At 34.2% G+C, this 72,089-nt stretch overlaps 2 protein-coding genes across 20 annotated transcripts; one reads left to right on the forward strand and one right to left on the reverse strand.

Annotated features, from left to right (window-relative positions):
• Window positions 1-7,861: 7,861 nt before the first annotated feature.
• LOC147404946 (uncharacterized) lies at window positions 7,862-16,739 on the reverse strand. Of its 18 annotated transcripts, none has more exons than XR_015178000.1 (11): window positions 15,456-16,739; window positions 15,205-15,311; window positions 14,759-14,850; window positions 14,281-14,377; window positions 13,789-13,864; window positions 13,331-13,461; window positions 13,004-13,157; window positions 12,363-12,413; window positions 11,983-12,271; window positions 10,910-11,009; window positions 7,862-8,699 (listed from the first exon to the last, which is right to left on the reverse strand). XR_015178000.1 is itself a non-coding variant. In XM_086441075.1 (11 exons), exons 8-11 carry the CDS (start codon window positions 13,034-13,036, stop codon window positions 8,542-8,544), a joined length of 531 nt encoding a protein of 176 aa, XP_086297201.1. In that variant the 5' UTR covers window positions 13,037-13,157; window positions 13,331-13,461; window positions 13,789-13,864; window positions 14,281-14,377; window positions 14,759-14,850; window positions 15,205-15,311; window positions 15,456-15,759; window positions 15,932-16,736; the 3' UTR covers window positions 7,866-8,541. The 18 variants fall into 18 exon arrangements, 16 of the variants coding, with proteins under 16 accessions (XP_086297201.1, XP_086297200.1, XP_086297198.1 ...); XM_086441075.1 differs by lacking the exon at window positions 10,910-11,009 and having other exon boundaries at window positions 7,866-8,699; window positions 15,456-15,759; window positions 15,932-16,736; XR_015178001.1 differs by lacking the exon at window positions 7,862-8,699 and adding an exon at window positions 10,366-10,793.
• Window positions 16,740-34,995: 18,256 nt separating this feature from the next.
• LOC147404947 (putative carboxylesterase 2) lies at window positions 34,996-36,518 on the forward strand. 2 transcript variants are annotated; one of them, XM_086437784.1, is made up of 2 exons: window positions 34,996-36,019; window positions 36,182-36,518. In XM_086437784.1, exons 1-2 carry the CDS (start codon window positions 35,067-35,069, stop codon window positions 36,207-36,209), a joined length of 981 nt encoding a protein of 326 aa, XP_086293910.1. In that variant the 5' UTR covers window positions 34,996-35,066; the 3' UTR covers window positions 36,210-36,518. The 2 variants fall into 2 exon arrangements, with proteins under 2 accessions (XP_086293910.1, XP_086293911.1); XM_086437785.1 differs by having other exon boundaries at window positions 34,997-36,019; window positions 36,187-36,518.
• Window positions 36,519-72,089: the final 35,571 nt, after the last annotated feature.

A 72,089-nucleotide genomic window follows, 5' to 3' on the forward strand; every position in this document is an offset into this window, starting at 1 on the left:
CCCACCCTAAGCTTTACCCTACACTTTAACAAACGTGTTTTGTCCTACATGGATTAGAAGTTTTGGAATACGCTGATTTTTGGTGAGTATGATCTCTATGGTGAGAAGATCATCCTTACCAAAAATCAGCGCATTCCAAAACTTGTGACCCCATCAAAAATGATTTACAAAAAATGGACGGTCCACAAATTTTCAACTTGTAAACATGGGGCTAAAAATTTCGAAATGGGCTGATTTTTGGTGAGGATGATTTTCTAATCATAGAGATCATCCTCACCAAAAATCAGCCCATTCCAAAACTTCTAACCCATGTAAGACAAAACACGTTTGTTAAAGTGTAGGGTAAAGCTTAGGATGCTGAACATTTCTGTATATATATATATATATATATGGGTGGCGTTCATGGGCCAACTTTTTGGTAAAATATTTTTCAAAACATGAGTTAGAAGTTTTGGAATGGGCTGATTTTTGGTGAGGATGATCTCTAGGGTGAGGAGATCATCTTCACCAAAAATCAGCTCATTCCAAAACTTCTAACCCCATCAAAAATAGTTTACAAAAAATGGACGGTCCACAATTTTTCAACTTGTAAACATGGGTTAGAAGTTTTGGAATGGGCTGATTTTTGGTGAGGATGATCTCCTCATCGTAGAGATCATCCTTACCAAAAATCAACCCATTCCAAAACTACTAACTCATGTTTTGAAAAGTGTTTTGTTAAAAAGTTGGCCCTCGAACGTGACCTTATATATATATATGTGTGGTCCCGTTCCCCACCCTATGGTTTACCCTACGCTTTACCAAATGAGTTTTGTCCTACATGGGTTAGAAGTTTTGGAATAAGCTGATTTTTGTTGAGGATGATCTCTATGGTGAGGAGATCATCCTCACCAAAAATCAGCCCATTCCAAAACTTCTAACAAAAAAAAAAAATGGTTTACAAAAAATGGACGGTCCACGACTTTTCAACTTGTAAACATTGGGCTAGAAATTTCGGAATGGGCTGATTTTTGGTGAGGATGATCTTCTAATCGTAGAGATCATCCTCACCAAAAATCAGCCCATTCCAAAACTTCTAACCCATGTAGGACAAAACACGTTTGGTAAAGCGTAGGGTAAAGTATAGGGTGTTGAACATTTCCCATATATATATGGGTTGGGATCTGTAGACAAAAATATTTTAGACAACGTGTTTTGTCTTATATGAGCAAATTTTTTGGAATTAAATGATTTTTTATGATGATGATCTCTATGGTGAGAAGATCATCCTCGCAAGAAATTAACACATTCTAAAATTGCTAGCCCCAGTTTACAAGTTAAAGAATCATGGACTATTTAATTTAGCTATTAGTTTGTAACCACTTTTCATAAGGTTAGAATTTTTAGAATCCATTGATTTATTGTGAGAATGATCTACTCATCATAGAGGTCATCCTCACAAAAAATTAGCCCATTCCGAAACTGTTTTATCATATAGGACAAAACGTTATCGAGAATGTTATCTATGAAACGTTCCCTCTCTCTCTCTCTCTCTCTCTCTATATATATATATATGCTGATTTTTTGTGAGGATGATCTCTATGATGGGAAGATCATATAGAAAAAAAATCAGTCCAATCTGAAACTTCTAACCCCATTAAAAGTGATTTAGAATGTGGACCGTCGATTTTTTGCCAATTTTTGCTAATAATTTGTAAATCACTTTTGATGGATTTAGAATTTTCAGATTGAGCTGATTTTTTCTGAGGACGATCTTCTCATCATAGTGACCATCCTCGCAAAAAATCAGCTCAATCAAAAACTTCTAACCCATATTTTGGAAAACCATTGTTTTTACATATGGCCCATGAACCGCCCCCATATATATATATATAGGGGGGGGGGGGCGTTCAGCAACAAACATTTTGACAAACATTTTTCAAAACATGGGCTAGAGGTTTAGGAATGGGCTGATTTTTGGTGAGGATGATCTCTACGGTGAGGAGATCATCCTCACCAAAAATCAGCCCATTCCAAAACTTCTAGCCCCAGTTTACAAGTTGAAAAATTGTGGACCGTCCATTTTTTGTAAACCATTTTTGATGGGGTTAGAAGTTTTGGAATGGGCTGATTTTTTGTGATGATGATCTCCTCACCGTAAAAATCATCCTATATATATATATATGGGAAATGTTTAGCAACAAACATTTTGGCAAAACATTTTTCAAAACATGGGTTAGAGGTTTTGGAATAGGCTGATTTTTGGTGAGGATGATCTCTATGGTGAGGAGATCATCATTACCAAAAACCAGCCCATTCCAAAACTTCTAACCCCATCAAAAATGATTTACAAAAAATGGACGGTCCACGATTTTTCAACTTGTAAACTGGGGCTAGAAGTTTTGGAATGGGCTGATTTTTGGTGAGGACGATCTCCTCACCGTAGAGATCATCCTCACTAAAAATCTGCTCATTCCAAAACCTCTAACCCATGTTTTGAAAAATGTTTTGCCAAAATGTTTGTTGTTGAACGGGACCCATATATATATATATATAAACAGATCAAAGGCCATATGAAAAAACATATGTAAAAACAATGTAACATTAATAAAATTTCAAAATATGGGTTAGAAGTTTCGGGTTGAGCTGATTTTTTGTGAGAATGATCTCTGTGATGGGAAGATTATCTGCAAAAAAACATTAAAAAAAAAAATCAGTCCAATTTGAAACTTCTAACCCTATTAAAAGTGATTTAGAATGTGGATCATTGATTTTTTTTTATATCAATTTTTGCCAATAATTTGTAAATCACTTTTAATGGATTTAGAAGTTTCAGATTGAGCTGATTTTTTGTGAGGATGATCTTCTCATCATAATGACCATCCTCGCAAAAAATCAGCTCATTCCAAAACCTCTAACCTATATTTTGAAAAACCATTGTTTTTACATATGTCCCACGAACCGCCCCCCATATATATATATATGGGTAGTGTTTAGAGGCACTAAAGAAAGCCAAACATTGTGTCAAACAATTTTAAAAATAGGGGTTAGAAGTTTTGGAATGAGTTGCTTTTTGGTGAGGATGATCACTACACCATAGAGATCATCCTCACAAAAAAATCAGCTCATTCCAAAACTTCAAACCCTTAGTTTACAAGTTGAAGAATCATGGACCGTCCGATTTTTGTAAATCACTTTTGATGAGGTTAGAAGTTCTGGAATGGATTGATTTTTGTGAAGATGATCTCTTCATCATAGATATCATTCTCACAATGGGAAGTGTTTAGAGGCACTAAAGAAAGTCAAACATTGTGTCAAACATTTTTCAAAATAGGGGTTAGAAGTTTCGGAATGAGCTGCTTTTTGGTGAGGATGATCTCTACACCACAGAGATCATATTCACTAAAAAATCAACTCATTCAAAAACTTCAAACCCTTAGTTTACATGTTGAAGAATCGTAGACTGCTCGATTTTTGTAAATCACTTTTAATGAAGTTAGAAGTTTTAGAATGGATTGATTTTTTTTGTGAAGATGATCTCTTCATTATAGATATCATTCTCACAAGAAAAAAAAAAAAAAACAGCCCATTCCGAAACTTCTAACCCATACATTAAAAAAATGTTTGGCTTTTTTTAGGGCCTCCAAATGCAACCCTGCATATATATAGCATCAGGTTCAAGATACAAAGTGTTTTGTCCTATATTGACTAAAAGTTTCGGAATGGCATGATTTTTTGTGAGGATAATCTTTATGGTGAGAAAATCATTTAAAAAAAAAAAATCTATCTATTCTAAAATTTTAATTTTAGTTTATAAGTTGAAGAATTGTGGACCGTCAATTTTTTACCATTAGTTTGTAATCATCTTTGATGGGGTTAGACGTTTCAGAATTGGCTGATTTTTGTGAGGATGATCTACTTACCATAGAGATCATCTTCACAAAAAAATCAGTCAATTCAGAAAACATTTTGCCGTATATGACAAAACATTGTCTAAAATGTTTACAATTTTGTCTACCGAATGCATCGCATATATATTTCTTTATAAAAATAATCTTATCAATAATAACTTAAAGGTAACTTTACCAAAACTGTCAATGGTCTCTCTTGTATCATTTGCTCCCCATTTCAGATTTATATATATGGGTCACGATCCGTAGATGCATAAAGCTACTCATAAGGCTATAACGTGTTTTGTCTTATATGGGCAAAAAGATTCGAAATGTGCTGATTTTTTGTGAAGATGATCTCTATGGTGAGGAGATCATTATCACAAAAAAATCAATCCATTTGGAAACTTTTAGCCCCATGTTTACAAGTTGAAGTATTTAGGATTGTCTTTTTTTGTAAACCACTTTAAATGGGGTTAGAAATTTTAGAATGGGCTGATTTTTTTGCCAGGATGATCTCCTCAGCATAGAGATCACCCTCACAAAAAATCAGTCCATTCTAAATCTTTTAGCTCATATAAGACAAAACACGTTGTAGTTTTATGTGTCTACGGATCGTGACACTATATATATAGAGATAAAATACATCTTCCCACCCCCCAAATAAACATATTTTCCAGTGTAAGATCTATTTGAAAAAATCAACGGTCTAGAACACTTCTCCTAATAACTAATCTAACTGCCTTAAAAGCATTGTGTGGTATAAGATGATGTTGGGCAGACCCTATGGTGGAAAGCTCTCCCAACTATAACCACCTAAAGTGCCTGGAACCGGCATGCGAGTTCTCTATGTTATCTTCTCCAACTTTTTTGAGAATCCAACAAGAGGTAAGCCTCTCCGTTCTTATTCTTTTTATATATGTTTTTTTTTCTTAAATTAAACTTTTGAATGCTTGATATTCATTAATTAATCTGTTGTTTTTGGTGTCTGTATTTGATTCATGACTTTTATTTGAATATCAATGGGAAAGAGGCCAGCTGAAAGGGTTCTTTTGTTTTTTTTTCTTCTTCCCAACTATTTTAAAAAAAGAAAAGAAATAAAGATAGGTTTTTGTTAGTGATCCTCTTCGAGGGGGATCTCCTCCTATTTCCCTGATCAAGGGAAAAGTTGAAATGAAAGTTTGTGATGATTCTTTCATTAACTCAAGAACTTAAATACAACTCAACTGACTTAACCCACTACTGGATAGTTACTCCACAACCCCTTGACTTTTACAGCCATTTAAACCCAAAAACCCATGATCAATAGCAAAGCAAAAATAACATAACTGACCTCGACTAATTGATGAATACAATTCAGCAAAACTGACTTTGACTAACTGCTGAATATGACTCAATGTAACAAACTACTACTAAATACAACTCCCTGCACATCCTGAAACTGCAGCCCCACTTACTATTTCTGATTGATATGGTGCAAAAAAAAAAAAAAAAAAAAAAAGTTACACAATAAGACCCATATCAATTCCTCCCCCCTTGGTTTCACCTTGCCCTCAAGGTGAAAACTTCGGATAATGCTCCGTCAATGTTTGATATCGCTCCCAAGTAGCATCTTCTGGTGGTGTCCCACGCCATTGGACCAATACTTCTGTGTCTGCCTTGTTTCCTCTTTTCACCATTCTATGATCAAGGATGGTCAAAGGCTTTGGTTGTTGCTCTCATTCTTCAGTGAGCGGAGGTAGAAATTCATTTGGCTGAGTGTCTGATCTAAGTTTCTTCTTAAGGCATGAAGCATGAAATACATTATGTATATTGGATCCACTCGGCAGCGCTAACTTGTATGCTACTGATCCAATCTGTTCCAATACCTTGAACGGTCCATAGTACCTTGTCAACAACTTAAGTGACTGTCAAGCTGATATCGTAGATTGTCGATAGGGCTGCAAGCGAAGAAAAACCCAATCCCCAACTTCAAACACTCGTTCAGTGCGGCGTAGATCAGAAAATCTTTTCATTCATTCTTGCGCAATTTCCAAATTAGTTTTCAGCTGGCGCAATATTAGGGAATGATCACAAAGCTTGGTATCAACATCTTGGACTTTGGTGGTGCCAAGTTCATATGATAGTAGTGTTGGTGGTGGAATTCCATATACAACGTCATATGGGGTCATGCATGTGGCAGAATGAAAGGTGGTACTGTACCACCACTCGGTCCAATGCAACCATTGCACACAATTCTTAGGCTTGGTACTAGTAAAACATGTTAAATAGTTCTCAAGGCAGCTATTAACCACCTATGTTTAACTGTCCGATCGGGGATGGTAAGAGCTGCTCATTTGAAGGCGTGTACCTTGTAGGCAAAACAACTCTTGCCAAAATGCACTAGTGAGGTAGGGTCTCGATCACTCACGATAGAAGTTGGCATTCCATGTAATTTAAAGACGTTTCAATGAAAACCTGAGCAACCATGATAGCCGTGTATGGGTGAGCGAGTGGTACGAAATGAGCATATTTTGATAAACGATCAACCATAACAAAAATTACGGTCTTACCTAGAGATGGTGGCAGTCCATCGATAAAGTCCATGGATATTTCGGACCATAGCTGCTTTGAAATCGGCAAGGGTTGCAATAATCTAGGTGAAGCTACTGTATCTGTCTTGTGTCATTGACAAACATCAAATTTACGGACTCGACTTTTGACGTCTTGTCGCAACCCAGGCCAATAAAATGTATCACTAATCCACAGTAACGTTTTATGGTAGCCTGAGTGATCCTCCATTGGGGAGCAATGCAACTTGTGAAATAAAATCTCTCTCAAAGATGAGATCGGACTGACAACAAGTCGTCCCTTTCTATAGAGAACACCATTTTTTAATTGATAATGATCCCTGTTGAGAGTTCCCTTTTCATACCCCTTTATGAGTGAAGCAATCTTACTGTAATTTTTGATGAACATATGGTGTGTAGAAATGAATTAAAGAGGTTCATTGTATTTAATCCAAACTTAAATTCATGAATTTAAATTAATGGACCTAAGTGCATTTATCAAGGTATATGGCATTTATGTTGGTTCATTCATTAATTTTAGATGAATGAATTTAGAGATGAAACTAATGATGAAAAGTATTTTGAGACATGTATTTAATAAATACATGTACAATGCACCTTAGTTGGAAGAATTTGTGAGACATGTATCAAGGAATTGTGATACATTTTTTGAGCAATTAACAATTGCTAAAGTTAAATTTATAGAGAGAGAAAGTCTGCAATTCTAGATAGAGAAACTACCAAAAGAAAAGTTTAGGTGGATTCATTCATCTCCCTTTGAGGGAGAAGATCTTTGAATCTCCATACTTTCCGTGTGTAGGTTTTCCTTTAGAAGATTATGGCGGCTTTTTCATCTGGCTTGTGGAAAGATCTTCTCAAAGGGAGCACTCATTTAATGGTTGATAAAACTCTTAATTTTTTTCCTGAAGCTCTACAGGGGGATATGGTTGTTCTTCCAGAAGAAGAAATTGTCTTTGAAGGACTAAGATGGGAAAACTCTCTAGTGGGGAATTTTATAGGGAAACGTCCTTATTTTCAAGGACTGAAAATTGTGATTCAGAGAATGAAAAATTAAAGGAAACATGGAGATGTTATCAATGAAAGATGGATTTTTCTTATTTAAATTTAGTAATTCTGAGGACTATAACATGGTGCTGACACTATGTGAAAAAAGCCCATATTTGACAGTCTCGGTCCGTCAAATTTTGAGAAATTTGACAGACCAACCCATCAAATATGGCTGTCAAATATTTTCTTATAGAATTTTTTTTTGACGGCACTTAACTGTCAAATTATTGGAAGATGAGCTACAAAAAAAAAAAAAAAATTATATAATCTACAATCGTCAAATATGAAGGTTTAACAAACAATAAGATGGTCATGGAATTCACCAATCACAACAATTGAAATAGTAATAAAAAATCCAGAAAAAAAATTCATAAAACAAAGATCATTCATGGAAACCAAATCTTGACCACCTTAAAAATTCAATTCACATTAAATCCAATTAGAAATCAAACACAAAACGTATCATTGCAATACCAACTAATTCACAACAATACTTCCATCTAATCCCGATAGCTTTAAGAACTCCCACTAGGGGGGTGCAAGAGCTTGAGGTTCTTGCTGATGCAACTGGCGATCCCGCTCTAGAACGTACACACCTTGAACCAAGTTGGCTACGACGGATCTTCGGTGGTGTGGACTTTTCCTTCAACTGTCACAACATGGTCATCACACCATTTACCAGGAAGAGTGTTCTGATGGCTATTAATGATCACTTGAAGCTGGATTGGAAGATGTGATGTTTCCATTATTATCTTGAGGTGGGTCACCCCACTTCGGTTTTGCATCTAACGGTTCGCATAGAATTCCCATCTTTCTCGTAATTGGGGTTCAGTTTGGAGTCCTCCCTAAAGCGACCACTATCTTCCAATAAAGTATTTCTCGTAAAGTGCTTCTCAAATTGAGATGATCCTCATCACCATTTAGCCCAGATTCATTTGTAACAATTTTGCTAGATTCATTGGTTATATTGACATCAGTTACGAGAGAAATAGCCACATCAGAGGTTGAAGATTGTAGTTCCACTTCATCACTAACTCCACCTGATTATAGACACTCTAAAACACACCGAAAGCTGAATGCATGATTGGCAAATTCCTGCAGTTCTCCTCGAATTTTGTTCCCTCTAATGTAGTAAGATCCTTGCAAAGTTCTGCAATGCTAGCATCACCTAGTTTACCTGCTTCGTATAGTGTCACAGCATGAGATTTCAAACCTGAAAAGGGCAATAAATGAGCCAAGTTAGCATCATTATGATGATTTACTTAAATCCAATAGCAGAAAAAATAATTGGGGCAAGGAAATAATGATAATGTTATCATAACCATGAGAAACCTCTATCAATTACAAATATATTTGCCGGGTCTTCCCACCCGATCAAAGTGATGAGAAAATAATGTGGAACTCAACAAATTAATTTTCTAGAGAGTTATACTAGTGAACCACCTTTTTGAGTTCATTCATGATTGAAAAATGTAGATCACTGAACTAAAAATGTATTCAAACCGAACATCTAAACCGAAAAATGTATTGAAAACCTCTCCTCCAAACAATTGTATAAATCAATAAGCTAAAAGCATTCAAACCGAACATCTATCTTTCCTAGGCATGGAAATCAAATGCTTCCTTGGACTATTAGCATTCTCTGATTCTGCAATTGAATATGCGATGCCTATTTCCCATAATTTTCTTTATGAAAATATCCAACACCCAAGACCCATCACTAAATACCATAGAAGATTTCCCCTATTTTGGGTAAGTAGCGAGAGTGCTATAATATAATGATCGATAAGGCAATCGGAGAAGAAAGTTCCACATACATGAACCTCTATTCACGCCGTTCTTAGCAAGGGAATGATCTAAGCCATTGCATCTTTAGCATTTGAGATAATACAATGGTTCAACATCTAGCAGATTAATTATAACAATCTCTAGCACAATTTCCAACCTCCTCTTGTTCAACAAATAGCATTCAGTGAGTCACCTTCAACCTCTAAAAGGTTAAAAAATTGTCCTTGAACCCTCATGGTTTTGATCTCGAATCACTTGAGTCCACCTCTGAACATGAACAGAGAAAATCTTAAGCAGCACATCTATGTTGCATTTTTCCAAACATTGTTACACTCGTTATGATGGACAATGAATCTCCATTACAAATGCAAGTCAGAATTCATCTTATATTTCACTTCCGAATTTAGCTCAATCTTCCTCAATGAAGCACTTCACAACAAATAGTATTCTTGGGTCATTCATTGAACCCCATAATGAAGGCCATACACCAGCATGAGACTAATATGCAAGCTGAAGTTAATAGCAATAAGGTTCCTCTATCTTGCCATCTCATAGGAAAGCAGCAATTTCTGACTTTATGATCACAAAATAAAACTGAGAACCCATTGTCAGGCAACATTATTTTGTAATGGAAGTTTAGGATTTATTGAATATAGAAAATGAATAGAAGTGAGTGTTAGTTTCCATTTTAAGGAGTTCATTTTTTAAGTGGAAGAATAGATAAAAGGAAGATGGGAACAGTACTCTCTGAAATAGTTGTACATTTTTGTTTTTATTTCATGTCCACTTGTTCTTGGGAATAATTTTTCATCTTTGTATATCTCCAACACTCTAAAGATATCATAATTTATCAAGGAAAAAAATGGATTAGATAAAGAAAGCTGCGAAAAATATTCTTCGGACTGATTTAAAAAAGATAATCAGGAAAGAGAGAACAAATAAATTTGAATGGGCTTTTGTGGATTTTTTATCTACTCAAAATATTCATATGCCACTCTCAACTTATTTGAGGCCATATATTTTGATACATACATACATACATACATACATACATATATATATATATATATATATATATATATATGGGGACGGTTCGAGGGACGTGTTGAAAACAGAATACAAAACCGATGCTTCTCATTCGTTGGATTTGGGGGAACGGACAGTTAAGAACACGTCCCTTGTCAATTTCAATCTAATGAGAAAGAATTTATTTATTTGTATAAAACTCCCTCATTTTTGTTTTTTTTTTAACTAAATCCAAATCCAACGAAATAACTCTCTGTTTCCCTCTCACTCAACTGATAACCCCTTCGTCTCCTTTGAACCCAATCGACTGAAAACCCTTTTCTTTCCTCTCTCGACTGAAATCACAAGGAATTGAATATCACTCTCTATCTCTCAATGCGACTCAAATCTAGACAAGAGATCATAAAAAAAATACTAGCCTTTTTACAAGTACCCTAATCTGCTTTTTAGTTCAGTGTCTCATACCACACAATGCCAGAGGGGAGATCCTTTCCTAAAGAAAAGTGAAGAATGAAGAAAAAAAAAAACAGATTAAAATATGAAGTAAATACTAAAATATGAAGTGTGGGGAATTCTAAAAAATGGTAGAAAACCTCAAGCATGAGTTACATCTTATCCTGCATCGTTGAATCGTGGCAATGTTTCTCCTTTGATTTCCTGTTTATTGATGATTCTGTTTTCAAATTCTAATGTCCCAAGCATAATAAACCTGTCAAAAAGAATTTAAGATGGGTATTTGATATCTAGTTAGAGCTTCTAAGAAGTGGAAGAGAGGACCGATGAGTACAAATGTATATAATTTCTACATGAATATAGATGAACTTAATTATATCTTCTCTTTGGAATCTTTTTAGCCAAACCAAAAATACTTAAACCCAAGTTGGGTTGTTGTTGTTAGTTCCTACCAGCTGCAATTTGGATGATTTTATCATATTGTTGTTGGCAGATCGGAAAGTGAATTTAATTGCATTAGTATTGAGAGACATAATTATTGAAGGGGGATCAAAGAAAAAGGTAGTAAGCAGTCTTTCAATTTCAAGTATCTTCTCTCAATTCACATGACCATCCCTTTTACCTTTCCTGTCTATTTGATCTGGAAAGAGACACTATGTTCTCATTTCTGTAAGGAGAGGAGATGATGGGTCATGGCAGCTCAACATGGCCCTACCCACACCTTCATAGCTAGTTGTTCTTGCTTCTTTTTTTTCCCCTTGCATAGAGAGAGAGATCGAGGTCGATCGAGAGAGAGAAAGATTCCCTGTGGTTTCAGTCAGGAGAGAAAAGAGAAGGGTTTTCAATCGATCGGGTTCAAAGGAGATGAAGGGGTTATTTCGTTGGATTTGGATTTAGTTAAAGAAAAAACAAAAATGAAGGAGTTTTATACAAATAAATAAACTCTTTCTCATTAAATTGGAATTGACAAGGGCCGCATTCTCAGATGTCCGTTCCCCTAAATCCAACGAATGAGAAGCATCAGTTTTGTAGTCGGTTTTCAACACGTCCCTCGAACCGTCCCCTATCTATATATATATATATATATATATATATATATATACCAAAAGTCATTCCCATACTGCAATGATCAAGGTTACCAAGCCAGGTGAGTCATTTAGTTCAGATTGTGTCAAGTTACGAAACATATAACTTTGATGATCACAAAATCCTTCAGAAGAGAAGCAAACCTGGTGAAACAGAACCCATCATGAGATAGAATGTTATGTTAGCATCAACGACAAAAGCAACGTGAGTAAGGCCTTGGGCTGCCTTGCAGTTTTCCACCCGTGAACCATCTTGTGGAACAACATTGTCATCCATGAGCATGTTTGCTGAGTTTGTACTATCATGAGAACCATCTTCATCATTACTAAAAACTATATTAGGAGGATCAAGAATGCTCAAATCTTGAAGAACCGAAGCTGGATCAATTAGTTTTATAGCCCAACCCAAGCGACAAGCAAAAGATGCAATGGCCTGTAGTTGAGAAAGGTCAGCATGTAATGTTGCAGCCAGTTCAGCAACAGTTGCATTCTCATTTGAAACAACAAAAGCAGCATATAGTAACCTGGAGAAAGGACTTCAAAATATTAGGATTTCTCTGCAAGCATGACATAATCTGTCACAAGGAAAATAGAGGAAAGTTTAGTTAATTTTATCAGCAACTCTGACATTGATGTTAAGGAACTAATTCTTCAATAAAAGAATAAAAATAAAAAAGCTGAAAAATGAAACTTACTCTTCAATAGGATAACAAAAAATCTAAGGTCAAGTAAGGAGTTGCTTCAATTCCAGAACCATTTTTAGGAGGTAGTTGAGTTTAGCTTAAAGAAATGGAATTATGATTATCATTTATCAATCAATTAACTAAAATTTTCCATTTTTTCGCCATTCGCTTATTAGAGGCCATATTCATATGCATTATGCCACCCTCAACTCATAGCATTCGAAAAATGATGACGGTAAAATTGGGAAGGACAAAAAAATGGAAATTTTTTACAATCCTTTTTTTGTGTAGATACTGCCATACTTCAATGTAACATCCCACACATCAACAAATACAGAGCTTCGTTAAGTTGGTGATCTTGGCGAAGGGCTGAAAGACAAAGATATACCAAGAATCCCCTTTTTGATTGCACATAACATTTTGAGTTAAGAACCTTACAAGGGGAAACTGCTCAACATAAGATGTGAACGTATATAGATTACCTTTAAATCGATCATCCGGATATAGCAGGACATCAAAGTAGATTAATCCTCAACGGTGAAGGCCCCTTATATTGTCAGGATCAAAAAGAGCAAATGAATTTGCTTCCTCCTTACAAACGTTGTCTATTATTGCCGTTTCTTCTTCAGTGAGTTTCTATAGAAGTAAGAAAAAGTTTCCAAGTCAACCACACAAAGACAGATTTATGAGCACATGGTATCGGTATTTAAATGTGAAATGCCCAGCGAGTATCATGTAAGAATTTTATTCAGGTGTATGCTCTAGATCAAATTCAGATTCAAAAATCTGAAGCATGAACTGATCCTCACCTTAAATTCCTCAAGTGTAAAGTTAACTAGGCAAACTCCCCACCATGGTTCAATTACAAAATCTACAGGTTGTGTAGGTAGTAATTCTTTTGCAATTGACTTGTTCAGCTTCCACATAATTTTATGCACATCTCCAACATTGTACATAGTAGTCAGAATAAGAAAAATACAATCAACCTCAATGTAGTAACTATATGTGACTTGGATGAAATATTCATCACAGTAGACAATTTAGTGCAAACGAAATCCTGTTAAAGTAGAATTAGGCTCATTTGGGACACCATTGCTTTCAACCGAAGTGCTTTTGTAGAATCACTTCTCTTTGAATCATTACTAAGAATTATGAAATTGGACCTTTAGGGACTTTTTATGCCATAGGGAATTTTGTGAAAACAACTTAAAGGGACATTTTGGTAATTATATTCCTATACATGCATATATGTGGGGTTAGTCGGTACCTTAGACTTGCATTTGTTCATAATATCAATAAATTCATTCCTTCATATTCCTGTGAGCCTTTAAGCATCCACTGCACTGAAATTTTCAAAGATTAATATCCCGCCTGGTTCGAAGACCTAACAAAGGATAATCTATGATAGTAAATGCAAAGGAAGCACAAAAAGAAAAGAAAAGCATAATGGATAAATATCTAAAAGACAACATCAATAGTCACACAAGACTATATATTAGGACAAATGATAGGTGAACAAACCCCACAACATAATCACATTGTGTTTTAGTAATGGGAAAGTAAAAAAAAACTAAAAAAAAGGATGGATAGACCCACATGTCAATCCATCATATCTTTGTACTCGGTGGACTAATAGAAAATGATGCTAATTGGTGTAACTACCATTACTAACGTTAGAGAACTCAAATCATATGATCAAGAAAATAACAACTTTGGATTCATATAATGTCAGGTTCATTAAAAGGAACAAATCTCTTACCACTTTTCATAACCTTGAAGATCATGTCACAGTAATATCTGAAAGGCGAGACCCTCATTACTCGACAAACATACTCTGCAAGGTAGTAGGGAAACAACTGCAAAGAAATGCAAAAGATAAACTGCATTCAAATCCAAAAGTAATAAAATGAAGTAAAAAAGAAGATTGGAAAAGTGTCATAAATTTTGGAATATCAATGACCATGTTATCAAAGGTACATTGGTCACTAGGACACACAGGTTGCCAAATCACAAGTTCAATCCCAGTTTAACCACCAAAAAAGTAGAAAAGAATAACGAATTGACAAATGAAACATTAGTTTAAAGTTCTATAGCAATTTAGAATATTTCTTCCCAGGCATTTTGGTTTTGGCAAAATGAAACATTGAATATATCAGATTGTCCTGGAATGTTTCAGTCAAGGTTGTCTTACCTGCTCAAGAGCAAAGATTACATTGATAATCCTTCAAATGTTTTACCTGCTCAAGAACAGAGATTAGCTCCATGGCAGTAGCTTTGAATTGGCAAGACAATGCTACAAGATTTGGGTCTTGCTTTGCTTGGTTCATCTCTAAATAAGATTAAAAAAAGAAGAAAGAAAAAAAAAACTCAACATTTTGACAGCTGGAGAGTTGAAGCTGAGTTCCACCACACAATTGAAACTATTATTATAAATTTGAAGGAGATAATAGACAACATTTGTTGTAGAATCACATATAAATTTCTAACACTAGACTGAGCAAACACCAAACATGATCACAAGTATCTGACTTTTATGTTATGAGGAACAACAACTTCAAGTTGCCACCATTAGCATATGCATATGAGGCACACACCTTTGACACAAAGTGGTAAAATGGAGTACAAGAAGCAAGGTTTAAGAATTCATTTAAGAAATAGTACATAACTAAGGGACCAAAATGACCTGCAATTTCCCTTCGATTTTTTCCTATGAATGCAATGGATTTGTAAAAATTGAAGAAAACCTGTCCCAACCAAGTAAACGGAGCGATCGACAACCTCACCACCTTACTACATCCATAAGAATTCAAAAGAAAAAAATTCAAATCGATGTACTTAGTAACAATTAAACAACATATCCAATGATTCAATTAATGAGATCTGAAGTGAAAATGTGTGTGTGTATGTGAGAGAGAGAGAGAGAGAGATTTATACATCTTGGAAAGCTTGTTGGGGGCTCCACCAGTGATCTTTGCAACACGGAGTAGAGCTTGTGAGGGCTTCAAATCCCTCAACTGGTTCAACAGATCTAGCTTCGACTTAGCTTTGAGATCGAAGAGCTTATGGAATCAGAAACCCTATATCCCATTTTCAACAGTCGGAACAACATTATGGATCCACTAACTTGAGAAATTTGGAGAGTGACTTCGATGCTAGGTTGATGGCTTCTACTTTACTCCATCATCTTCAATGTTGAAAGATCGAGATCACTTCGAAACGAAGAGAGATATCGAGTGATCTGATAGAGAGCGAGAGATGAGATCGAGGGAGATAGAGACAGAGAGATCGAGAGGAAGAGAGACAGAGAGAGATCAATCGAGAGGGATAGCTTCTCACAATTGAAAGAGAGAGAGAGAGAGTGAGTGAGAGAGATGAGAGATGAGAGAAAGAGGGGAAAAAATCACACTTACTATGTCTATGGAAATTAGAAACTCGAAATTTGTGGGCTGATGGCCGTGGAATTTTCGCTTCTAAAATTCATCGGGCCATGCCCAACAAATTTTTTTGCCAATTTTTAAGATTTTCACGTAGTGTGAATTCTGGAGTATGGAGCATTGGAGGTAGGCCTTTAATTCTGCGAAAATGGTTTGTCAATGTTAAACTTACGTGTGATATGCTTTTTTCGATTCTAATCTGGATTCATCTGCCGTAGTTACCAATTCAGTATTGGTATCCGATTTGTTTGGGAATAATAGGAAGCAGAATTGGTATCCCCTTACATTTTGATGAGGTAACAACGAACATGTCTAGGCTTGGTTCTGCTCGTTTATGTGTAGAGATTAATTGTTCCAGTAATTTTTCGGAGATAGTCATACTAGAGAAGGAAAATGGAGAGAAATTTAATCAACGAGTGACTTATGAATGGAAGCCTAAGCCTTGTAAGCTGTGTGGAACATTTGATCATAGCCATGATCAATGCCCGAAAGTTAAGAAAACTAAACCTGCTAGAATTATCTTGGCTTGGGCTGCAAAACCAGTAGATGAGGATGCAAGTAGTCTGGGTGGGAAAAGCGTGGAGGAAGAATTGAAATAGGCTGTGAGTGGGAGTTTGGTTGTTGTAGCAGAAGCAGGCATGGCTGAGAGCAATGGGGAAGATGAAGATGATGTGACAAATAATGATAACGAAAATAGAGGAGAGATAGATTCAAATTCAAAAATTGGTTCGATTGAAGAGGGAGATTTGGAGTTTGTGGTCAAAGATACTTGTTTGGTTCCTGATTTCACTCCAACGAAAGAGGGATGGAATATGGTAGTTAACAAATGTGGGTCGACTTCAAGGAAATCTGGATCGATTTTGGGCAGCCCAATTGGAGTGGATCAGGGAGAGGAGAATCCAAATGTTGATGCTAATCTTGAGGTGGTTTTGAACGTTCAACCAATGAGAATTACTAATGCTTTTCAAGCACTAGGAGATGAAGCTACAATTCATTTTGCTAATCAAGATCAGATGGTTGAAGATAGCAGCAATGGTTTGACAGATTCACATAATGTAGTCCATGAGATTTGCAGCAGAAACAATATGACATCTGCAAAAAAATAGGGGATGAAAAATATAAAGAAGAAGCAGGTGATTGAAGCTATTGATAGATCTAACGATCACGGTCCATCATTATAGATGGAAGCTCGATTAAATTGTTATAATGCCTATTATAATGTGGAATGTTAGAGGGATAAATTTTGCACGAAAAAGAATTGCAATTTCATATTTTATCAGGGATGAGAAGGTTGAGCTAATGGGCTTTTGTGAAACTAAAATTCAGAAGGTAGATGCAACGAAGTTTCAGAAACGGTTGGGGAAATCATGAAAATTCATTGATAATTATGCATCTCATTATTATGGTCGTATTTGGGTGGGATGGAATCCTTTATGCTTCTTTGTTCAAAAACTTTTTGAATCAAATCAAGTCATTCATTGTAGAGTTACTCGGTTGAGGGATGGATTTGTGAGTTACATGTCTTTTGTCTATGCTGGAAACCTTGAGATAAATAGAAGAATGTTGTGGGTAGACCTTAGTTTCCTTAGTACCCAGGAACCATGGATTGTGCTTGGAGATTTCAATACAGTCAGATTTCAAGAGGAGAAGGTTGAAGGAAAACCAGCTTCGTGCTGAGCAATGCGAGAATTTAATGATTTTATTAATTCGATTGGTGTTCAAGACTTGAGGACTAATGATGATTGATACTCATGGACAAATAAATCTGTTGGAGAGAGACGAATTTTATGCAGATTGGATAGGGCATTAATCAATCTGTCATGGTTGGTTAAATTTTCGCAAATGAGATTGAGCTATTTGCCTTGTGGTGTTTCGGATCATGTTCCCTTAAAATTGGTGTTTCCAACAAACTCGATGGGGGGTCCCAAAGTTTTTAAATTGTTTCTTTGTGGATTGGAAAACCAAGGTTTAGGGAGAATATAATTGATTCTTGGAACCATGTAATAAGGGGAACTCCTATGTTTAAACTCACCAGGAAGCTTTGTTTGGTTAAATTTTCAATTAGAGAATGGAATAGAAATTATTTCGATAATGTTCATGATCGGAAGGAAAGAGCTAAGGAGAATCTGTTTCAAGTTCAAAAAATGATCAGAAACAACCAATGGATAGTTTTCTTCAAATCATTTGAGTATTCCTTATATTTCAAGCATTCTAGGAGTGTCCCATTTGATATTTACGGATGATGTTCTAATCTTTGCAAATAATGATGGTTCTTCAGCTTCATCTATTCGAGATGTCTTGAATCAGTTCTACAATGTTTCTTGTTTTCAAGTAAATGAAGTAAAGAGCCAAATCTTTTTCAGTGAATCTTGCCAAAATCAAAATCATATTTTCTCGATTCTTGATTTTTCAAAGGAGAATTTTCCTATTAAATATTTGGGTTTCCCGTTATTCTCTTCTAGATTAACTCATTCACTTTATTAACCTTTGATCGATAAGGTTGCCATTAGGGTGGAGGGGTGGAAATCAAAATTGTTATCTTATGCGGGGAGATTAGAGCTAATTAAATAAGTTCTATCTAGTTTCCAAATATATTGGTCGGCTTCTTTCAATATCCCGGTGAGTGTCTTGAAAAAAATTGAGAAGACCTTTAATAATTTCTTGTGGAGTGGTCCTTCCCTTATTCGTGCTATTCATCCTATTAGTTAGGGAAAAATTTGCAAATCTTTTGAAAAGGGAGGTATTGGCATTCGACGACTTAGGGATATAAATAAAATTGGCAGGGCAAAATTATTTGAAGATTGTTGGAAAATAATTCTCTTTGGGCGGAATGGATGAGAATTAGATATGTGGGGGATGCAGATATTTGGGGATACCAACCTCCAAATAATGCTTCTTGGGCTTGGAGAGGCATCTTGAAAGAAAGAGAATTCGTGAGGAAACATGTTCGATTCTTGATTAGAGATGGTGAAAGCACTAAAATATGGAGAGACCCTTGGCTACAGGAAGGGAGAATTATTTTTAGATTTGGGAATCGAATTATTACTCAATTCGATAGCCACAAGAATGCAATTATTTGAGATTTTATTGTAAAGAATAGATGGATTTTTCCAAGAACTTATAATGATCGTATGGAAGAAATTATTGATATAATTTCTTCCACTCAAATCCCTAAGATGCAGTTAAAGGATAAAGTGGTCTAGAGCTTAATACCAAATGGTCAATTTTCTACAAAATCAGCCTATGAAGTGTCAGATGATGATCAGGAATTAGTGGGGTGGAGGAATATTATTGGAGTAAGAAAGGTATTCCACGGTTTTCCTTTATTGCTTGGTTAGCAATTCAAAGGAAATTATTGACGATGGAAAATCTTAACAAGAAAGGGTTTAAATGGGTTTCTCGATGTGCCTTATGTTGTAATCATCAGGAGACTAACGATTATATTTTCTTTCAATGCCCATATACCCGATGGATATGGACACAATGTCTGTTGAAATTTCGAGTTAAAAGAATTGGTATGGGGAAGATTGAAGAGGAAGTGCAGGTAATTAAGAACGTGCTATTTCAAGACAAACAGATAAATCAAATGTTGTACACAACGTTCTACACAGTGATTTATTTGTGTTGGAAAGAAATGAACAATAGACTATTTTCTGATTTGTCTGTTCAAAAGGAAGTGATCTTTAAATAGGTGGAAGAGGTTGTGAAAAAACGATTTGATGGGCTGATTGTTGAAAACAAAAATACATAGGTAACGTTGCAAATTTTGAAGAACTGGACATGCAAAATCTCGTTGGCGCCAGCTGTGAGTCAACGTCTAAGGTGGGTTCCCCTAGCAAACAATGTATTGAAGATCAACACAGATGGTTTTTTATCATCACAAGAGGCAGGTTTGAGTTTCATTGAGAGAGATAAAGATGGGACAGTCCAATTTGTAGGATATAGTAATAACGAGGAAGAAGACATTATTCAGATTGAAATCCAAGCAATCTTAGAAACAATGCGATTTGCAAGATTGAGATAGTTCAAATGAATCCTGATTTCATTAGATTCGATGTATTCAATCAAATGTATAACGAAAGAAATTACAAATTCTTGGAAGTGTGAAAAGACATTAATGGAGATTGCAGACCAAGCTAGATGTTTTGATGAATGTGAGTTTGAATTTTAGTGGAGAGAAGCAAACATGATAGCGGATTTTTTAGCAAAATTGGGGGCTGTTTCGGATGGTTTTTTATTATTATTTAGGATAGATCCAATTTACCGTCAGATCTTCTAAGAATTGTTGAAAAAGATTTATCTTGTATTTACACTCTTTAGTAGTGTTTAGTTTTTAGGGAGGGGTCCCTTAGCCCCTGCTTATCAATAAAAAAAAAAGAATTGTGATACAGTTCCCTAAGTTCATCTCCACCATTATATAAACCCCCAATTCCATTGATTTTGGTATTTCACTCATTTCTCGCATCTCTCAATTTTCACTCTATTCTTTGTGAGAATTTTTCTTTCTTCTCCATCTTTCATTTAGACATTTTAAAGAGATAAAGTAAAAGTTCCTATAGAGTAGTGCAAACATGTAGAGGAATAAGATTGAGTCCAAGCTATATTGAATCCTAGAGATAGTGTTGTCGTGTACCCTTGCTCAAACATGAGGCTTTGACTATCTTCAGGAAACGTTTACGTGCCTCTTATCCAAGTTGATTTGATCAAGGATTGTCGAGTCCTGGTACGGCTGCAAGAACTCAATTATTCTTTTTTTGTTTGAAGAATTAAAAAGATTTTGATTTTTGACAATTTTGGAACCAAGATTAACTAAGCTTCTCTCCTTGATATTCAATTGAACATTTTTTCGTGATGCTTTATGAGATTGAAGCAAAATCATACACATGCTGCTCAAGTTTTGCTCATTTTAGTTCAAAGATCTTTGCAAACTTTTGACTTTATAATTTTTTTGGATTTTTGGATTTTTGTTAATAAAAGTGGACCTTCTAAATTAAGCCCTCTCGAGGAAGAAAGTCTATTAGAATTCTTGGGAGGAAAGCGAATACTTAAAGAATTTTTTTTTTAAAAATGTATATATATATATATATATATATATATATATATATATTATTTATTATGAAGGCCTGAATGGCCTAAAAAGGTGATGAAAGGATTTTGCATAAATCCTCGATACCTTGAAAATAAGAATGATCATATTAGCATTAGTAACATCATATAAGAGATAATAATTCCTTTTACCATGGTAAAATTGTAGTTAAGCTTGTGTAATAGCCTCCTCTCGTGGCAGAATCAGAGATGCCCCTAGAATGTTAGGTGGAAAAAATGAGGACCTTAATTGTGACTTTTTTTTTTTTTGGTATTTAAAGGAATGCAGAAAAAACTAACCTAGAGGAATCTAAGAAGTTCCACAATAGACCCTTAAGTGATTTGGATGGAAGGAATGAGGGGAAAGAAATGGATTCTAAGACTGACCTTTAAGAGATCCGATCTACAAAACGAAAGTATACTAAGTTGACCTTTAAGTGGTTCAAAGGTCTTTGAGAGACTTGATTTACGTAATAAAAACACATTAAGTTGACCTTTAAGAGGTCCAAAGGTTTTTAGCGACCCAATCTACGAAGTAAAATGCGAGGTTGTAAATTTGAGGAAGTTTGAGTATAGAAATGAAGATAGGTCCCTACCCAGACTTTCTAAAATTAAAGAGGTCCAAAGATATGATCTACGATCTAAGGTAACCTTTAAGAGGTTGAGAATCCTTAAGAAATCTGGATGTACCAGAGGTGGAGAAAGGTCGTTGCCTGAACCATTTAGAATTGAATACTCGATCTAAAACGATCTCTAAGGTTGATAATTTGAGAGAATTCTAGAGCTTTTTGAAATGAAGACAGGTCCCTGTCTAGACTTTCTAATATTAAAGTTCAACCTAAGGTGAGCTTTAAGAGGTTGATAATCTTTTAGAGATCTTGATCTATAAGAAGTTGAGGAAGGTCCCTGTCTGAACCTTCTAGAATTGAACACTCAATCTAAAACGATCTTTAAAATTGAGAGTTTGAGAGAATTTTAGAGATTTAGAATGAAAATAGGTCTCTACTTAAAACTTTTAACATTAAAACGCTCGACCTAATGTGATTGTTAAGAGGTCGAAGATCTTTAAGAGACCCAAATCTATGAGATGAAAAGAAGAGATTTCTCAAATGTATAAGACATAAAATAAACTAAGTGTCTTGGATGTAAGAGATACTAAATAAGATCTCTTCTATTGATGTTATGCCTAGATCTTTGGATTGGGTGTCTCGGGTGTATGAGACAAAGTTTTGAAGATCCTAAATGAGGTTTGTTGTATAGGGCCGCCTTGCCCTTGAACCTAGGAAGTAGGTATCTCAAGTGTATCATATTTAAACTCCAAAGGTCTTAAAAGAGGTTTATCGTATAGGGTCACCTTGCCTTTGCCATTGAACCTTGGAAGGGGGTATCTCTAGTGTATGAGATTTGAACCCATGAAATTTTGAATAAGGTTCACATGGTATTCGTTGATGCGGAATGACCGACCCAAGAGCGAGATTGAGCTCTGAGGTTCTAACAAACCTACAATAGATATAGATTTGTTGTTTGCACGATCTTTGTCGACGAGGATGATTGAGGTGACCCACAAGTGGGATCAAGCTTGAATCTTTAACAAATCTAAAATGGATAAGGAATTGATCACAATACACAACCTTTGTTGACGAAGAATAAACGCGACCCATGAGTGGTGTTGATATGAAGAAGTTCTAATAAACCTAAAATTCATGAAGATCAATTGCATACATGGCTTTTGCCGGCGAGGAATGTTGAAGTGACCTACAAGTGAGGTTGATCTTAGAAGGTTCTAATAAACCTAAAATTTATGAGAATTTATCACATGCACGACTTTTGTCGGCTAGGAATGTTGAAGTAGCCCACGAGTGGGGTCTAACTTAAAAGGTTCTAACAAACATAAAATTGATGAGAATTGATTGCATGCACTACCCTTGCTGACAAAGAAAGTTGAAGTGACCCACGAGTAAGGTCGATCTTAACTGTTCTAACAAACCTAAAATAAGTATGAATAGATCACATGTTTAGCCCTTGTCGGCAAAGAATATTGAAATAATCCACGGGTGGTGTCGAGCTTGACAGTTCTAACAAACCTAAAATAGGTATGGATTGATTGCATATCCGACCCTTGCCGGAGAAGAATGTTGAAGTGACCCAGAGGTGAGGTCAAGCTTTAGAGGTTCTAACAAACCTAAAATAGATGTATATTGATCCTGCTAAGCTTCATAAGAATTCCAAGAATTCTAAGGAAAAGAATTAAGTGTGCACCCAAATAATTTGGGTGTAAGACTTTTCAAGCCCTTTGGATTAATATGCATTCTAAGGTAACTTATAATGAAAGACTCCTTAGGAAACAAGAATCCACATTAACTTGAAGGCATAGGTAAATACTTCTAGACCTATGAATAGACCTAAGTCTAAGGAACAAGTAATCTTAGGTCTAGAACGAGAAAACACCACACATTAAAGAGTTGAATCAAATAAAGATTTTAGAGTGGATTCCTAGGTCCTTTAGGATTATCCTATAGATTAGGTTAACACAAGTAAAGGTTGATCATTGTCATTTAGGTGATGATGTTGAGCACTAACTCTATATTTGGAACGATTGGGATGACCTTGAGGGTACATAAACTTGAACCTAAGATCAAGATGATCCCTAAACCTAAAGAACCTTATGACTTGACATTAAATGAGAGTAATGGTCGAAAAAAAAACTCACTTGATTTGAATCTAGGCTCACCACAAGAAGTTAAGAGGGAGGATAGTCAAAAGGGTTCTTATTTTAGTCTAAAAGTCAATGGGAAAGGCCTTCAAGGGCTCTCTATTCATAAATTACTATCCTAATCAAATTTGAGTGCAGATAACACCGAAAAGAGCCTTTGGCAGAAATAGGGCATTCATGGATTAAATAAGCTGGCCGAGCTAAGGGTTGACCAAGCTAAAATTTTGCCCAGGTTGAACTTAAGGTTGGCTAGTCTGACTAAACTTAAAGTTCGGTCATAACAAAAATTTTCCCATGTTGGATTTTCCCTATAAAGAAAATTTCCCAACATCTGTTTTCAACTTTCATCGATGGATTTCGAACCTTTTGAGATGGAAACCAACTTTGAGTGGTTTTGACCTTGAGGCATGAATTGAAAGAGTCAAATTAGCAACAAAGTAAATTCCCTTTGTTACCAAAAGAGGGAAATCCCACTCTATTACATGGATACTTGGAACGACCTTATAATTTTGACCTTCGAGGGTCTACTCGGACTTACAAGACATTTGAAGAGTTGGCACACAATCTGTTGGGATTCATTTTCAAAGAATGTATCCTAAACCTCTAACTGTAGGCTATACATGATTGGTGATAGGTAGGTTGAAGGTTCTCAAATCTTCAGACCTCCACACAAGCCGAAGCAAGTATGTTATTGGCTGGTGATTGAGTTGGATGTTTTCGTTTCCATTTCTCAAGGTGAACAACCTATGAGGCGTAAGGTTACTTGCCTCTAGGGCTTAATAATTTTTATAGAATAGGTGGTTTGTGCATTGGCTATGATCGAGAGTATACAAGTGCAATTTTAAAAATCAATGTGTGCCAACCTTGAAAAGAAAAATCAATAAAAAAAACAAAAAGAAAACAATTCTACATTATTATAACATTTACTACACATAAGAAAATAAAATAAAAGAAGCAAAACCAAGTTAGCCACAAAACCAGCAAATTAATGTCTCAAAATTGTCACCAATGATCAATAGAATCTGGTTTGAACCCTTGGTTTTCCCTAGTAGAGTCACCAAGTTATAGATATGTGAGCTTCGAAACGTCAGGGGTTTGAACTCATCTATACGAGTTTAGAAGTCACTATTATTCAATTAAGGTGTGAATGGGCACCATAAAAAATATTTAAAAATCTTGTTTTTAGTGACTCACACATCTAAAAATAAAAGGGAAAAAGTTTACCTAGAAAATCTAAGGTAAGGAGGCTCGGATGAGAGGCAAGGAAGGTGTTATGCACATTGTTCCTCTCATCCTAAGATGGTTATCATTGATTAATCAAAAGTGAATTAAGAAACTCATTTTTGAATTTTAAAATAGAGAAAATTATAAAAAAAGCCACTATTAGAAGTAGGTTTTTGCTAGATTTTTTTTTGTGAACTTGGAACTTTGATGGAAATATACCTGGATTTTATCATTTGGGGTCTCAAAGCTTCAAAACTAGCTTATGTGCCCTTGGGAGACTTTGTTTATTTGTTTGATCCTTTGATAAGATTCATTATTTGAACCATATCATATAGGAATCAAGACTACATGCATGAGATTGTGTCCATTTTTGGATTGTTTTTGTTGATTCTAAAGATTGGATATAATCCTAGGAAGACTTACATCTTAACTTGTAATCATTTTAAGTGGTTGTGTGCAAAGTGTATGAATGTGATGGGCTTATCAAGAGAAAATTATTTTCGAAGAGGGTTTACTCTCTAGTTCTATTGCCATCAAAAGAAATAAGATAAAAAACAATTATTCTATAATTGAAATTGTAAGGAATTGAAAGCATCTATGATATAGAAATTGAATTGCATAAACGTAAACAAAAGTAAAATAACCTAATCTAATGCTCTCAGTGAGCTTATTGAGGACTTATTAGGGGGAATAACCTCAAAAAGGGAAATTAAAGAAAGCTACATTACAAAACTAGAAAGCTTGTAAATAAATAAATAAAATGCTTGAAAATAAAAAAGAGGTAGTAAAAATAGGGAGATTAGATGGGAAAAAATGGAGGGTTTAACTCCACCTTGGTTTTTTTTTTCTTAGGTTTTTATTCTATGGATTTTGAGAGAGAATTGAGAAAATAGGAAAACTTAAAGAGGTTTGAGAGAGATTTGGGTAGAATTTTGAATCATCAAATGATCTCCTTTTATTTTCTTTGGAAGGGTCTCTTATTTATAGGATTTTAGGAAACTTTTGGGGATAAATTGGTCCAAATCTTCAAGTTCTCAATAATTTCACAAAAATTTTTATGGAAAAATCACAATTATCCATTTTTTCCTCAACCTTGATGGTCTTTCACTCACCTATTGGTCTTATTAATCATGATGATCAAGGGATTACTTACCACTAATAATCATACGCTTCACTAGCTAACTTTCCTCTGTCCGCTTTATGTATAAGTTAGTAAAAACTAATAATTTCTAGAAAATTCTTTGGGAGGGGTAGAGTGGTCTTAAGACTTTGGTGTTGAGTCAATTGTGAAGAAACCAAGCCAAATGGTATGCAATTAGATGATAAGTGTTTGGCATCTTTAGTTACTTACCATGAGAGAATCTCCAGCAAAGTAGGGATCAATTGTCACAAATTCTAGAAAATTCTCTAAGAAGGACAAAGTAGTCATGGACTTTGGAAGATAGTCAATTTAAATTGGATGTTATGAAAGTTCTTTGAATTTTGAAGAATATTAGATGGGTAAAGGTAGGAATTAGTCCTAACAAACTTGGGTTAGGGAGGTAATTATCCTTGAGTAGGGAACTAACAAGACAAAGTCTTTGTTAAGAGATTTGGGAAATTACGGGAAGATCAAAGTGATGGAATTTATTGGAGTGTTGAAGAGGGGTAAATGAGTAAAAATAGAGATTTCTTGAGGGAAAAGCTATTAAGAAGAGGGGTTAGTGGGTCACTCTCCCTAATAAAATTCAAGTACACATGGGTAATTCAGTAAAAAACAAGTCTGGTCGAACTTTAGGTTCAACCAAACAAAAATTAAACATGGCCAAACCTAAGGTTCGGGCATACCAAAAATTACCTTTGGCATGGGGGAGGGCATGCCAAGATTAAATATGGCCTAACCGAAGGCAAGGTTCGACCAAGCTTAAAAGTTTTTCAAAATGGTCTTTGGACCATCTGACTTCTCGGCCTAGGAAAAATTGGGGTGTCTACACACCCTTGTCTTTTTTAGTAAAAGACAAAATGAGGAGTAGTAATATTGGAATAAAAAGTATTGAACAATGCTAACATCCCCATGAAATATTGGACGTTCGCATTCCCCTATATATATCATTAAATTGCGGTCCAACATTAATTAAAAATAGAGAGTTTGGAATGAGACATTTATTTGAATCTTAAACTTTTAAAATGAAAAAGGAAAATAATTTCTTGTCTATTTGATTTAGTTACTATTATACAAGAAATAGTAAATGAATCAAAAATCTGAAAATTAGCAAAACATCAATTTAGTTCCATTTGAGGCAATGAAAAAAGTCATTGAAAAGATAAAAGAAGTACATCAATATCATGAAAGAAATTTATAGTATTTATAAGAGATGTGATAGCCAAATGAAATCTGTATTATATTCAGTTGGTTACATCCTTAATCCAATCGTATACTTTCAATCTGTCAATCAAGATGCAATGGATTCGACACATATAATTGGATTTTTTTTTACATTTTAGAAAAAATAGTCCCTGATTAGACAGAACACAATGCAATATTGACACAGTTCGATCGTAATAAGAATTATGAAGGGATCTTTGGAAGAGATATAGTCCAAAGACATAGAACAATGAAAATTCCAAGTAAAAAATTTAATATTTAGATTTAGACTTTAGTTATTTGACTTATTTAATTATTTTTATCTTATCACTATTATTATAATTAAATATAAATACTTAAATGTAATCTTTTGATGTATATTGTATACAATAGCTGATTGGTGGTCAACATATGGAGTTGATTCTATTACGAAGGATCTATGTTTGAAGCGGTTGACCATACGAATTTTTGGCCTAACATGTTCTACATCGAGTTGCGAGCGCAATTGGAACACATTTGATATTGTAAACAATAAGAACTAAGTAAAACACTTAATATTTTATTTCATTATTTCAATGATATAAATAAGTATCTAATATTTATAAATTATTATGTATTGAACAAATCCACACTTAAAGAAAAACATGCTAGAACAAAATAAATTGAATGACTTGCTTTTCGTGCAATACAATAAAAAATTGCTTGAGCAATTCAAGTTGAAAAAAAAGAGAATCTTGACTTCTATGATCCCATTTTTATTAATGATCTGACCACAAATCATCTGTGAATCACAAATGTACAGGATGAGCCTGTATTCAAAGGAGATGATCTAACTCAGGCTCAAGTTAAGAAAATGATTTTTGCACTGGCACTTGGAGAAAACTCAAGCCGGAGAATAAGGGTCACTAATTGAAGGTCGAATCAACTAGAAGAATGATGATGAATATGGAGCAGTACAAGGACAAGAAGATGAAGAATTGGTGAGATTTGAAGACGAAGAAATTAAGGAGGATAATGTGTATGTGGAGAAGGGTGATGACTCTAATAACGACGAGAATGAAAACAACAATGATGATGATCCTAGTAGAAATGTTCCACAATGAATCATGGATGTTTGTATAGAGTATCAAACTAACTATTATGGTCAATTAACATTTCTATAACAGTTTCATGTATTTTATGACTATTTGAACATTTAACAATTTTTTATTTTATTTTGATAATTGACTATTTTTAGTCTTTTACTTGCATGTTTTGATGTAAGAAATATGATTTATGAATGAAAATATGAATTTATGCATTATTTAATTATTATATATTTTTCTAGATTTTTAATGTCTTTTTTTTTTCTTCTAATTTTTTATTTTTTGTTGCATATACCACCACATATGTAATATGCGAAATTACATATGCGAAAAGTGTACGCTAGTCGTATAGACTCACATATGACATTATACGGAGAGAAGCGCAAGATTTAATTAGCTAACCTCAAATATTTGAGTTAAGACTTTGATGATGACGAGTTACTTTGTCATATGATTTCTTTAAGTTAATAAACAAAGATATATCTCTTTTTCTTTCTCCTAAGCTGCTTCGTCATTTGTTATAGAGAGAGATTACTTCGATGGTTCACTATGTGAAAACTGAAAATTTTGACAAGAAAATTCGACGGACCAAAGTCCACAAATTTTAGAAAGGGAATTTTGACGGCCTATGGCCATTGAAAATTTTGATGATCCCCAATTCGACGGCTTAGAGCCATCAAATTTCTCCCCATCCTCCATTAATTTAACGGTTTCGATCTGTCGAAAATGAAAATTTTGATATTTTGATCCGTAAAATTTTATGAAATTCGACAGTTTTGGGCCATCAAATATAAGCCTTTTTCACGTTGTGGTTCATTCGTCTCTCTATTGAAAAACTAAATTCTTTTATATCATTTTTTCTGTCTTATAATCTTTGTTTCACTACTTTTTCCTCCAATTTTAAAGTTTGATGCGAGATGCTACTTCATTTTTCAAAGTAACCTTTGGACCATTTTGGTTTAAAAAGGGACAAAGTGGACTCGTTACCTACCCACGAGCCATATAACATAGTTTAAGGTTATAAAATTTCAGACGGAAAGTGACAGCCATTGCCTAGATGCTAATGAAAGTTCAAATCTGTCCACAAGAAACAAAAAGTAGAGGATACCCTTAGATTCCTTTGTCTTTTTTTCTACTTTTATTATTATTTCGGTTGATTTTGACATATCCCTCGCTGTTTTGGTGAAGTTTTTAGACGCACCCATACGTTTTCAAACTGATCATAATCGCCCCTTGACCTCGGTTTTCTGTGATAGGTTAATTAAAAGAGTGGTGATAATCTGACTACCCCACTTGACATACTCAATCGACTACTTGACGTGACAAGTTTGGGAATCGTAGATCTGCACTCCTCGAGATACAGTTTTTATGGGGAAGCGTGGCCAAGTATCCCCTAGGAGCATAGATCTACGGTTCCCAAACTTGTCATGTCAGGATAGTCGATTGAGTTTGTCACATGGGTTAGTAAGATTATCACCATTCTAATTAAAATGACTTAAATTTGACTCATCTTTAACCTCTAGTGAAAGATTCTTGAGTTTTTTAATTTTTTTTTTAAACTAGTCGATTTATCTACTTAAACCTTCAAGCTTCAAACAATAAGATAGGATTTTTGAAGATTGTGGAGTTCTAGTTAGAAAAAAAAATCAAGGGGTTCTCACCAAGGATTTAAGGTGAAGTTGAAAATGATGCAACGAAGATGAGGCTTGAAAATGACATATTCTTTAGAGACAACTCCGAGGAGTTTTTAATAAAGATCAAAGATCAGGGCGTTTAGGTCATTTTATTACTTAATAAGAGGTGTAAGAGAGGGCAAAGGTCAAGGGGGGTTATGTTATCACTTTGAAAACATTCTGAGGCATCTGAAATATTCATGAGGGGTGGCATGCAACTTGTGTGACTTGCACGCTAAAAATCAAAGTCTTGCACACTAAAAATCAAAGTCATTGGAGATTTCTATAATGGGCTCGGGGGTCTCCTAGTGACATATTCACGGAGCCTTCCATGAGAAATGCAAGTCGCCAACGACTAGAATTTAGAGATATTTAAGAAAAAGTGATCAACTTTTGACTAATTTACGATTCCGGCTCACTGTTCATTTTAATTACCAAAACGTTAACGATATCGTGATTATTCATATTTTTCTAATTAAAATGAAGAGTGAGCCGGAATCGTAAATAAATCATTTTCCATTCATGAAATAGTAATTCACCCTAGAATTTATGTAGAAGGCTCATTATTGGTTTGCAAATTCTTCAAATTCAAGCCAAGTATTAATTGATCTAAGAATCTAAACACAAGATTTTCACCTAACCGGGTGAATTCCTTCTATACATGATGATGGAGGAAGATTAGACCTCAAGTCAAGGGGTCTTTATGGTCGAAGGGAATTTATTTCTAAGGAAATTCGTTGAGTCGACTTGAAACTCAGGTGAATCATGACTTAATTGCATCTAAGAAAATGTCAAAATGAGACTTGGACTTTAGCATAGTATTAGAACTCGTTGAGTCGACTTGAAACTCAGGTGAATCGTGACTTTGATTGGATTTTGAGGTGATTTGGCGTCAAAACTCGATGGAACAATTCATCATGTCAACACAGAAAATCAACCAGCCAACTAGTCTACTCGGGCAAGTAGTCTGCTCGAAATGAACCAAATCAGATCAAAAACTTGATCGAGAGGAGCACACAGAATTAACAATGATTTCCAGTCAGTAGAGGGCAACTAAACAACAAACAAAAAATCGGTTGACAAAACAAATAAGAAATCATTGTGTTCCCTAATTGGTTCCATGATCATTGATTAAGCAAGACAGGGAATATATTTATATATCCTAATATATCTTGGGCGATTGAGCAAATCAGGGAAGAGATTTTTTGCCATCAAGTTGTCTTTTAAAAGATGAAATTAATCCGACCAATACTTTGATAAAAATGTTCCCAAGTTGATGTTGAGTAGGCACACAGGAGATAGCTAGAATGCCAAAAGATAATTTCTCCCGAACAAGAGGTGGTTCACTACGTGAATACTGGAAAATTAGACAGGCCAAGTCTCACAAATAGTAGAAACCGAATTTTGATGCCTCAAGACTCTTAATTTGATGGGTCAAGTCAAGTTTCTCCTATCCTCCATTAATTTGATGCTCACAATGTGAAAAAAAACCCAAATTGATTGTCCTAGGCCATCAAATTTCATAAAATTCGATGGACCAAGGGGTCGAATTGGCGTCGAATTTTTCATTGTCAAAATTTTCTTTTTTTCAATAGGTTGAAACTGTCAAATTAATGAAGAATGAGAGAAATTCGATAGCTCTAAGCCGTCAAATCTGGGAACATCAAGAATTTCAATGATCTTAAACTTTCAAAAATTTAGTTTCTAAAATTCGTGAGTCTTGACCCGTTAATTTTTTATGTCGAATTTTCCAGTTTTCATGTAGTGGCTTTCAGCCCATCGAAAAAAAAAATATTGATATTCAATGCCTTGGTTCGTTGATTTCTATGAAATTCAATGGCCGTGGGCCGTTGAATATGGATTTTTTCACGTTGTGGTTGATCTCGATATGTTTATTACGTTTTTTAAAAATGGGCCAGGGTTTCAATAGTGATATGCAAAAGGAGATTGCACTACGTGAAAAAAGGGGTAGATTTGACATCTAAATTCGACGGACCTTGGAGCCGAATTTACCCTTTTTTTTTTATAATAGTGTTATCATGAAAGAGTTGCATGGCTTGGCATGAAGAATTAGAAGATCTTGGAGAACAAGAGCTTTAATCATATTAGTTCACGAGTAGCATTGGTCCTGGCTCGATGTCAGGCCCTAGTAATTAAACAAGTGTGAAATAGTTGACTGTTTTTTTTTGTTTTCTAACAAACGGGACTATGATTGAGAATTAATGGGAAAAAAAAATTTAAACATGTCATTGATCACTGCATCATAGGACACATCAATACATAGCCCAATCAAAGTCGACTATCAGAGAAAGATCATTTGAGTGCATTATGTGAAATTGGAGCGCTACTTGCATTGTGCATGAACTAGCTGAGGATGTTGATGGGATAAGCAATCTCGGGCCTACTGATGGTCAAGTAAATGGGACACCCAACTATACGTTAATGAATTGTGGGATCTCAAAGAGGGTATCCTTGGACATCGATCTAGACGCAAATGCTGTTCCATGGGAAGGTGACTCGTGCACCTAAATACAGTGCATTTTATTCTCATACAATATTAGTCGTAAGATCATATTTCTACTTAAATAATAAATATTTAAATCATAAAAAAATATTTTAACCAAAAATACCAAAGCTGATTGACCTGACCTATTTTTACCAACTTTACTGAGAATTTTAAAATATGGCCAAGTCATCTCACCTTTCAAATGAAGCATTATGTGAGATGATTCACATTGAATATCAACTGTGCTTGATTGATGCCGAGGGAAAGAGTCATCTCGTTGAAACCACGGTTTGGAGACACATGGGCATATAAAACGTGAAGGAGTAAATCTATGTGGAAATCTTTCCTTATTGACGTAGTGAGATTTTGAGCCTTATTACTAAGGGTGTTTTTACTCCTAAGGATTACCACATCAGAAATCCAACACCACTGCCCTTTAAATTTAGTAGAAAAGCTCAGATAAAAAATAATAATAATAAATTCAAAAAATAATTTCTTTTGAATTAAATCTAAGATTTTGAAAATGACAGCTATCAAACTTCCACATTGCTCCCTTACTTAAATATGAAATTCAACGTTGAAGAATGACTTGTTTTGAAAGTTCTTTTTCAAAATTCATAGAATTTCGTCCTCTACACCCTGAATCATTGGATCATGTTTCTGGAATGCCATGAGGTGAACCCAAGGAGGTAAGGGTGAAATCCTTACTTAGTAAGGTTAGGGGGACTCTTAAGTCTAAATTACCCTGTATATGTTGGAAGTGGATCTTTTTAATAGTTTTTCCACATAGTTATATATATAGGTCTGGTTATGTAGACAAAGTACTAGACAAATTGTTTTCTTTTATATGAGGTAAGAGTTTCGGAATGGCCCAATTTTTTGTGACGATGATCTGATGAGGAAATCATACTCACAAAAAATCAATTAATTTTGAAATTTTAGAATGGGCTGAGTTTTTGTGAGGATGATCATCCTCACAAAACATCAACCCATTCCAAAACATTTTAGCCATATAAAACAAACTTTGTCTACAATTTGGTCTACCAAACGTTGGCTTATCTATATATATATATAGGGTCCCGTTCGCCACCCTTAGTTTTACCACACACTTTAACAAACGCGTTTTGTCTTACATGGGTTAGAAGTTTCGGAATGAGCTGATTTTTGGTGAGGATGATCTCTATGGTGAGGAGATCATCCTCACCAAAAATCAGCTCATTCCAAAACTTCTAACCCCATCAAAATTGATTTACAAAAAATGGACGGTCCACGATTTTTCAACGTGTAAACATGGGGCTAAACATTTCGGAATGGGCTGATTTTTGGGGAGGATGATCTTCTAATCATAGAGATCATCCTCACCAAAAATCAGCTCATTCCAAAACTTCTTACCCATGTAGGACAAAAAACGTTTGTTAAAGTGTGTGGTAAAACTTAGGGTGCTGAACATTTCCCATATATATATATATAGCATTCAAGGGACATAAGTAAAAACATATGTAAAAATAATCATTTTTCAAAATATGGGTTAGAAGTTTTGGATTGAGATCATTTTTTGTGAGGATGATCTCTATGATGAGAAAATCATCCCCATAAAAAAAAAAACAGCCCAATCTGAATTTTCTAACCCCATCAAAAGTTATTTAAAATGTTGACCTTTGATTTTTTACAAATAATTTGTAGACCACTTTTGATGGATTTAGAAGTTTCAAATTGCATTGAATTTTTATGAAGATGATCTTCTCTTCATAGAGATCATCCTCACAAAAAATCAGCTCAATCCGAAATTTTTAACCCTTATTTTGAACATTAATGATTGTTTTTACATACGTTTTTACTTATGTCCCTTGGGCCCTATATGCATATAGTGCATTTTGAAGGTTGAGAGAGTGATCCCTACGACTCATGGTTTTAAAACTCGGTTTGATGTCATGTCTCGTCTATGAACGAGATTGGGTCGTCTCGGACAAGGTTTTCGATATGTTTGAGATGTCTCATTCAATAAAGAGAAAAATGAACTTGTGTTTTAAATCTTGTCCGATACATTGACTTGTCCATCTGATTCGTTCCTGAGTGATACTGAGACGACTCGAGTGATACGACTCGGTCTCGGATGAGTTTTGAAACCATGCTTCTATTGGAGATACAGAGTTTGGAAGCATTCATTTTCAACGCCTTAAAATAAGTTTTTACTCTACCTCATGGATTTAAGTCGTGAATGGACCCCTGATCCCTAGAAAATCTGTGTTTTTCTTGTTTTCTCAGCCTGCATTGAACCTGCCGTAGTTTAGAAAAATGCAAGAAATTAAAGAGGCCACCGCATCCACCAACTCTCTACCTAAAACAGAAAAAGCTTTATAAGTAAGGACAATTGTATAGATATAATAACATCCCTGCGACTTGTATATTAGGGAACCTATTGAAACTAGAAAGAAATACATAGTATTACAACTCCCTGCTCTCTCTCTCTCTCTCTCTCAAATGGATTCAAGCAAGAGTGACATAGCGCATGACTTCAACCCTTACTTCCGAGTCTACAAAGATGGCCATGTAGAAAGGTTCGTAGAAACTGAGGTTGTTCCTCCATCTATCGATCCCCAAACTGGAGTTTCATCCAAAGACGTCGTCATCGATCCTGAAACAGGTGTATCTGCAAGGATTTATCTGCCCAACATCACCAACACAACTCAAAAGCTCCCCCTTCTAATCTACTTCCATGGAGGAGGATTTGTGATTGCGTCCGCCTTTTGTCCCACCTACAATCGTCATCTCAATTCACTAGCCGCCGAGGCTAACACCGTGGTTGTATCCATAGACTACAGATTAGCACCTGAACATGCACTTCCGGTTGCCTATGATGACTCATGGGCTGGAATTCAATGGGTGGTTATGCAATCCAATGGGGAGGGCTCAGAGTCTTGGTTGAGGGATTATGCGGACTTCGGGCGAGTTTTCTTGGGTGGTGATAGTGCCGGTGCAAATATAGCCCACAACATGGCGATGAGAGCTGGAAGTACAAAGCTCCCTAGTAGTGTTAAGCTTCTTGGAGTTGCTTTAATTCATCCTTACTTTTGGGGGGAAGAACGGATTGGTTCTGAAGAAATTACTTCACATACAGAATTATTTGGGAAACTGTGGCTTTTCGTGTGTCCATCATCGACAGGAAGCGATGATCCACTCATCAACCCAGCTGCAGATGGAGCACCGAGTCTTTCGGGCTTGGATTGTTCTCGGGTGCTCGTTTGTGTTGCAGAGAAAGATGTGTTGAGAGATAGAGGATGGTTATACTATGAAACATTGAAGAAGAGTTGTTGGGGAGGTGTGGTGGAGATCATGGAGACAGAAGGGGAGGATCATGTCTTCCATCTCCTCAATCCAACCAGTGAGAATGCTCCGATCATGATGGACCGCTTGGTTTCGTTCCTCAATAAAGAGTAAGACTTCAGAGTTCCATTTGATTATTGTGTGGAAACCTGTCTTTAATTAGTTGAAATTATATTAAGCCCCCAAAATTAGTTTTTGTGTGGCCCATATATTGGCCTTTACCTCTCTTTCTCTATTGTTTTCTTAAATAAATTGTTTTGGATTCCGAAAAGACCAGGTACTAGAAAGTTTGGATTCTAAAGGGGAACTCTCTCGTTAGTTTTTAGAAAGTGCTCTTGACGGAGGACAGAGAGAGAGAAGAACGACTCTAGAACATCAACGAGACCTACCAGAAGATTGTCTAATTCATGGAGCAAGTACAGTTCTAAACCTTTAGGTTTTAATGTTTTGATTCATCATTATAGATTGTTCATGAGATGTATTTGGTAGTATGGGTTTAACCTTTTTGTTTTTAAATATGACATGTAAAGAGTTACTAAATTATATGTGGAATCAGAGTTATGGTTATAAGTTATAATTGAATGATTGTATCTTAGAGAATTGATTAATGGTGTTGTATTATTAGGGTTGTTGTTTTCTTCTATGTTATTGGTTCATACATAATAGCATTGATTTTCTAATCAGTTTATGATTGGTGCGTTACTTCAATTTTTATGATCATTCCACCATGTTAAATCGTTTTTAAGTATCACCATTAATTTTTGTTTAAATAGATTTAAATATTCATGAAAAATTAAAATTGGTTCAAAATTGATTTTAGGTTTCACCAAACTTAAGGCGTCGTAAGTGAGTTCTTCCTCCAATTTATTTTATCCCTCAAAATCTACTACAACATAACTAGCATTAAGTGTAATTGAATAAGATGATCAACATGAGTATTCAAAAGGATCTGAGGTTAAGACAGGTATGAGACATCTTTCAATTTTGTTGTGACTCAAAAGTTGACTGAATTGACTCATTATAACAACCTTCTTAGACTGCAGCTTGGTGCCCAATTACTTGTACAGTCCAACATAGTTTGGCTTAGATTATTGAAGGGTGTTTTGGGAAGGTTTTCAATATTTAAAGATCAATGGCATGACATGTAATTAATTTAAATTAAAGGGGAAAAGTAGGCGCATTCCAATACTAAATCAACTATTAGTGCCATTGTGTCATAATTAGTTTTGTAAAAAGGGCGTTTAATATGGTTGCATGTTGATTGATAAGTCATCAATCCATCAAAAGAATGCCAAATCCTTGGAGAGAGAATTAGCTTAATTAAGTTTTTCAACTAGCTTTTGATTAGTTAAGTTTTCTAAAGTAATTTTCTTAACTATGGGAGAGAATTAAGTAAAATTATTTTATTTAATTGTTTCTTTTGATTTATTTTGTGCTCATGTAATCACACCCTTAAAATAATCTAATAAGCATTTTAAAATGATTCTTAATGCAGCATCATAGATTTAATTAGGATGTTTTCAAATTTAATGATTCTTTTTCAGTTAAATAACAGTATTTAAGGTAAAAAAATCATACTTTGTAGCATGCAACGTGACAGTCTTGTAGCAGCATGTCATGAGCTAGATGAGAGGGTGATTGATTTTGAAATGTTTAAAATTTCAAATGTCAATTTCATTATTATTTAGTAGTTAAGAAATAGACTAATTAATTACATAAGTGGAAGGCTCATTTTGGAAGGAGGTGTAGGAATTAGAGGAATCAAGGAAAAGATATTGGGTAGCATATGTTCATCATGGTATTATTGATGTAGATCAGAGTTGGAAGAACAAATGAAAGTTACCTTAAATGCTTGGTAAGTAAGGGTCCAATTCATAGGGACGATGTTTAAAACTATAAAGTTCAAGAGAAATCAGAGATTTATTTTCTAAAGAATTTAAAATCGATTTTGAATTTCAAACTAAAAAACACAGAATTAAAATGGTTTATAAAATATCGATTTAGACGTTAGAGAAGATGACTCAACCGTGAAAAAATAGATCTAAGTAATTAACCACAATCTACTCCAATTCTTCTCTTATCTTAACTGAATTAGCAAGCATATGCACATGGATTGGAAGATAGATCATTGAGGAATAATTAAAGAAAAACAAAAGTTATGAATCCTCCCTTAGATTACTCAACTTCGAATAGATATCTAGGTTAAGCATGGATTAAATTAAATTTGTTTAAGATTAATCAATATAGATTAATTATAACTACCAGAGAAATATCAAGTAAACTAAAGGAAAAAAACAATTTAAAACCATTAAAAGCATTTGAAAGAAAATTTAAGTACATTGGAAATAAATTACAAAGTCATTCTTGCCCTTGGTTTTATCCACCTCCCTGATGGAGGGAACTAGTCACTTTTCATAGCAAGATTAAAAAGATAAGAAAATAAGACACAAGTAATTAAAGAAAAGAGTCGTCATTGATGTTATAACTTCAAGTACACTATTCTCTCTTAAGTGACAAAAATTTCAAGAGAATTGGGGAAGAAGACCTAATCTAATGTGCAAAAGAATTACAAGTGTGTGAGATCTTTAAACTAAGGCCTAAGTGGTCTATTTATATGCTTTTGTAAAACAATTGAGACTTGTACACATGTGAGGTCATTCGGTGTGATCATCAGCACTCGAGTAGCAATCAGACAAAGTAGGATGATCCAACTAGATTTACCAATCGTGCCACCAAAAGCAAGGCCGCGCTAGGGTTGTTTTGACTTGAATTATCCTCAAGTTTTGGTGGTTGATCCCCTTTGATGCCTTGAGTGTAAAGAATTTGCTATGACTTAATTTGGTGCTATGGGTCTTCAAATGGATTGAATTTGCTTTAAGACACCTATAAAATAATTCGTGTACATAATTAGACTCCTTTAATTACGCAATAATATGTGCCAATATGCAATGACTGAACAATTATTATGTGCAAGGGATATAACTCAAACATGATTTTCAATGTAAAACCTTAAGTTATGCCGATTAAAAGCAAATAAGTGCCTACCATAGACATGAATAAATGTGAAAATTTAGGCCTTTATCAAAATAGATTAGGATGGAAAGAAGACCACTATGATTTATGTGTCTCATCTTAGAAGGAAGGTAAGGGAATTAGTTTATTCCCTTACCTTCCTTCTAAGATGATTTTCAATGGAATCCAAACACCCATTGATGTTGACACTACTAGAGCCAACACGAATCTTTGACTCCATAATTGTAGGGTCCTCGATAGAAACCCAAAGATTCTTGTAGAACTTGGGAAGGAGGAAAATAGAGAAAGCTAGAGAGATTTTCTATGTTTTTTTACATACAAGTCTCCAACCCCTTTTATAGATATGGATTGGGTTGTTTGTTGCAAACTCCTAATGCAACAATGGCTCTTAGGTCCTCTTGGACTCTAATTCCCTATTCAAGGAATCTTATTTGATGGGTGCTTTTAGATTGGGCCCACATGGACATCCAATTAACCAATATCTCCCACTTGCCCATAGTGGGATATAAGAACTTTTTCCTCATCTTAAGTTATGCAAGTATTCTCTTCACGTAAATGAATAAAATGTGTGACAAATGGGAATTTATCTTTTGGAGAGGGCATCATGTCAAGTTTCTATCTAATTGACAAGACACGTCTCACCTACTACAACTCACACTTGTCCAAGACTCATTTGGTCACATCGAACTTAGCATTTTCTAGACTCTCACAAGCATAAGCTTAGAACAATGCTCAACACATTTACGCATGCATGAAATTCTTTTTAGAAAAAAAATTAATTTGCATATCTATACATATACTTGAATATATGATAGTATAAAAAAAAGACTTGAAAAAAAATATAAATATCTATGTCCGCACAAGCTCTAGTCAATATGTATAATTTATCATCAAAATGTAATTCCAAATAATCTTTCTTAAGTCCTCATGATGCTTAGTTTTTGTTAAGTTGCATTCCCAATCATATTCCATTAGTCCTTGTCAATGCTATTCATAGGAGATATACTAGAGTTAGTAAATATTGATCTCTAATTCACGACATAATCATTAATTACTAAAGGCACAATGATTACCTATTTATTCAATATACTCACATAGTAAGGAAATATGAAATCATTCACTTACTTATATATGTAAAAATAAGTCGAAATAAATAGCACATGTAGTATGAGTTATGTTATGGAGGACCTCCTTAAGAGTTCATCAACCTCAATATCATATGGATCTGATTCCAATCACGTTGTAAACGTCTAACTTGAACTTCTCAATCCAATTTCTTACCAAGCACCTGATTAAGTTCGTAGACTACATGATTTTATGGGTTATGCATCATATTCACCCCCTTAGGGTTCAAATTTCTAAATAATTTGTCATCCCACTCACATACGATCATTGTATGAGTGAATGACCTTAACTTGATGACGAAAAATAAGTCCAAGTTCAAAACTACATAGTTAAAAACGTTCGCATAAGATAGTATCCAAATAATGTGATGTAATGATAAAATATGTATAATCAATATCTAATAGTGACAATAAATCTGAAAAACAACTATAATCACTAAACAATAACTACGAAGTCCCAAATTCTTAATATGAATCTAATAATTATCTTGAGGAATGGGCTTCGTCAAAAGATCTACTAGCATTTCCTATGTAGAGATATGTGCTATGATTACCTCTTTTTGCACAATCATGTCTCAAATGTAGTGATAATGAATATCAATGTGTTTTGATTTACTTTGGTACTCAGGATCCTTCGCATATTCTAGTGTTGTCATACTATCACAATATAATAATACATGATGTTTGGCACTATGCACTACATTGAGTTGAATAAGGAACTTTATCAACCACACAGTTTCTCAAACCATAACACAACATGTAATTGAAAACTCCTTGATCAGATTTTGATCACAAATCGATTGTTCTAGGTGAATTTCTAGAGAACTGGGAAGTCGTCACCTAGTTTAGGTTTATGAACCAAATTTGACTCTAAATTGGATTTGAGTTGATCCATGAATAAGGGAAATGAGAAAGGAGACAAGTACGGGTTTTAGAATGTGTTAGACACCAAACCCACCTGATCGAAATGATCAGTCTCTACTACGATCTAATATTATTCTATAGTCAACGAAAAGATAGAAGGCTAAGGTTAAGGTCAAAAGTCCAATAATCCTCATTTTTTTTTATCAGTTTAAAGGTGTGAGTTGAACTCAAGACCTCTTCTTATTTGAAGGGAGGCCTAGTTCACTGTGCCCAACACTTATTGGTTCAATCATCATCATTTTTTGTTAGGTTGGCCAATTAAATCTGAGGGCTTAAGGTTAAGAATGTGAATGAACATTTTAAAAATCAATTTCACATAATCTATTAATTTTAAGATACGTCGATCAGATCTGAATTAGTAAAGGAGTCTATCTTGATCAGATATTCATGTGACACAAAAATTTGGATAATATCTGGTTTCAGATGGAATGGATATCTCATCCTTACGGATATCGAAGGAGCATGCAAAATGTATTCAATCTTGATTTTCACCACTTTTGTCCCTCAATGAAGCACATCAGAACTTATACACATGATTGAATTCTCAAATTTATCATCCAAAAAAAAGGAAAGGATTTGATCGGACTGAAGTCATGCCCAAAATCAATTAAATATGTGAATTGTTTGATTCCTTGATTTTTTATAATTTCTCGATTTCGAAGCCAACTTTCATCAAATCTGGATTATTATTTTTTTATGGATTTAAGTTACAATCAGAAATCTAATAAAAAAAGAATGGGTTCTACCAGACTTAAATTGGGCCTGAAATCAATTACATATGTGAATTGTATATTTCCTCGATTTCTGTGTTTTCTCGATTTCGAAGCCAACTTTTGGATTGATTGGATAACAATGGGTCCCACTCGTTGGATGTGAAATTTAATCAAAGGGGCATTTTTGTAATTCATTGAAAATTGAATTACTCTAGAGTGGATTTGATCTGATTACGATGTTCACCTTGTTCAAATCTTCGATTCGACTGGTCTTAGGCTCAAATCCGAGTTGAAATGAGTCCGATATCGCATAAATATGAAAATCGAAGAATTGTCTCACACGTGGTTTTTTGGCGATTTTCTCTGGTTTTCACCGAAATTGTAATTGATTTCATCGCTGCCATGTAGAACATAAGACCTGCTAGCAATTAGAATTTCAGGTCAATCAGGGATCGAACCATGACCTAATGTGGGTCTCACTAATAAAAAAAATAAATAAAAACACTTAATTAATAAAGAGGTTGTTTGACTCAACTAAGCAAGGTTAGAGTCAAACCACTTCCTTCCCCATTTTAACTAACAAAACAATGCTTCACCAAAAAAAATGTGAACATGGTCATTCTTCCACTTCAATGCTCCCTCTCATGGCCACTTGTTTCACCGTGAATGTTACCAAAATTCTTACCGACGACGGAAAACGTGATGGTCAATGCCACAATCGTCAATGGTGATTGAAAAGTTACATTTTTGCGCCTCTCTTTAAAAAAACATGAAAACATACACAAAAAATAATAAAATAAATAAATAAACAAATGGAATAAAAAAAAAAAATTTACTTTACCTATGAATGCCAAATAGGTGGAGAGATTACTATATTCTTTAGAAGTCCGATATCCAATGAGTTAAATTTTCCTCCCTTTTTTTGCTGTTCTACGTATGCTTTATTTTTATTCTTTTTTTTTTTTTTCTCAATTTTCTTTTTATTTTTTATTTTTACACTTTGGGGAATAAAAATCACATAGGGTTATAGTTTTTTTTGGGTTTTGACTTGCAATCACATAAACATATATATTTAGCGAGAGAGAGAGAGAGAGACTTAGGTTTTTCTTTTCAAAATTTTGCCAAACTTTTAGTGTAATTTTTGTGTCTCAAATTTTCTGGTTTTCCCTTCTGAAAAATCAGCTCTTCCCTTCTTCTTCCTCTGTCTTTCGAGTTAAATGTAGTTTAAGCTCATTTCAAAGCATGTGATAGTTTATATACTTTTCGAAATGCATATTAATTTAAAGTCATTTCGGAGTATTTACAATAGTTTACAATTCATTTTGGAGCTCTTGATCGACTAGCATGATGAGTCGATAAATCAAGCGGATGTTAAAAATAGGGTGTCTATAGCAATGTATTCCGACTCTATCATGAATAGAGCAACACAAGATTATTTTTTACTGGACCAACAAACAACACCATCTCCAAGTAAGAATGCATAACTGTGAGATTTATAACGTACAAAATCCTTATTCACATAACTATTAGTTTATAATTCCTAGAATCAAGAATCATTCATGTATCTCAACAATCTATTCATGTTCCTAAAGATCAAGAGTTTATGGTACTTACCTTGTAATTAAAGATTATATATGCTGGAGAACGCCTTTATAATCTACATGTCAATGATCCGATGTGCGCAAATCGCCAATCGTGTTCTTTAACTTCTATATTCACCTTCTCTCTCTTCTTTATATTGGATTGGCTAGAGTTCTAATGATTGATGAAGATCACTATGATTCAGAACTCTATAAGTGTATATCTGCGTCTTTTTATTATGGGGTGCCTATTCACTTAAATAGATAAAAATAGGGGGCCTAGATATCTTCTTTAATAAGACTCCTATCTGTCAATGTTTCCTACTAAAACCTAAAGAGCGTATTTTTACTTATAATTACAATGAGATTTATCATTAATTACACTATGTGAAAAAAAAACCCATATTTGACGGACCCTCCTGTCAAATATTTGCTTGTAGAATTTTTTTTTTTTTTTATGGCCCTGGAGTATCAAATTATTTGAGAATGAACTTTAAAAAAAACAAAAAAAAATCCATAGAGCATGACTATCGAATTTGGAGGTTTAACAAACAATAGCACGGTCTTCTAATTCACCAATCACAATAAATGAAATAATAAAAAAAAATCAGAAAAATAAAAAAAAAAAGAAAAGAAAAATCATAAAACAAGCTCCAAATTAAGCTAAATAACTCAAAATTCATATTATAAATTGAAATTCCATTATTAAACAAGCTCTAATAGAAGTAATTGGGCACTAACAAATGAAATTGAATCACATAATTGCTTACAAATAAAACACAATCAGAAGTAAATGGTCGTGATGCCTTTCATACCTAGACCCCAACTAGCAACATGAAAAGACCCAAATGCCCCTTGTCTTCAACTAGAATCTGCCAAAAACACACCCATTAACCAATTTTCGTAGTCCACGGTTCAAATGATTGTCAAAATTTTCCTCTACTTGCATCAATTACGTAGTCCACCGATTTCAATTGAAAACAAACGCACAACCACAGCTTTGATACCAATTGTTGGGTTTTCTAACCCTTTAGGAACTAAATCTTAGCTCTCAAGATCAAACCAAATCAGTTTTACAAAAAATATGCTTTGAAGACAGCCTTGCCTCTTCAATTTGATCTTTGCGGGTAAGTTAAATGTATTTGTTTGGAAGATCATTGCTCTTAACTACATAAAAGTACCAAACAGAATCAGAATTGAGACCCAAAAAAAACATTTTAAGCCTGAAAAATTGAAGGACGAAAAATTACCTTTAGAGGTCCATCTAGAAGACCATTTAAGCTTAAGAAGTGAGATACATGAGACCCAAAACCTCCAATAGAACCTTCCTCCACTGTAATTAGGATCTCATGTTCTTTAGCTAATCTTCTGATGAGTTCTGCATCCAAAGGTTTGCAGAACCGAGCATGTTCGTCCGTCACATCAATATGGCAGGATTTAAACATGTTTGCAGCTTCCATACATTGTTGAAGTAGATAACCAAACCCAAGAATTGCAACTATGTTGCCTTCCATCAAGATTCTTCCCTTACCAATTTATTAAAATGACAAATAAGTAAAAGATGATTTTAAAGTTCATATTTATAATCTTAAGAAGGTCTAAATGTTTCACATCATTTTAAATTTGGGTTTGAATAGAGAATCTCACCTGACCCGTTCCGTTGATATAAACAAAATACAATTTTCCAATAAAGATCACCTGCAAATTCAAATTATATAAAGAGAGTTTAATGCACTTGATCATATATGTCAATAACATAAGATGCATTGGAAGACATTCCAAACTATAACGCGAACACGACGTTAGAGTATAGTGACACGCACCCAGCTACACCCACCCACCCACACACACCTACACACCTACACACTAGCACCCCCCCCCCCCCCCCTACCCACCACACACACACACACACTGTGTGAGCACGTTTATATAGATCAATTTAGAAGGATATTTCAGAAAACCCCTTGGAGTCGAGATGACAGATTTAACATTTATATCTTGAGCAATTAACCACCTAGAAGGTCCAAATAAATCATCCCTAAAGGGTAGAAATTTATAATGCTATATACACTACAATTAAAGGAACTAAAATTCTTAACAGATGGGTCAAAATTAAATAACAAGTAATAGTAAAATAAAACATTCAATAAGAAATGAAAAATTGTTCATCTTCATACCTAAAAAGTGAATGTGAACCTAAGTATGTTGTATTTAGACTTGCAAACTTGGCAATATGATAGAAGTAAATCAAAAGCATCACTATCTTGGTAATTGAATAACACAAGAGATGGGCAGTACGTACCTTAACAGGTTTTGTCTGTGAGGGCCCAAAACAGAACATCAAGATTACTTAAATTAATAGGAGATAGAGATTTGTTTCTTTCCCAACTCTAATATTTGAACTATAGTAGATGCCCCACAAGGAAAACTGTATGAGAAGCTCAACACGTTGTAACGAGAAGGTCCAAATAAATCATCCCCAAAGGTCTCTACATTTTTCCCCACAATTGACATAGGTTGCATGCCTCTCGTTGGCCTTCCAGAATATTGGTTTAAGAATTATTGACCTCTTCAAGTCTTTCTCCCTTTTTTTGCTAGGCAACCTCTTCAAGTCTTTCAATAACAAAAGACTTAGCTTTGGACATAATGGAATGGAAAAACAAAATTATTTTTAGTGGGTCTAATATTTGTGTGGTTTAGTGGCTTGGTTTTGTTGTAGGTTTTGTTTTGTTTCCTTTGTTGGTCTTCTTGACCTCAATTTTCATTGCAATTTTACTTATCAAACAATAACAATGGTGTTACTTAATAATTAAATAAAATGTAACATTAGTGATCCCAATGGTGTGCCTAGGTGAAGCTTAGATCACACTTGTGTACACTTGATTGATCTCGTATTTTTATACAGAAAAGCCTCCTAATGAGGCACCAATTCTTTATACCTTTGTCAATGGCCTTGTATCTTCCAACAAACTTGGTGCTCTCTCCTTACTCACATATCATCACTGATAAATTTTTCTATAGGACTAACTAATGAAGTCCTAAGTAAGATTAACTTAAGAGCTAAAATGAAATCTTGCACAGCCTTTTGTCAAGAAGCCAACACTTCAGTAAGGGTTCTTGGATTAAGTAGTTTATTTAATAGGAATATATGCATGTAATACAAACAATAGTACTTTATGGAAGGTCAAACTCTCTTCACAACATGCATATTCATCCCCAATTATTGTAACAAACAACTGTTGTTTTGTCGTCATCAAAGCCCTCATCCCAAAATTTAGGATCCGTAAGTGACTCTTGTTCCTCCATTCAGTTATTTATCAGTCTTGTAGACGCCCCAATTTGCACGAACCCATTAGAAAAATTCAAATTTTCTCGAATTGATTTCGATTTAGAACTCAAGCCTCTCAATGGACCCGCATTGCCACTTGACATCATTACTCATACATACATGCATACATACATCATATCATATAGTTTGCACGCTTAACTTTGTTCCTAACCCGTAACCATTCTCCATTCACCACTCCATCACCCATACCATAATCAAGGTCCATTTCCCCCTTCAACCTAACCCAAGTCCAAAACCCAAGTTTATATTCTAAATCCAAAGCCAAGTCCATTCTAAGCCCAAATCCAAGTCCATATCCTAAGCCTAATACCAAGCCCACTCTAAGCCCATTCTTTCACACCCCTTCAAAAGATGACACATGTTGATCTCCCATAAGCCCTCAATACTGAATGCATTATTTAATTGGAGGGTTAACACTCCCTTTGTGAAAACTCAAGAATGCCCTTCTCAAAAGGTGTGGTCAAATCAAAAAGATACTTGGTGTTTAGTAATAATTTATAAAGTTGAAAAAACTTCTAATCATACCTTCAAAAGGTGGAATCTTCAAGTACATACATGGAGTTCTCCCATTATTCAATTTCAAAATTATACTTCCACCCTTGCTTTATGTGTTATTTACAAATGAACCAAGGTCTACTTTTCACCTACCATTTCACCTTTACACATGTCATTCTCCTACTCACCCTCCCAAAAGTACTTTTGTTATACTATTAGTCCATTTCAAAAATATACTTCCACCCTTGCTTTATAAGTTATTTACAAATGAATTAAGGTCTACATTTCACTTACCACTTCACCTTTACACATGTCACTCCTTTATTCATCCTCCCAAAAATACTTTTTGTTCTCTCACCTTTATTTACCAAAAAATCAAAGACCAGTGAATGCTTTTAGGATTTTTTCACAAATGTCATCTTTATCCTCATACAAATGAAAAATCCAAAAAGAAATAACCGAAATTTCATGTCCATTTTCTTTATTTTTAAGGTTGGACCACTTTATCTCCAAAAATTCTTCAAAAACTCTATAAATACCCTTATTTTCTAAGAACAAGTCATGCTCTCAAGCCCCCATCTTTCAACCTAAAACTCTATCAAAATTTCTACTCATCTCTCAACCCTCAACTACATCCTTCAATTCTCAAGTTCATTTCTCAAGCTCAAGTTCATTCAAGACCTCCAAGGGGACAAGGTAAGTATAATAGTTGTTATTTATTTTTTTTAACTTGCATCTTCTTCTTCTATCCCTCTCTTTTTCTTTTTAGAAATCTTTAGGATGTGATGGAAAACCCTCCTTCATTTCAAGTAGATTGAACCTTAACCTTGGGCATGGAATGCTTGAGGTGATTTGATCGAAATGATGGAGGTTGAAGCCTTTTTTAACCCATTCTCATATCATACATCATAATGTATACTATGCACACACATCACACATGTTTGGCCATGATGAAGAATTGTGTAGCTCTCTTGATAGGGCTAAAACACTAAGTTTCTAGCTAAGCATGCATACATTAAGGTTATGGATCTAAGGGAATTCCACCAATGAAATTTCTCTAAAATCCTAAACCAACATCTCAACTCATGCAAAAGTGTGTTGATTCCATAGAATATCCTCTCCATAGGATATTTCTTATATCAACACTAACATCAAATCTTCTTTCAGAGAGGTACATATTCACTAAGTGCACATACCCACTCCAATTTTGTTATGTTAATCTTTTCAAAAAGTGGCCAAATCTCAAGGTAACCACCTTAGGTGGTGAGAATGGGGTGCTTAACACCTTCCCCATTCTCTAAAAAAATCCCCTTACCTAGATCTTAGGTAGACTATACATTTTCCATGATTGAGAGTCACTACAATGCCATAAAAAAATTATTTTCAAAAGAATCGATTCGGGTGCCCATTCACACTCATTTCCAAAAAAGAATGGTGGCGACTCCAAACAATGTAGCATAGAGGTTCAAAGTTGAACATTCTCATATCTACAAGTCTATTCACAAGGAATTTTGGTGTCTACTTTTCAAGAATTTTATTTATGGATGGCAGTCTACTACTTAATGAAATTAAAATTAAAAAATGAAGCCAAACAAAAGAATGGCATCAAGGGCATGGTTTCTCAAGAAATGCTTGCAATATTCATGTTCATCCCATTTTGAAGAAAAAAAAATGAGATGATAGGATAAATATTAAAAATTGGTGAACATTTTATAATGAAATTCTCACTTGTTGCTAAAGCATGAAGAGACAAAAATCTTGAACAAGATAGATATCTATAATATAAAAGTGGAATAATAAAAGAAGATTAACATACCCCTAGTAAAGAAACATATGGAAAGTAACCTATGTCAATTGTGGGGGGAAATTTAGAATGCTATATACACTACAATTAGAGGAAAGCTGATGAAGAATGCATGAACTTATCACCAAGAGAGGCCCAATCATTTGACAATTAGAGGAAACCTAATAACCAACAAACCTCAAAGACTAAAAGTTTCCCATAACAACTAAAATAAATGCACAACAGAATTCAAAACTTCAAATGTACACAAGTCAAATCTGTAATCGAGGAAAATAAATAATAATTTACACTTCATAAGAAACATCTACCTTCTTTTTATATACGTAAAGGGAACAATGAAAAAATATGGCAACTGAGGAATGCATGCATCAAATGGAACTAAACCATCAAAAAAAGACATGAATCATTATAGATTAATAAGAACTCTCCATGAATATAGTGAGCGGCTATAGGCAATCCAGAGTAGGCCCGATCATTTGACAAGAAGGCAAGAACAATGCACAAGTAAAAATACAACACCCTTGTATTATCAAATAAACTTGAAATGGTTGAGTTTCATACAAAATGGATCTCAAAAGGATCAATTAAGGGAGCCAACCTATACCCAAGACCCCTAGTCTAGTCAAACGCAAAATAAACTATTCCAAATTTTCTTGCACCCCCCCGGTACTCTTGTGGCCGTCTATAGGCTTCCAATAATTAATCAAAACCAAACCTCCCTCCTATGTTAAATATGCAAGTCAATATATCTAACCACAACCAATAACAGATCTAGTTAGAAGAAATATTCAAGTTGAAGGTCCTATAAGTGTGAGAGAAGTATCTAAAAGAACGTGGATGGAGACAATGAAACTAGATCTGAACTCATTCTCAATAACAAAAGACGGCTTTGGACAAGGTGGAATGGAGGAACAACATTCATTTAGTCGACTGCAAATCTTTGTGATAAGGCTTTTTCATTGTCATCAACATTGTTGTTCATAGGCCTCAAATAAATAGTTGCATATAGAAGTTCCTTGAGGGAAAACAGACATAATTCCTTTGCTATCTATATAAAAATGACACGAGACTAACACTTGTAAAAGGTGTCTGGCACAGCACCTTCAAATAAAGAGGTTGACACCAACTACAATTTCAACTTTCAAAATGTGTGTGCGAATAGATTGACCCATGTATTATTATTATTATTATTATTATTTTTCTATCAGAAAGAACACACATAATGGTTTGTGCAAGATATGTTTCAGAGAGATTCTTATCAGTTAGCTAGATCATTTCTTTGGAAATCTTATTTTGAAGCCAACCAAAGGAAAATAAGGATTTGTCCCAACCAACAAGGGTTTCCCACAACCAAAGGAAGATGAAGCAATTAGAACAGAAAATAAGAACTTAACAAGCTAATAAAATTCCATATTGTAATGCCTACAATAAACATAAGGAACAAATAAAAAGAAAACCTCTGCGTACCTAGGTGGATTCGTTCTTGGGGGGATCCAAAGGCTTTTTCAGACGCTTGGGTGGCTCATCAATCTTCTTCTTTTTACAAAGCCAACACAAGCAATATTTAATTTTACCACAAATATGCCGGAATTGGGTTGCTACCCAGCTACACATCTTGCTTGCTTGGCAAATGTGAATGATGATTAGCCTAACCATGCATGGGCTCCAAATCTCAAAATAAAATGCTAGAAAAATTATCTTGACATAATCTCTTAGAGTGACAAACTATCTAATTTTCTAATAAGACAAGATTTGAATATCTAACCACAACCAATCCAAAAATGAAGATTAGGCCATATAGAATCCTAATTACTTTACAAAGCATTATAACACATTCAAACAACTTCAGTAGTTGTTTACAATTAGGATTAGGCCCATCTAGAATCCTATTTCGATTGTGCAATCCAACAAGCATTCCTACTTTTGCTTCCATGACTTCTAAGAGAAACCCCCTTCAAGTCTTACAGTATTCAAGAAATTGAGATGGTCACTCATTAATAAAATATATTTACATTTACATAGGTTAGAATAATCAATGCTTTTGTGCCTAAAGAAGGGAAGCAATGTGTACTTTCAAATTAAATGGCAATCATAAAAGCAAAAAAAATGTACTCTTGCTCATCCAATGAAATGGGTATTATAGAAATAAGCATTTCTATAAGCAAAACACTTTCCTTACCATCATCATGGAAAAACAAGGATTAGAATTGAGAAGAAAACTAGATGAAAACTAGATCACATGTGACCTATTATACTCTAATCTCTTCTACATACTAGCATAATCTAAACTTCTTTTTTATGATGTAGATCATATTGATGATGAAATTATCAAGGTTAATTTATATTATATTGTACTCTCTAATCCCAATTGTTGAACTTAAATTAGAGAAATCATAGCTTTACATTTGGAACCAGAATTTTCCAATTACATAAATTAGTTCCTCGAGGCTGATGGAAAGATATTGGTTACTAGTGTATTTTATCTAGCATAAATTTCACTCCTAAGAACCTACTATACTTGTTAGGTAGCAAAGATTGGTATATTCACTAAATTTTCCACAAATTTCAACAAACAAGGCTGAAACTAGTTTAATGTTCAATCATTGGGAGTTTAAAAACATAAAAACATAACACCAAAAGAGAGGAAAAAAAAGATTTATAAAAATTCTCATGGTCAATGTGGTCAATGGTATGAACAAAATCACATTCATGGTGAATTCTTTAACTCATTAGATCTGTACATGTCATCAATTCATAGTCCATTGGTGGGTCTTACACTTAATGGGAAGTCACACGGCCAAAAGAAGTATAATAAGATGAAATGAATGACAAATTATAAGTATGAAAGTCTATTTAAATAATGGTGAGTGACAATGTTTAAAATATTGTATTGATTGAATTTTTCGGTTAATGAAAGTTACAATATGGTGTCAATTGATACATACCTAAAACATTCAATGTTTCATATCAGCTCGGCTAATACTGATACGTATCAATAGATACATTCTGATATTTCAAACCATAGTAAGAGATACATTTTGCAACATCTAGATTATCAATAGAATGTTAGCTTTCTTAGAATAATTCTCTTTGTTTTCCTTGTGGATTCAAAGTTCTTAATCAAAGGTGAATAAAGTGATCTTCTTCTTCTTTTCACCACAATTCAATTGTGTATACAATTCAATGTTAAATTTTTTAATCTACTAAGAAAAATCATATAACCATAAGTTAAAAAAAATGTTCAATGTGAGTTTTGAATAGATAGATATACCTTTCACTTGTTCATCTCGACAAAGCTTAGCAGCTAATGTAGTCTTCCCTGATCCACCAATTGCGCACAATCCGATCATACTCACCATGTCTCTAAATAACTCCATCTTCAATTCTTCAATTCGCACTTCCATTCCAACAGAAAAATTAGGGATTTCAGGAATTGCACACTGATATTCATTCTGATCCTCATTTCCACTCCCAACACTTGTTTCTATCAAATTCAGTTGATTTAATTGCCTATTTACTTCTTGCAAATGGACCAAAACTTGTTTCTGATCTAGGAGATCAATCGATCAAATAGAGTGGGAGATGAGATCTATCGAGGGAGACAAATCGAAAGAGAGATCGATCGAGAAAAAGACTGTGAGAGAGAGATAGAGATAGAGAGGTCAATCGATCGATGGAGTGGTTGATCGATCAAGAGAGCGAATGAAAAAATGAGATCGATCGATCGAGAGAGCCACTGTGAGAACGTTAGAGACCGTGAGAGGCGATCGATCGATCGATGACTGTGAGAGAGAGAGACTGTGAGAGGCGATCGATCGATGAGAGAGTGAGAGAGGTAGAGAAACAGTGAGAGAGGGAGAGAAACAGTGAGAGAGGCATATTATAATTTGGATTTTAAAACATGGTCCACGGGCCGTAGATTTTGGGTTTTAAAATTCGATGGGCCAGGCCCAACAAATTTTTTAATGCAAATTTGGGATTTTCACGTAGTGTTATTGATTTCTTTAATATATAGAACCCTTGTGCAAATTAAATACTTAAAACATGTAAGTCAATTGGGTCACACTATTATTGGGTTCTAACATTTTCCTACTTGGCCTATTAAACCGATTGTGTTAAAGTGAATTTTCTTTTACAAAATAATTTTCTTTTGAAAAAAATTCAATTTAAAATTCTATAAATAAAAACATTTTTACAAGTGATCATGAATTTTGAAATCTTGTCAATAATCCCAATGTTGAATTAGATACTATAATATCGTATTTCGATTAGATACTAATGTAAGTCATGATGGTTGTATGTCATCTATGCTATACTTCATTCTATGTATCACACCATTAATACCCTTTCTAATATAATCTTTAATTGTACCCATATTATTTGTCTTGTCAAGACCTTTCATATGCTACTTAAATCCAAAATAAAATATAATCATAACAAAAATAGAAATAAGAAATAAGTAGAAACAAAACTCTATTTCGTATTAATGTTAATGTCAATTGTATAATCACTTCAAAATAATTTATTCCAAATGCATAAGAGATTTCTCCAAAAGTGATAAAATGTTTTTTTGTAGGCTTTTAGTGATAACTCTTTTGTCAATGGATCAATTATCATTTGAGTGGTATTAATGTTCTCTATTGGCACTAATTGTTTCTAAACACTCTCTCTAACCACCAAGTACTTGACTTCCATGTGTTTCATATCGTTCGAGTTATTTTCATTCTTAGAAAAAAATACAGCTGTCATATTATCACAATATATCTTTAATGACCTGACAATAGAGTCAACAACCCCAATTCTTGAGATAAAATTTTGCATCCACAGAGCATGCTAGTGGCCTCAAAGCATGCCGTGAATTCAGCCTCCATAGTACATGAAATGGTAATGCTTTACTTCACACTCTTCCACGAGATAACTTCACCCGTTACTAGAAATAAAAACATGATGTAGACTTTTTACTATCACGGCATCCGACAAAATCTGAATTCTAATACCAAATCACCTCTACATGATCTTCTCTTTTAAGTAAGCATATAATCTTTCATCCCTTGTAGATATCTCACAACTTTATTTGTAGCTTTCCAATTGTTCATTCCTAGGTTACTCTGATATCTACCTAAAATTCCAATCAAAAAATTAATATCTAGTTTGGGTATATGTTTGAGCATAATTAAATCCCCAATAATTGAGGTGTATGGAATATCCTTCAACTACTTACTTTGCTAATCATTATGTAGACATTGCATCAAGTTGAACTTATCTCCTTTCTCGATAGACACATCACCAATAGAACAAAACTGCATGTTTTATCTTTCTAAGACTTGATTGATATATCTGTTCTGAAACAATCCTTATAATCCTTGAGATCATTTCTTAAGGATTTCTATGTCAATGACATATATTGTTTTCCCATATCAAGCATCTTGAAATTCTGAGTGAGATAATTCTTAGTTTCGTGCAACAAACTAAGATCAATACTATCTAACAGAATATCATTTATGTACATGACCAATATAATAAACTTACTCCCATTGACCTTTAGATATATACTCTAGTCAATAATATTTTTCTTCTATCCAAAGGATGTAACGGTATCATTGAACATTACATAATATTGTCTGGAAGTTTGTTTAAGTTTGTAAATGGATCTCTTACTCTGTAGGCTAATTTTTCTTTTCCTTTTTTTATGGACCCTTTAGGTTGTTTCATATAGATTTCTACATCCAAACTCTCATTTAAGAAAACAGTTTTCACATCTATTTGATGTAAATTCAAATCATAATGAGCCATCGATGACATAATGATTATTAATAAATCTTTCTTTGAAATTGGAGAAAAAGTCTCAGTGCAATCAATACCTTCCTTTTGAATAATACCTTTGGCCACAAGTCTGACTTTAAATCGTTCAACATTGCTAATTGCTTAATGTTTGGTCTTAGAAACCTATTTACAACTAACTTTATTATTTTTAGAAGAAAATTCAATGAGATCCCAAACATGGTTCTAGTTCATTTATTTTAATTCTTCTTTTGTGTCATCCATCTCTTAAAAATTGTTCTACATCTGATGACCAGTCTTTAATACCAAATGATAGATTCCTACAGTTTGTATTTGCACTTACAGACGATTTCCCATGAAGATGGACTTTTCATTTTGCATTGGTTTCTTATTTGAAAGGAATCCTTGCATCAAATTTATAATGTAAGTTTTGACTCATGAATCAATCCACTATGTATTTAAAAGAAACATATATTTCTTTACTTTTTGAATCAATTTCTATATTTTGCATAGTCGTTCTTTATGTGTCCAACTTTACCACAAAAGTAGTACTTGACACTATTGTTATTTTTTTCCTTTAGCTTGATTTGCATTCCATGACTTTTACCTTTCCCTAATGAATTCTTTCATTTATTTGATTTTTCTTCTTTATTTCTTACTCATTGAATCATCATAAAACAAATTATTTTCCTTTTTGTCTTAATCTTGTCTCCTTCTAAATACACATGCTAGTTAGTTCATCCACACTTTACTTATCCTTATTGGTCTTGTAGTGAATCTTGAAGGGACCAAACTTAGTTAGAAAGGAGTTGAGAATAAATATACAAGGAATGAATCATCCATGCTCATTCTTAATATTTTATGTTCCGCATGTTTGCAATAACTATGAACATAATAAGCATGGATCTAGGATTTGATCTTGAACAAACAATACAATAATCGAAATCGAAAAGCAATAATTGTAAAATACCTGGATTCGCTTTTTCGATTATCCGCGGAGAATATGTTAATCTTGATCTGCAAAGAACAGGTGCACTACCCCAACTCTGCCTACACTTTTGGTGATGGGAACCTCTATCTCAATAATAGAATAATCTGTGTGTAGAGGGGGGGGACGGCCACCTATTTATAATAGAGGATACTAGATTTTCTACCCATCGTAGAATTCTATTATTAGGTGAATACCACTTAAGTTTTGATAGGATGTTCACTAACCCATCATATTTGATGCTGGTAACCAATGCCAGACCACTAACATGGTTTCCAATTTTATCCTTAATGTTTTGAACAAATTACAATCCAGTATTTATATAAAATTTGTATATGTGAAAATGCCACAAAATAATTTTAATTACGAAAATAATAATAATAATTCCAACAATCTCCCACTTGACCTTCACATATACCTTTTGTTTAAAACGACTCTCTGGATTGTTACCTTTTGAATAATCGAGTACATTCTTTTGAAAAACAATTGTTCAAAACAATTCAGATAATTTTTAACTGTCACCTTCATTCAAAGATACCACTAATAATAGATCATGGATGTAACAAAGTGCTCATATGTCGGCCCTAAGACAGTTCCATGGTCTCAAAACTAGTACCATCAATAAATTCAGGAGTTTACCTTTACGTGAACTTTCTTTGTGGTATTAGGGCAATATACAGCCTTCAATGTAGTCTGTATGTACATTCCCTAGGTGTCCAGCTTCATACTCATCATATGTCATTCTGATATCTTACTAGCAACCAGGTATGTGATATTCCATCACCTTTCTATCCAGAATGAAGATTTCATCAACGTGATGCCAAGTCACGTCTAGTCCAAGCATTTATTCAACACTTTACGAGTACATCTACTCACAGGCAAAGATAACATGTGTACACAATAATACATAAACAATGACTAGTCATAATTAATTTCTTTAAGCAGTATAAATAGTCTATCAAGAGTATAAATGAATCAAAACAAGCATAAAACAAGCTTAACACTTAAATAACATGAACAAATGACATGATAACTCCCATACGAGTTACATGTTCCTTGAAAATCTTAGGCGGGAGTCCTTTTGTGAGAGGGTCAGCTATCATATTACCAGAATCTATCTTGGCAATCTCGATCAATTCTTTACGAACCTTTTCACATACTAAAAGGTATTTTATTTCAATGTACTTGTTTCCTCTGGTCACTCTTTCATTCTTTGCAAAATCAGTAGCAGCCTTATTATCACAATAAATAACAATAGGTCTATCAATGGAATCCACAATCTTTAATTCTCCGATAAAATTCTTCAACCAAACTGCTTGTCGAATTGCTTCATAACATCCAATAAACTCTGAATACATGGTCGAATCTGTCAGAATGGTCTGTTTTGAGCTTCTCCATGAGATAGCTCCATGCCCAAGCATGAAAATATAACCTGAAGTAGACTTCAAGCTATCACGACATCCAGCATGATCTGCATCAGAATAACCAACAACTTGAAGCTCACTCGATCTTTTATATACTAACATAAAATCTTTTGTTCTCTGCAAATACCGAAGTACTTTCTTTACTGCTCTCCAATGAGCAATACCGAGGTTCTGCTAATATCTCCCAAGCATACCAACGATGTAACTGATATCGGGTCGGATGCAAATCATTGCATACATAAGACTACCGACTGCTGAGGCATATTCTGATGCATCGACTTCCATCTTCTCAAATTTGTTCTTGGGATACTGATCTTGGCTGAATACATCTCCTTTTACCACAGGAGCTTCACCAGGAGCACATTTATCCATACCAAATCTTTTGAGCACCTTTTCAATGTATGCCTTCTGTGACAAACCCAAAAAACCAGCTTGTCTATCTCTATGAATTTTAATCCCTAGAACATATTGAGCATCTCCCATATCTTTCATATCAAAACTTTTTGACAGGAAAGATTTAGTATCACACAAGAGATGAACATCATTGCTTGCCAGCAATATATCATCAACATAAAGTACAAGAATGATGAATCGACTCCCACTCATCTTGAGATATATGCACTTGTCGACAACATTTTCTTTAAATTCGTATCCAGTTACCACTGTCTTGATGCTTGTTTCAACCCATAAATTGATCTTTTAAGCTTGCAGACAAGATGTTCTCTTTTATCAACTTTAAAACCATCAGGTTGTGCCATGTAAATCTCCTCATCCAGTTCACCATTTAGAAAAGCCGTTTTTACATCCATCTGATGTAAATCTAAATCATAGTATGCTACTATCGCCAAGATGATCCTCAGTGAATCTTTAGAAGAAAATGGAGAATAAGTTTCACTGAAATCAATACCTGGCTTTTGCTTGAAACCCTTTGCTACAAGTCTTGCTTTGAACCTCTCTACCTTACCTTCTGAATCCCTTTTAGTTTTGAAAATCCATTTACATTCTATTATCTTACGACCTTCTGGAAGCATCGTTAGTTCCCATACTTCATTCTTTTCCATAGATCTCAATTCTTCTTTCATTACTTCCTTCCAGAATTGAGATTCATTTGAGTCCATTACTTCTTTGAATGTTGAAGGATCATCTACATCACCTTTTATAGCATCTCCTTCCTGAAAGTTACCTCATAATCATCTGTAATAGCGGGTCTGCGTTCTCGAGTAGATCTCCTAATGGGAATAATTGGTTGTGGAACTGGAACAACCACTGCTTGATGATTGGGTTCTGGTTGGATTGCTGCATCTTCTACAATGACTGTACGAATAGGTGATGCCACCAAATGAGGTAAAGGTTGCGGAATAAAACATATTGGTGGATCACTACGTTTCTCTTCAAATATAATCTTCCTTCACTTTTCACTCCCACTGTTTTGACCATCTTCAAGGAATCTAGCACGATTGGTTTCAACAATCTCCATATGTCTCGACAGACAGAAAAATCTATAACCCTTCGACCTCTCAGGATAACCAATAAAATAACAAGTTGTCGTTCGAGGATCAAGCTTTTTCTGATTTGGATTATACAGCTTCACCTCGGTAAGGCATCCCCAAACATGAAGATGGCCAAGGCTTGGTTTCCTGCCAGTCCATAACTTGAAAGGAGTTTCTAGAGCTGCTTTGCAAGAAACTCTGTTGAGAATATAAACTGCTGTCTTCAAGGCTTCACCCCAAAAGTTTTCTAGTAGGTCTGAGTGACTCATCATACTGCGAATAGCTTCTTGATAAGTCCGATTTCTTCTCTCAGCAACCCCATTTTGCTCAGGTGTTCCAAGTGTGGTATATTGAGGAACTATTCCTTGTTCCCTCAAATATTCCACAAACTTCCTATGATTTACGCCATCATTATCCATCCTCCCATAGTACTCTCTACCTCTATCAGATCTGACAGCTTTGATCTTCTTATTCAACTGTTTCTCAACTTCTGCTTGATAGGTTTTGAAAACTTCTAATGCCTCATCCTTATGGTATATCAGATATAGATAGGCAAATCTAGAATAATCATCGATAAAAGTAATGTAATAACGCTGACCACCTTGAGAAGGAATCGAAAAAGGACCACAAATATCTGTATGAACTAATCCCAACAAATCAGTAGCTCTAGTAGCTTCAAGCTTCCGTTGCTTTGTCATCTTTCCTTAATGCAATCCACACATACATCAAAATCTGAAAAATCCAGAGGACCTAGAATTCCTTCCTTAACTAAGAATTCTAGTCTTCTCTTATAAATGTGATCTAATCTCAAATGCCATAACATAGAAGAGTTTTCTGACGAACTAGGACGCTTGGACCCCGAAACATGTGAATCAACAGATAAACATAATAGAGAAGAAGCAAACGAACTATCCAGAGATAACTGATAAAGACCATCCAATAAAAAACCATGTCCAACAACGTCATCATAATAAAGAACGTGCATCCTACTGTCTCGAAAAGTAAAAGCATAACCAGAAATATCCAATCTAGAAATAGAAATAATGTTCCGTCTAAAAGACGGGATATAGAAAGTATCTTCTAAAATCAAAGAATATCCTGTATCGAGAATGAGGCGATAAGCTCCAACAGCCTCAACCTGTAATGCCTCTGCATTCCCAAGAAAAATTCTATCATCTGGTCTGGGGTTTCTCCTGCTGACGAACCCCTGTAGAGAATGAGAAATATGCACAGATGCACCTGAATCAATCCACCATGAGTTTGAAGGAACATCAACTAAATTAGACTCATGGCAAACTAGAACTGAATTAGTACCTCCTGGATTCTTTTGTAACCAGTTCTTATAAGCAAAGCAATCCCTCTTCATGTGTCCCTTCTTCTTGCAGAACCAGCATTCTTCAGTATCTGTTTTCCCAGCTTCTGTCTTTTCCTTGATTGTTTTCTGATTCTTAAAACCCTTGAACCCTTTTCCTTGCTTGAAATTCTTGTTGCTGCCTTTCTTGAAACCTTTAAACTTGAAATTTTTCTTACTACTTGCATGAACTGCCAAGTGAGCTGACTCAACCCTCGATCCCCTCAATCTTGCTTCCTCAGTAACACAAAGTGAAATCAGTTGATTCAAATCCCATTTAGTTTCTTATGCACTGTAATTTACCTTAAAAGTATCAAAAGATTTAGGCAGACATAAAATTGCCATGTGAACCAAAAGATCATCTTCAAAAATAATCCCTTGCTCACGGAGACCAATGACGAGTTTTGACATCTTCAGAATATGTTCCCGCACATTTTCGTTACCATCATACTTCAGATTCATTAGCTGACCCAAATACTCATACTGAACTGATCTCTTTGTTCCCACAAACTGTTTCTTGATAACCTGCAACAGTTCCTTAGCTGTATCTGTGGTCTGAATACCACCTCGAAAAGTCTCACTAATAGATGCTCGAATGATCATCATGGACAATTTATTAGTCTTTTCCCATTTAGCAAAATGGGTTCTTACCAACTCCGTAGAATCTGGAAGTGGAGCTGGTGGGATGTCCTCAAAAAGAACAAAATCAAAATCCATGCATCCCAACAAAATATCAATATTCATCCTTCAGGATGAATAATTAGAGCCATTAAGAAGCTCAATCCCTGCCAGACTCTTTTGAATCAATGACCCATCCATAGCTGCATTAAAATATGGTCAAACATTAATATATATATAAATATATACTGTGGGATTCAATTCTTTCAATTCGTACCAGGGGTTTTGGTCGAATCGTTTCAGAGTGTTTTATTAAGGGTAAAACTTTCCACTCTGCAGGTACAAACAAGTCGCATCATCAAGACTCGCCTTTGGACTAAGATCTTAATATGCTATATGTTCCCTAAAATTGCGTTGTAGTTCGCACATAGACCTAGCCACTCATGTTCCAGTTCAATCCAGACACTATCCACACCTTTAGGCAAGAGGGTTATCCTTCTCTCCCTTTCACACTTGTGACTATTCTATTCACTCGATCTACACAAACATCCCTAAATCACCTTTAGGCAGAAGTTAGTGATTTCATGCAAAAGAGTGCCACAAAGTGATCTTAGCGAGATACTAAATCTCAGAATTCAAGAACCCGTAACTTCCATAGAACGGTCACCTTTAGACAGACTACTATCCTATTTCCATCACGTTCCTTGAACGATCACTAAAAGTGTCTTCCTAAACCCCTATAGGCAAGACTTAACCCTAATATATCTAAATTTACTTTCTAATTATTTTAGTTTTGCATGTGGGTACATTTAAATAACAAAATAAATTATTCAATATAAAATAAAGTAATTATAAATATATTCTCCAAAAGGGTACAACTTAATCTGAACTTTACTATTATATGTTGTTGTCAATGAATTGTTTTAACATTTTTATTGAATAGATCTCGAAAAAATATTCAAAATGGACTTTTGTTTTGTCTAAATCAGAGTTAAAACGATTTAATTATGATTTTTCAAAGTTTTTAAAGAAAAAACCCGGTTTTCTATGGTCTAGTTCATGTTTGAACCAACTGAACCGGTTCGACTGGACCGGTTTGACTCGGATCGGGTCAGAGGTTGACCCAAATGGTTCGGTTAAGTGAGTCGGTTCGAGTCTAAAACGGGTTTAACCCAACAGACTTAATAAAATCATAAATTATACTATGAAACGGACTTAGCCCAATCACAATAAATAAGCCCAACCGAACTATTAATATGGGCTTGGCCCAACTGAGAATCAATCGGGCTTTAGCCCAAACGAAAATTAATATCCCAATTAAATCATAAAGCCCAAATAACAATCGGGCTTGGCCCAATCAAAAACCCAAGGCCCAAAATGATAAAACAGTTCGTCTTCTTCGTCAAGAAGACCGAACTCTGTAAAACCCTAGCCGCGCCGCCACCCGATCGCAGCCGTCCATCCATCGACCGGCAGGTCTGATCGACGGTGTCAGACGATACATGGCCACCGAAAACTGTCCGGTAGCGTCCGATTAAAACCTCGCGACTCAGATCGACTGAAATTTGAAAATCGAAAAAAAAAGCCCTTATTCTTATTCGATCTTAACAGATCTAGAATTTAGAGTTTTACAATCTTTATAACTTATTGATTCCATTTCGGTTTGAATAGTATTCGATTTCTAATCAATAATCGATTTATTTCAAAAGTAAATCTGGGTTCGTATCAGATTCAATCAAGATCGATCAATCGCAGAGATGCAAACTAGAATAACTAATTTGTTTGTTACTTATGGATTGATAGAACAAGATTCAAAATCTCTGTGCCTTTGTTAATCTTCTTTGAAGAACAAAAAATGGCAGATTTGATTATTGGGTAAATCGGTTTTAACAAATCGATTTTAAATAAATAAATATGATAGTTTTGAATTTAAATCTATTCAACTCAGATTTAATCAATAGTTTTGAACAAGAACAAATCTAAACAGGCTCTGATACCAATTGTTTGCAATAACTATGAACATAATAAGCATGGATCTAGGATTTGATCTTGAACAAACAATACAATAATCGAAATCGAAAAGTAATAATTGTAAAATACCTGGATTCGCTTTTTCGATTATCCGCGGAGAATATGTTAATCTTGATCTGCAAAGAACAGGTGCACTACCCCAACTCTGCCTACACTTTTGGTGATGGGAACCTCTATCTCAATAATAGAATAATCTGTGTGTAGAGAGGGGGGGACGGCCACCTATTTATAATAGAGGATACTAGATTTTCTACCCATCGTAGAATTCTATTATTAGGTGAATACCACTTAAGTTTTGATAGGATGTTCACTAACCCATCATATTTGATGCTGGTAACCAATGCCAGACCACTAACATGGTTTCCAATTTTATCCTTAATGTTTTGAACAAATTACAATCCAGTATTTATATAAAATTTGTATATGTGAAAATGCCACAAAATAATTTTAATTACGAAAATAATAATAATAATAATAATAATTCCAACACCGCAGTCTTATCAATCATATTAAGGATATGATCTTGAATTCCTCTCACCCCATTGTATTTTATTACCATCAACTCAGCTAGTAAAGTGTTCGAAAGTGATTTTCAACAGACTTGAACTTTTCTTCCATACTTTTTAGATACTGTTATGCATTGTCAATCGAAGGTAGGGATATTTTGATATTGTTAACGATCATCATCCTCATAAACATTAAACTAAGCCTATTTGATCTTTTTCAAGCGTAAAAGAAATTCTTTTACTCCACCATACTATCCTTAGTGAAGTCCACATGTTTAACAAAAATAAGTTCTAAGTCAAGATCTTGAATACCTAAAGTGAATTAGATGTGCTCATATTATTCTAAAAAATTTTATCCGATAAGAATAGAGATAGTAGAGACATAAGAGTGCAATGAATTGAAAACTAAAATTAAATAAGGACAATGCTCTAATAAGTGCCTTGAGTTTTATTTGATAATGATGAATTTATTATTATTTTTTTATTGATAAGTTGCACCCTACCTTGAAAATACTACTACCGAGTGTAGATACAAGTTAAATCTTTCTTAACAATTCTTAAAAGTTCCTGAAGAACATTACACATTTCTTCATCAACGAAAAAACCATTTGAGAAAGAACCATATTTTGCTAAAAAATCCACTGCCCAATTTGTTTCTCTCTAAACAAATTCAAAAGAACAGTCTGCAAAAGGAAATCTCTGTTCTGCAATTTCCAACAACTTTTCATCATATTACCATGATGGAATGATTTCTTTTTTTATGCGTTTGATTGAATATAATGAATCTAAAGAAATCAGAATTCGATTCAATCCCCCTGATCTAGCAAACCTCTTCGCCTCTAGTATTGCTTGAAGTTCTATTTGTATAATATCATCTATTGCAACATTACTCTAGCCTGCAAAAAACATTGACCCAATGCTATTTCTTCCAATAAATCCAAATCTCGACCTCTGCAAAGATCAAGCTCCATCTGTGTTTATCTTCACAAAATTCTCCTTTGGTTTTGACCAACATATATGTTTTGTAGCTGATTTAATAATGGAATAGCAGCAACTCCAATAGTTTAAAATCTGCATATAAGTATGCATGAATCTATCCTCAATTGATAAACCATCAAATCGAATTTTTATCGCCTCGCCAACTTGTGTCAATACAACTTCTTTTGAATTGTTAATGTCTGCAAAAATTCTTTGATTTATTTCCTTCCAACAAAAGTAAACCACAACACAAAAGGATGCATGAAGCATTTGCATAATTTGTTTACACGGAATTCGCACACTCTTAATCACCTGTACTTCATCCTTTATTGATCCCATTCCTGCTCTTAAAATTCCAAACTTCTTCAAGCATTGAGTCAAAATCCATCGTGTATATGGAACAATGAAAGAACAAGTGATCATTTGTCTCTTGATGCTTATAACACAAGGACCATCGAGACACGCACTTGAAACCCCTCTTGTTTAGATTTTCCATTGTAAATAGCTTCTTCTAAACCGCTAACCACACAATAAAGAAAAATCTTGGAATATAATTATACCAAATAATTTTCTTCTAGTCCACTGACTCTTGCCTTTCGCATAGTGCTTCGTGAGCCGATTTCGATGTAAATTGGCCATTTGATGTTAGGTTCCAAACTATTCTATCCCTCATCAAAATTTTAGGAATTGGTTTAGCTGAAATAAGATCAATAATTGTTTGCATATGATCATTGTATCGTCTTGGAAACACCCACCTTCTTTCCACAATAAAGTCTCGAATAACTGCATTTGAATGACTATCGAATTGATTTATAACTTGATTTCCAAATTTGAAAATAATGCTCCCTTCTTGTAACCAAGAATCTTTCCATATGTATGTGTCTTTCCCATCTCCAACTATAAATCAAACATGCTTTCTAACAAATTCTCTCTCATTTAAGATGCCTCTCCATGCTCAAGAAGCATTGTTTGGAGGTTGGCTTCCCCCACATATCTCTTCCTCATCTACTCCGCCCAAAAGGAATTGTTTTCCACCATTCTCCAATACAATTTTGCCATACCAATTTTTTTTATATCCCTTAGATGTTAAATGCCATGTCCTCCTTTCCCATAAGCTTTGCAAACTCTAGCCCAACTAATCGGATGAATAGAACGCACAAGGAATGGACCACTCCACAAAATTTTATTTAGAATGTTCTCAATCTTTTTCAAAACACCCACTGGAATATTGAAGACGCGACGAATAGACTTGAAAACTAAATAAAATAGATTTGATAAATTCAAGCCTACCCACATACGACAAAAGATTTGCTATCCAACCCTCAACCCTTTTAGATACTCTATCAATCAAAGGTTGACATAGCGTATAAGATAGTCTTGAAAAGAATAAAGGGATACTCAAATATTTAATAAGAAGACTTCCTTTAGAGAATCCAAGAGAATCAAGAATAATATTATGATTTTGACAAGATTCATTGAAAAAAATCTGATTCTTTGTTTTATTAATTTGGAGACCAGAAACATTGTAAAAAGAGTTCAGAACATCTCAAATAGACTTTACAGACGATTCATCATTGTTACAAAAAAATTAGAACATCATTAATAAAAATCTGATAGGAAACTCCTAGACTACCCATAACTCTAGGAATACTTAGATAATTTGAAGCAACAAATTGATTAAGGATACAAGAAAAGTAGGTATATCACCTAAATTTATTCTGTGGGTTAAACTATGTGGCGCCCCACCAAACGCTAACATAAATCCCTATGTCAGATCTCGAGGTACTAGGTGGCACCTCGAAATTTCGGCATGTACTCCTCTGTTTATGTTAGCATTCCAAGGCGTTCAACCTGCACCTGATAAACGACATACATCCTACATATATTCATACAAAATATAATACTAGAGAAAGCCTATATACATCTAATAACGTACGAAAGATCAGAGTAAGGAAGAAGAAATACAGAAATTCCTCACTTGAACAAAAGTCCTAACGCTCAGAACAAAATCTATTACTTTTGGACAATCGACACCACTAGGGGGTACAATCCCAATACTCACCAAGTGACAGACTCTGGCTATCTATCTGACCCACCATATGATTCTCACTCGTTTTCTATACTTGTTTCGCCAAGCTTTAGATCTGAAACTAAAAACATGGAGAAGGAAAGGGTGAGTAAAAATGGTTACCCAGTAGGAAAGCAAACCATTTCTGTTAATAACCTCTTCTAACATGAACGAATAAACATAGTAAATCATTTTAAAATATACAAAATTTTACAGAACAAACTACGATTAACTGGTACATATAATCAAAGATAAGCAACTAAACATTTTAAAACTGATATTACATCAACCAACAATACTCACTATAGCATTTTTTTATACAAATCTAATTAATCAAAAGGAAATATTAAACTTGCATTTCATTTTATATATTAAAATAAGATAACATATACATAATACATATGGTGGAGTAGTGGAATTAGATAGTTGGGATTCACGACTAGATCATTCCCAGTCGGGACATGATGTTATAATTTTTTACTGACTTTTAGTTTCTGATTTTGTAGTCGGTCGCTGTATTTACCACGTTTGGTTGACCATTTGTCTAGCTCAGGCTGGCCGTTTGACGTGACCGTAAGTAATGGATCTCTTTTCGATGTGTTAGAACGTTCGAATACTATAAATTATTAGTGATCATTGACTAATCATCTTCGTCTATGCCTATCAGGCATACATGTGATTCTCAAATATACAAATCATTCGTATACGACCACCTTTACAGTACAAGTTCACTGGTAAAGATAGAGAGGAATAAACCCGGATTCCAGTTGTCACTTCACTCTCATATGCATCCCATACCACGTATGAGCTTGGTGGTCCTTACCGTACATCCTACGATAATACACTACTCCGGATGATATGATGCATTATCCCTTCAAGTATTCACAGACTCTTTAACAGCTCACAAAATAGCTACATATATATATATATATATTATTTTCATTTGAAATAAAAGAGAAATTAACAATATAAGATTAAGAATAGATATCAAGTTTCCTACCATGCAAGTATGGCCATCGGCCTAAAATAAATAATAGAATGAAAAAGTAAACAACGCCTCGCACTAACAGAAAGTAAATAAATATGCAACCAGTAACATTATCCTTTAATATCCGTTCACCAACCTATACACAACATAACAATGTAAAATGCAGACATCACCCTTCGAGTGTGACTCTGACATTTTACCGTTTCATACCCTTTTTCCTTTTTTTCGATTTTTATTATTTTTAATCTTTCAAACAAAATACCCACTTTCTGATATTCATCAACTAAATTTGAGTTCATTGAATATTAAAATCATTTTTTTAACTATGAAATTCATTTTTATTACTAACATTAAAAATAATATCAAAACTTAGATCAAAATGAGGTCCGAGTGGTACACAAGACCCAACTGACAGAAATAACCTAGTGAGATATCCTATACACAATTTACGATTACTAATAGAAATTGAGAGTTCTTTACAATCTCTGTGCGAAAGGATTGAAGCACGCGCGTGGAAATCAAGGCGAACGGCACGGAAATCAAAATGGTTCAAAGTTTGAGACTGTTGATTTTTTAATCTAACATGATGGTTTCGAAGATCTCGACGTCGTCGTCTTTTCTCCGTTCTGCTGCAGAAGACGGTTTAATCCTGAAACGGATGAAATCCGGGGTCGAAGTTTCGAAACCCCCGTATATAAATACAACTGATTTTTAATGATACGGGATGAAAAAGAAAGTGAAATGGAAAGAGGTTGGGTGGGTTTTGTAGAAAACGCGGCTACGGACGTTTCTCCTTTCTACGTCGGTCGTCGACGGCGAGCCATTTGTGAGATATCTAAGGTGGAAGATCGAAGAAAAAAATGAATTTAAAAAAAATATAGGTTGGCTAGTTTTGGGTCGTTTAAAATGAAAGTGAATAGTGAAAAAATTTTAAAAATTTATTTATATATATCTTGGGACGAAATCAGTATTTTGCCTATTGTTTCGATTGACGATAACTTGACCGTCCAGACTTCAAAACTGATAAATGGATACTTTATTTTATCTAATTTTTCATTTCAAATCTAATGGTATGGTCAATTTCTACAAATTTTATCTCTGACAAAAATTTACATTTTTCCCCTGAAGTGACCCCTAAAATTGAATTTATTTTCATTTTTTATTATAATTCGACTTTCTGTGCTCCAAAAATGATAAATAAATAGTCCATATTCAATATTTTTTTTGTTATAAACCAATGGTGTACTCAAATTTTAAAAATTCTTTCTCTAACAAAATATTATTATTTTGACTTGATCCGGCTCGAAAATCGAGGAAACTAGTTACATAACTTTATAAGATTAATATAATTTTCATAATTTATCCAGTCAGTTTGTTACCTTTGGATATCCCATCCTAGTTCTGTTAAATTCATGTAAAATATATTATTTTACCTAGATTTCAATTAGTTAAATAAAATTCTCCTCTGGGCAAATCATATTTACTTAATTGTGTTTGCAATGGTAAATATTATTGTTCTTTAATGTCAACCCGATGACTATAATTGTGGTGTCCCGCCAAATGCTAACACAAAATCCCATGTCAGATCTCGAGACACAAGGTGACGTCTCGAAATTTCGGCCTGGTCTCCTCTGTTTATGTTAGTATTATAAGACATTCAACCTGCACCTGATAAACAATATTAATAATATCTTGTATATACATACAAAATATAACAATAGCAGAAACCTACATACATCTAATAATGTACGATAGATCAGAGTGTGGAAGGATAACAAAATACAGAATTATACAACTAGTTCCTCATTCTAACAAAAGTCCTAACGCTCGATAAAAAACCCATAATACTCCTAAAAGAATCTGACACGATTACGAGTATAATCCCAATATTTACCAAGTGACGGACTCTGGTTGTCTATCTGACCCACTAGATGATTCTTACTCGTTTTCTACATCAACCTCACCAAACTTTAAATCTAAAACTAAAAACTAGATAATGAAAGGGTGAGTAACAATGGTTACCTAGTAAGGAAGAAAACAATTTCTGCCAATAACCTTTCCTGACATGAATGAATAAACATACTGAATCATTTTAAAATAAGTAAAGTTTTAAAGAAGAAACTACGATTAATTGGTACATATAGCCAAGGATGAGCAACTAAATGCTTTAAAACTTATATTACATCGATTAGTAGTACTCACTATAACATTTTCTTTTTATACAAGACTAATTAATCAAGTGAAAATATTAAACGTGCATTTCATTTTATATATCAAAATAAGGCAACAGATACATAATACACAATAGTGGAGTAGTGGAATTAGAGAGTTGGGATTCACGACTGGATTGCTCCTTATCGAGACATGATGTTTCATAATAAAGTATCAATTCCTGATTTTGTGGCTGGTCGTTGTTTACCACACTTGTGGGACCATTTATCCGGCTCAGGCTGGTCGTTTGACGTGACCGTTAGCAATAGATCTCTTTTCAATGTGTCAAATCGTTTGACTACTATAAATTGTTAGTGATCACTGACTAATCATCTTCGTCTATGCCTATCAGGCGTGCATGTGATTCCCAAATATACAAATCATTCGTATACGACCACCTTTACATTACAAATTCACTAATAAAGATAGAGAGAAATAAACCCAGATTCCAATTATGACTCTACGCTTATACACGTCCTATACCACGTATGAGCTTAGTGATCCCTACCGTACATCCCAAGATAGTACAATACTCCGGATGATATGACACACTATCCCTTCAGGCATTCACAAACTCTTTAACAGTTCTCAAAATAGCTACATATATATATGTATATATATATATATATATATTATTTTCATTTGAAAATAAAAAAGAAATTAACAATACAAGATTGAGAATGAATATTCAGTTTCCTACCATGCAACTATGGTCACTCGACCTAAAATAAATATTAGAATGAAAAAGTAAACAGCGCCTCGCGCTAACAGAAAGTAAATAAACATGCAACCAGTAATATTATCCCTAGATATTTGTTTACCAACCTACACACAACACAACAATGTAAAATGCAAACATCACCCCTCGGGTGTGACCTTGACATTTTACCATTTTATACCTTTTTTTTTTATTTTTACAATTTTAAATCTCTCAAACAAAATATTCACTTTTTGACATTCATCAACTCAATATGAGTTCATTGAATATTAAATTATTTTTTCAATTATGAAATTAATTTTTATCAATAACATTGAAAAGATACAAAATTTATATCAAAACAGGGTCCGAGCAGTGCACAAAACCTAACTGACGGAAATAACCCTGTGAAATATCCTACCCACGTATAATTTGTTATAAAATATAATTAAACGTATCAAATATGCAAGTTTTGACGTGAATTTGAAATAACTAATTGAATTCTATATTTTTAGAAACTCACCACAAATTTTTAATAAAATCTTAAATGTAATTTTCACAATCTACGATTACTAATAGAAATTGAGAGTTCCTTACTATCTCTAGACGACAGAATTGAAATGCGTATACGGAAATCGATGCGATCGATACTGAAATCGAGACAGTTCAAACTTCGAAACGATTGATTTTTGAATTTAACCCAATGGTGTCGAAGATCTCGACACCGTCGTTCTTTCTCCCTTCTATGACGGAGAACGACTTGATCCCGAAACGGATGAAATCCGAGGTCGAAGTTTTGAAATCCTTGTATATAAATACGATTAATTTTTGACAATACGGAGTGAAAAAGAAAGTGAAACGAAAAGAGGTTAGGTGATTTTTGTATAGAATGAGGCTGCGAATGTTTCTCCTTTCTACGTTGGAAGTCGACGACGAACCGTTTGCGATGGATCTAGGGTAGAAAATTAGAGAAAAATGAATATTTTTTTTAAAACCGTTGACTAGTTTTGGATGGACTTTGGAAGATGAATAGTGAAAAAAAATAAAAAAATTTATTTATATTAAGTCTTGGGACGAAATTGGTATTTCGCCTATTATTTCGATCGACAATAATTTGACCGTCCAGACATCAAAAATGACGAATGAATACTCTATTTCGTCTAATTTTTTGTTCCAGATCTAATGATGTGGTCAATTTCTACAAATTCTATCTTTAACAAAAATTTACATTTTTGGCCTAAGGTGACACCTAAAATTGACGTCATTTTCATTTTTGACAATAATTTGACTTTTTGTACTACAAAAATGACAAATAAATAGTCCATGTTCAAAAAAATTTCATTACAAACCCAATGGTATGGTCAAATTTTAACAATTTTTGTTCTAACAAAAAATCATTATTTTAACCTGATCCGACTCGATAATCAAGGATTTTGTAACTTTTCTGTTCGGACTCGCATTTGAGCGTGCTTATAGGCTAAAGTATGTTTTTTGATCATTTTAAATCTAATGATGAGGTCAAATTCCATTAAAAATGATCAAAAACATCCTAAAGTTTTACCCCTAAGTCCCACTTTCAAGATTTTCTCAAAATTCCACTATTTATTTTTTCTCGAGATACGAATCGAAAATTCAAGGTTTTACAAAAATTTAATGCAATTAGATATTCCATAGATTTTACTAATTTAGGCTACTTTAGTGGTTACAAAATTAATAAAATTTATGTATATTTAAATTGACCTTTAATATTTACTAAACCTTTAGGTTACTCTCCAAAATGTTTCACAATGATATTACACAAAAAAAATTATTATTTAAAGTTACAATTATGGAAACTTAATGAGCAACAAACATTACAGTAATGGCAATAAGAAAATTGACAATAATTAATAATCTTCCTACTTAATGATTCAAATAAAATTATTGATAATTTCAAATTTGAATTTCTAATATCTAAATTAAAACTGAAAATTTTGAACTTTAATGAAACCCAAACGAAAATCTATATCGAAATATAAATTTGTGTG

This window comes from Akebia trifoliata, chromosome 4 (assembly GCF_017979445.1).
Source record: "Akebia trifoliata isolate Shusen 1 chromosome 4, ASM1797944v1, whole genome shotgun sequence".
NCBI lineage: Eukaryota > Viridiplantae > Streptophyta > Magnoliopsida > Ranunculales > Lardizabalaceae > Akebia > Akebia trifoliata.

What these genes read in the sequence shown, in the direction of transcription:
- LOC147404947 (XM_086437784.1), top strand. Translation starts at nt 35,067, where the DNA reads ATGGATTCAAGCAAGAGTGACATAGCGCATGACTTCAACCCTTACTTC. An exon ending in GTTTCGTTCCTCAATAAAGA is followed by an intron (nt 36,020 to 36,181) that starts GTAAGACTTCAG and finishes GATTCCGAAAAG; the next exon opens with ACCAGGTACTAGAAAGTTTG.
- LOC147404946 (XM_086441077.1), bottom strand. Translation starts at nt 13,036, where the DNA reads ATGTCCTGCTATATCCGGATGATCGATTTAAAG. An exon ending in TCCGGATGATCGATTTAAAG is followed by an intron (nt 12,414 to 13,003) that starts GTAATCTATATA and finishes TCCTTGTGACAG; the next exon opens with ATTATGTCATGCTTGCAGAG. An exon ending in GATGGGTTCTGTTTCACCAG is followed by an intron (nt 8,700 to 11,982) that starts GTTTGCTTCTCT and finishes TGCCCTTTTCAG; the next exon opens with GTTTGAAATCTCATGCTGTG.